This window comes from Alexandromys fortis, unplaced genomic scaffold, assembly GCF_014885135.2.
Source record: "Alexandromys fortis isolate MF-2015 unplaced genomic scaffold, M_Fortis_MF-2015_v1.1 scaffold_112, whole genome shotgun sequence".
Classification (NCBI taxonomy): domain Eukaryota; kingdom Metazoa; phylum Chordata; class Mammalia; order Rodentia; family Cricetidae; genus Alexandromys; species Alexandromys fortis.
In genome coordinates, this window is record NW_026068013.1 from 85,290 (window position 1) to 153,534 (window position 68,245).

Consider the following 68,245-nt stretch of genomic DNA (forward strand, 5'->3'; position numbering starts at 1 on the left):
GCCCGTGCACCCCATTGCTTCCATCCCTTGCTCTACTCTGACGGTGAGCCAGGGATTCCCATCTAATGTGTTCATCCCACCTTACTGATATTGTTCGTGTTCGCCCATTCTCCCCTGCTTTAGGTCAGGCCCCATCATCTCTATTGGCTTATCACTACAGCCAGCCACTGGAATCCCACGGTGCTAAAGTAAACACTAGCAATAGTGTCAAACACTTTCCTAAAACACTTGAGTTCCCATTATCAGGGAAGAGAGGAAGAGAGAGCCAGGTGGTGGGTAGAACCAGAATATATGATATATTGTATGAAATTGTCACAGAATAAATTTAATTTTAAAAAACTAAGTAAACAAAGCAACTTTTTAAATATTATAGGCTGTGAGGTCACTCTTGATTTGACTAGACTTGGGGTCACCTAGGAGATTCGCCTGTGGCCTGGCTGTGCCGAGCATCCATCGAGAGGAGTGACAGGGAGGAAGACCTGTGACTATGCAGCTCTGTGTGCAGCACCACCGTGGACTGTGGTTCTAGGCTGGAAGCCAGCTGAACACAAGCTGCTGGGCTAGAGTGCTGTGGCCAGCTACCTCCTATCCTGCTGCCATTCCCTCCTCACCGCAGACTGTATCCTCGAACCCAGAGGCAAGAGAAATCTTTCTTCCCTTCAGTTGTGTTTCTCGGGTGCTTTGTTACAACACTAACAAACAAAATCTCTACCTGCTTCCTCCTCCTCCACCCACCTAGCCCAGTGCTTAGCCAAACACAAGCACAGCCTCCCCTCCTCCAGGCTTTGCACATGCTCCTTTGTCCTGGAGACCTTTCTCTCCCTCATCATCCTCGTTCTCTGCTCTGGCTTTGGGATGCTGATAAAGGCTGCCCCTTCTGAAAGGCCACCCCACTGAGTCAGCTATGATGCCTCCTGTGCTGCTCTGAGCCCTCACAGGGTTCTTCTGTCACAATTATCAAAAGTCCTTAAGGTGACGGAAGGCAGAAACCCTCCCCAAATGATTAGAATTGGCAAACTGACCAGCGAGAAGCAGTGAGAAGCCACCACAGACATATACTATTCTAAGGTCCAGAATCTTTCAGAACAAAAGAACAGCCACAAGCAGAACAAAATGGCTGAAGTAGAAATCTAAAAATAGGAAGGAAGACAAGGATTTGAAAACAACCCTGATGGCAATGCTCATAACAGTGACAAAACACAGGTTGCCTAGCAAACGGTGACACCTGGCCGCCTTGGGCACTGAGTCACAAACAACCCATCAATGCTGCAATCTGGACTGGCCTTACTTTTTTTAGAACCCTATAATCAGTTCTAGGTCTATCCTTAGATGATGGTGTTGGCCTGAACAGAGGACTAAAGAGAAGGAAAACAAAGTGTGGGCTGTTTCTGGAAAACGCTCACTCTGACGAAAGAAGTGCGAACTGGAGTCAGAAAATGGAGTGATGGGAAGCCCACCCTCGGACAAGCAGGCTGGGGACAGAAGCACTACACTTGTGGACACTCTGGACAAGAACAAGCCTGCCCACAGCCTGCACGTTTGCGCTTGGCTGAAGAGATAAGCAAGCACAGTGTGTCCAAGCACAGTGCGTGGGTTCGATGCTGCACCCAGTAAAAGCCAGGCACGAAGGCATAAACTTGCAATCCCAGCAGTGGAGAGAGGTGAGGACAGGAGGACCCCTGGGGCTCAGTAGATAGACAGACAACCTAGTCCAACTGGGAGTCCCAGAAAACTCATGTTTCACACACACACACAAATCCAGGTGGACCAGCAGAATGTGGTGGCACACTCCTTTAACCCCAGCACCCTAAAAACAGAGGCTGACAACTGATTCTGAACTTGAGGTTAGCCTGGTCTACACAGCAAGTTCCTGGCCAGCCAAAACTGCACAGTGGGTGAGTACCTATCACAAAAAAGAGAAACCTAAGGTGGTCTACAAACATTACTCTAATGGGCCTAGACTGCTGTTGCACTAAACTTAATAAACTGTGTTCTTAAACAAACAAACAAAAAATATCCAGATGAATGGTTCCTGGGAAAAAATGCCTGAAGTAGTAACCTCCACACAAAATATCCACACCCACACACGTGCACACACATAAACATACTTATATACACACACACTACACAACACTACACACTATCAGACACCACACCCACACATGTGCACACACAAACATACTTATACACACACATGCTACACACTCAGACACTAACAGACACCACACCCACACATGTGCACGCACAAACATACTTACACACACATACACTATACACTCGTACACTAACAGACACCACACCCACACATGTGCACGCACAAACATACTTATGCATACACATACACCACACACTCACACACTAACAGGCCCCCCACACACTGAGGGATGTCTATGAGTGGGTCTGCCTAATACAAAGGTAAACAGTCAAAAGTACTGCTTTTAAACGAGATTGGAGAGAAAAAAAAATCCCAAAAGGGAAAGAAAAGGAAAAGAGGCAGACACACTAGATTGTTGAGCCATAGCCACAAATAGGCTTATATGTGTTTTGATTTAAAAAAAAAAAGACTGAATGTGTCCTTCCTTTCTTGGGTCTATTGAAAGAAAACTTCAGGATTAACACGGGTTTCTCCCTCCTCAGCCACCATGACTGAAAGGCATCTGAGCCTTTCTCAGTCCTGATTCTATGACATTTTGTGGGATAGAGAGCATGATTAAACCTGCAGAGCTATAATAAAAGGAGCCTCGTGTATAATTATCGTCTCTAAAAGTGCCTGCTTCGTCTCTTTTGCTGATGTTGCTTGTATTTTTCACCTAAACAGCTTGAAGCTGCAAACTAGTATTTTCCAAAGAATCCTAGGGTTTTCAGGGGGGAGGTGGAGCAGCAAATACTTACTATCACAAAATAAGACTTTGCTTCCTGGTCAGTATTTTTACTACTGCTATCATTTCTTTGCTAGAATGAGTATCTGTTAACTGCTGCCTGCAGTTTATATTGTCTTGTGGGTGCGAGGAGTCTGAAATGAGTGAAAGGTGGGATTGCGTGGGCATGGTGTCTGTTTCTTTTGTGGATGCAAGTAACCCAAGAGGAAGGGAAGAAGAAGGACAGGGAAGAAGGAAGGAGACCCCAGTAGGCCCTTTTGATGAGAATGGTTGGGTGCTGGGCAGAGGAGAGAAGTTTAGAATGATAAAGATGGGAAAGGAAAAGCCTGGGGGAAACGGCAGCGCACACTTCTACTAGATCTTCTACTAGATCTCAACCTAGATAGTCAAGAGGGAGAGGTATGGAAAAGCTTCGTAGATGATGTATACTTTGTGGTTGTAATAATTAATATGATGCTATCCTATAATTTTATGTTATATGATCACAATTTTATGCAATAATCAGAATAATCCCTTCATTTCTTTCTGTGCTCCAGACTGTATGCTAGGCATTTTCACACACATTCTCACACAGTTCACATGACTCGGTGGAGTAGATTTTAGCATCCTCATTTCATAAAGGAAGAAACTAAGGTTTAAAAGGGCCAAACAACTTAACTGAGATTGTATGGCTATGGTGTCTGTTTCCCTATGAATATAAGTAATCCAAGATATTGGTATCTAGATCTACTTAAATCATAATACACACACTCTAGAAAGTGGTTGCTCAGACCACTGCTATAAAAACATTACTTATACCTCAAGGAGCAATAATTTCTATCCCAAATGGAATATTACCCTAGTTGAGATTCTAGTGAATACATTTCTTTAAATTTGTTCTAAATTATTAGGAAAAAACAGGTTGTAATGCAAAAGTGAAGTTTTAGTTGAGATTTATTGATATGTTTGCTTTCTGATTATAGAATTTGGATATACAATTTTCATAAAATTTTCATAAAAATTAAAATTGTGTAAGAATCTCAATGAATAGCAAGCACATATTTGTTTACATGAAATAATGGGTAAGAATTTCCATGGCTTTCTCATGGTATGTTCATGAATGGCTATGATTACATGGTATGAGACAACTAAGTTTTGGTTAAATACACTACTTTTAAACCGTTATGCCTACATGTATCTTATTCATCATCAGAATATACTCACCTAGAAATGCAAATATTTATGTTACCTGACTTTTTGTTTGTTTGAAATGTGGTCTCGTGTAGCCCAGAATGTCCTTGAACTCTTGGTCTTCCAGCCTCCATCTCCCAAGTGCTGGAATTAAAAGTGGAAGCCACTATACTTGGCTGACTTCTCAATTCTATTGAAATCCAGTATTTGAATTTTAAGATTTTGAAATATTGCTTTCCAAGATTTCAAGGTCAAAAATGGTGTGGGGTTCCCTCTGTATGCTGTGGATATGTTTTATTACCATTTGTTAATAAAAAAGCTGCTCCAGCCTATGCCTTAGAAGAATAAATCCAGGTGGGAAATCTAAACAGAGATATAGAGAAAGAGTAGGTGGAGTCAGGGAGACGCCAAGTAGCTGCTGAAGGAGAAGGAAGCCAGAACTTTACCCCCAGTAAGCCACAGCCTTGTGGTGACATACAGATAAATAGAAATGAGTTAATTTAAGATATAAGAATTAGCTAGGAATATGCTTAAGATATTGGCCGAACAGTGTTGTAATTAATACAGCTTCTGTGTGATTATTTGGGTCTGAGCAGCTGGTAAATGAATGAGCAGTCTCTGCTTACAAATGGTGGCAATGAGGTGCAACTACATCTACATAAAACCTGAGAGAACTTGAGAAGAGATTCTAGACATAAAAGAACACCATTAAGCATGACTTCTTGGGAGCCATATGTTTTTTTTTTTTAGATTTGTTCTGTTTGTTGGTGGTGAGCAGAGGCACAGCTTCTGTAAGAGAGGGCTTCCTGGTTCGTGCAGGCAGCATGAAATCTGGCTCTGTCAGTAGGTCCTGCACTTAAGTGGGGTTGATGAGCAACATGTTGCAAATTGTTTAATGGTGACATAAACTCACTGTGTCCCTGGAGTTGGGATGGTGAGCATGGATCACAGAGCCATTGGCCATGCCTCTACCATGTTGGACTGGGAGGAACAAGCAGAAAGGACCATGAAGTTGATCCTAGCCATACCTGTTTAGCATTAAAAAATAATGCACTCCTGGTCAGAAAATGATTACAGATATGCAATAAAGACAGATTCAGGCAAAAACAAACCTGTGAAGGGGTCATGGTATGCTTAAAAAAAGTATGTATGCTTGGGAGAGAGAAGAAAAAGAGTATATATAGACAGTTGTGAAAAGAAATAAATAGTTTTAAAAAACAAAGCAATCTTTAAAGACACAGTACAAGTAATATAAAAGAGTATAGTCATAGATTAAAGGAGTAAAGAAAAATAGGCCATGTAAAGGCCATATACACAGAATGTTGGCAGAACACTGCTTGCTTTCTCAGCTGCCCAGACCATGAAATAATCACACAGAAACTATATTATTTTAATCACTGCTTGACCAATCACTTAAGCATATTGCTAGCTAGCTCTTATATCTTTGGTTAACTCATTTCTATTAATCTGTGTATCGCCACATGCTAATGGCTTACCAGCAAAGTTCTGGTGCATCTCTCCCCAACAGAGGCTGCATGGCATCTCTCTGACTCAGCCTTCTTTTACCCAGTATTCAGTTTAATTTTCCCCGCCTAGCTCTAGTCTGCCCCATCACAAGTCAAGGCAGTTTCTTTTTTTTTTTTCATTATAAATTATTTTATTGCTGTTTCTTTTTTAAATTTTTTTCAATTCATTATCTTAACCATTTTTTTGCTTTATTAATAATGCCATTCAAAATTTCCACCTCCTCCCCTCCTGCCATTTCCCTCCCATGCCCCCACTCACCCTTCCCACACCCCCTCCAGTCCTAAAAGAAGGCAGGGTACCCTGCCCTATGGGAAGTTCAAGGCCCTCCCCCCTCATCCAGGCCTAGGAAGGTGTGCATCCAAACAGACTAGGATCCCAAAGAGTCAGTAAATGCAGTAGAATCAAATCCCAGTGCCATTATCATTGGCTTCTCAGTCAGCCCCCATTGTCAGCCACATTTAGAGAGTCCGGTTTGATTACATGCTCATTCAGTCCCAGTCCAGCTGGCCTTGGTGAGCTACCCTTAGATCAGTTATACCATCTCAGTGGGTGGACGAACCCCTCGCGGTCCCGATTTCCTTCGTTTTTTTTTTTTTATTATTCATTAACCAATAAAAGCAGCACATATATAGAAGGACTTTCACAACAACAGGGAGTCTGGATTATGTATATTATTGTGTTTTCTTTGAATTTTTTGACTACAGAAAGATATTTGATTCTGGGTGCTGCTAAGATAAACCAACATAATGTATCTTGACTTCAAAATTTGGATCTAAGGATATGTTGCTTTGGAAAAGATATGCTTTTGTTTACATAGAGCATGGGAACCTGTGGATTCCTTCCAGGCTAATGTGGTTTGATGGGATAAGACCCCCCAAAAGGTCTCTGTGAAGCCTAAAAATACTTTACCCAATAAGCATCAGGAAGTAGTTTAGAGAAAACAACACCCAAATTCCCAAAACGATTGTTTATAATTGTTTATTTTCATATTAAAATGGTTGGTTATAATAATGGTCACAGTCAATTTCTAAAAAAAATAAATAAAGGGAATATGATATAGAGATGAATACTTTGTATTGATACAGATTTAAGGTTAATTTTGTTACACTATGTATATGTATTTTGCTCTTGTTTAAGGTATTATGTTTATGCAGCTCATTTAAAATCATTAGGAATATGGATTAATAGATAATCATCTATAATAATCAAACTTGTTAGTTAGGTTTTCTATATGTACAGAGCTATATTTCAGATGGATAGGTATTCTTCAAATCTTTCTAAGAGCTAAAGAATATGCCATTTAAAATGTTTTAAGAAATTAGACTTTTCTTGACAGTGAGACATGTCTGCTTCTGGCAGCACCAATTTCTTTGGAGAGGTTGATGGGCATTGAAAAAAAAACTTGTTATGGAATTTTCCTTCAATGTGACAAGGCTAGCCATTTGGACAAGAAACTGCTCTTGCCTGGACTGCTTGATGGTATAATGCATAAACTGGACATGCAGGACCTACAGAAAAATGACTGCTGAACTTGCCTAAAGAAGGTGAAACAATCCTTTAGGTTTCCTGCTTCACAGAAAACTGACGGACATTCTGCAGGACACAGAAAGGCAATTGATGAACTTTGTCATTATAAGGCAGAACAGATCTTCAAATTTCCTGCTTCCTGGAAAAGTCTGCTGGATACTCTGGGGCTATAGGCTGAAGATGGATGACCCAAAGTTACAGAAGAATCTTGGGTGACTGTCCAGGCAGCAAGATATCTCTGTCAATTCTAGATCTTTAGAAGTTGCTGACAATGCACTTCCTGTTTACTTAGGTAATATATCCTTCTGGGGTCTTTGAAGAGTTGAATACTAGATAGTTATAGTTTTCCTTAGTTGTGATAAAAGATAAATTAGATAAATATATTGTAACTGTAATTCTCACTTAATACCTTTGTTGTACATAATGTTACTGTGTTAAAATTAAAACCTTCCTTTTTATTTAGATAGAATAGAGGAGACAATGTGGGATTCCCCTCTCTATGCTGTGAATATGTTTTATTACTATTGGTTAATAAAGAAGCTGTTTCAGCCAATGGCTTATCAGAATAAAGACAGGTGGGAAATTTGAACAGAGATATACAGAGAGAGTAGGCAGTGTCAGAACCATGTAGTTCTGAAGGAGAAGGACGCCAGAACCTTGCCACCAGTAAAGCACAGCCTGTGGCAACACACAGATTAATAGAAGTGGGTTAAGATGTAAGAGTTAGCTAGGAATAACCTAAGCTATTGACCAAGCAGCGTTGCAATTAATGTAGCTTCTGTGTGATTATTTGGGTCTGGGCAGCCAGGAAACGAACGAGCAGCCTCTGCTTACATGAAAATCTGTTTTTTTTTTTTTTTTTTTTACTTTTCTGAGCAGAAACAGTAAATTCAATCAAAGGCATTAATGAGTAATTAATGAAACTAGAAGGTGAGTCTCAAATTATGTCCAGAATTATTGTTATTGTTTGTTGTTTGTTTAATTGATTGGTTGGTTGAGATAGAGGCTCATGGAGCCCAGGCTAGCCTTGCTGTAAAGGGGAGAGTGACCCTGAACTTCTGCTCCTCCTGCCTCTACTTCCTAAGTGCTGGGAGAACAGGCACTCCACCGTGCCTCTGTTCCTCAGTGCTAGGAATTGACAGCCTGGTTTCAAGGGTGCTCCATAAGCACTCTACCAGCGGGAGACATCTCAGCCCCTTGTGCCTTAATTCAGCCCGGTTCACAGTGCAAAACGCATGGGGTTCTGGTGTCCCCCACAGAAACCATCTTTTGGCCCAGCTCCCTTCTCTCCCACTCACAGTGTTCTTGCCCCACTAGGTTTTATTTTAAGTCCATGTGTAGCTCCTGGTACTCTGTCCTCAGAGTGCCCTCAAGGAGAAGATGAGAGCTCTGCCCAGCTAGCTGCTGATGGAAGGATTTTGCTATTAGTGTTGTGCTTCCTGGAGCTCGATGGAAGGGCTGCATGCGTATCCTTGGTTTCCTTCTAGCCTTCAGGAGCCTGGAGAAGTCTTGAGAAGTGAGCCTTTACTCTTACCCAGTGTTAGCAGAGTCCCAGGCACCTAGATCATGGACTCTGTAGATGGAGTCAACACTGTTGGATGATGTCTAGATGCTGCCACCTTACACTAGAGGATTTATCCCACCATACACATATGTATGCACACACATACATACACACACAAACATGAACCCACACACTAAATTATTAAACATACTCATCCCTTGCTTATTTTTATTACCTAATGCTAACATGTTTTAGATATTCATAAATCCACATAGCAGCTGATCCATTAGTTCACATCCCAGACCTGGATGACCCCATTGAAATTTCTCCTGAGGATTTGCAGACTCATACAACTCTCCATTCTCTATCCTTGACCTTGATGATTGTTAAACCACAGCCCAGTTACTCTGTAGAATGGTCCTTGATTTGGAGTTATGCGCCATAATCTCAGGATTAAGCATGGCTTTTGCATTTTAGTACCGGAAATGACCAAAAAAAAAAGCTTTGTTTTTTTCTTTTTCCAACGCATTGGGTGCCTCACGGCCTATTTATTCCTCAGTAATTCATGTATCTGTGACATTATGCTTTGTAACTATGTAAATCCCTTTTCTCCCACTTTTACCTGCTGTTTTTAGCATTTCTCTGACTCAACTATTACTAAGATGGTTTCATAATTCTTATTTTCTGAAACCACCATTTTCTATAGACTCACTGAATTTCTGCTGTCTTCGAGGCTGTCTGTTCTCTCCATTTGTCTGTCTGTAACTGCATGTTCATAAGTTAATATTTTTTTCAGTGAACTGCAACCCTATGTTATTATATATGTTGATGCTCCAAGTATCCCAGATTGGGCGGGGGAGCTCTGATGAGTTGGTGTGAGTCCCTTAGCTGTGCTTAAATACCCCCTTTCTACTTGGCACCACGAGTCCATTCATTCTGTCTATTCAGTATGCTATAACAAAATACCATAATCTGAGTGATTTATCAACGACAAAAAACCACTTCTTACAGTCCGGACCCAGTAAGTCTAAGATCAAGAGGCCTTTCTTGATTCATAGACTGCAGCTTTCCAATATATCCTCACCTGGTAGAGGAGGACAGGCTTCTCTCTGGGCCTTTTATAAGGTTTCTAATGCCACTCACAATGGCTCTGCCTCATGACCAAAGTCCCTGTGTCGGGACAGTGTCACCTGAAAGTTTCAACATGAGAATTATGGAGGGACACACTCACCACCACAGTGAGGGAATATCAGATTCAGATGCTTCACAATGTTTAGGTCAGGAGCCAGGGGACACTTTCCGAAGAAGCTGGAGAGCAAACCACCAGCTTCCAGAAAATGCTGATTCTCATACTGAAATAGGTCTATAATTTGAGTCGACTCGCTAAATGTTTGGGCAACTGGGAAGTGCACTCTAATCAGACTTCCGACATGGTGAGCTCCTACCCAGCACTAAGCGCTCACATAGGTGATTGCTGCATCACACAAGGCTTCCACCAGAACAAACAGAATGCTAACTGTACTGACCGCTTGGGTCCCTCCATTCATGAACTAAGAAAAATAGCACTGTTAGCCATCCGACCTCTCCTCTTTCCCAACCACTCAGTTGCCCTGGTCTTCATCCTGCTCTCTTCCAATCCAGGCTGCGGGCTCCGCCCAGTACCCTTTCTGTAAATACATACTCCATCCACATGTCAATCCTAGAACTCCCAGGTTGCAGGCTCCTCCCAGTACCCTTTCTGTAAATACAGACTCCGTCCATCATGCCATTCCTAGAACTCCCAGGTTTCCCAACACTCGCTGTTTGTTTCTAGAAACACAAAGCTGCTATGATGTTGCTCAGTCCATCCTCCCTAGGTTTTTTAACTGGACCCTTGCTGCTACCATGGCTGCCCCAGGCTTGCTCCCGGCTATGCTGCCTTCTTTGCCTGCCTGCTGTATCCCAGACCTGTGCCGCGGAGCCTAACCGGATCTGCACCCAGAACTAGTTTCCCCTCCTGAATTCCGCCTTTGGCCAGAGCTCACCTAGCAAACGACTCCAGTAGCAGTCACTGGATCTGTGGGTGAGCAATGCCCCAACAGGTCTCTTTCCTCCTTCCCCTTCCCCTTTCCTGCTGCCGCCACACCCCCATAACCTCTAGTGTAGAAATAGGCTCAGCTCCTGAAGGACATCCCTCATCTTGAAACTCCTCCTTCCTCACTTCCTGCAGCCACTGCCCACTGTCCTGTCCATCTTTGAGACAGCCTATCCCCAACTATTCCTTTGCCCCTCCAGTTCCCACCATCAGCTGCCTGGGTAGAGACGGCTTTCCCTCTTCTGCCTTCATTTAGACATTGCAACAACCACGCTTAGTCCATTACGTGTTCATATCCCAGTGCCTCTCCCTGGACAATCTAGGCCATGGGAGGGACAGATTTAATTACCTTCGCTGTGTGCCCTACCCTGAACCTGGTACCAGCAGTTAGAATACAAGAAAGAGTCTCAGACTGAGTCAATGGATCAGGCATAGGTAAACAACCAATGGCTCAATTATGCCACTGAGTCCATTTTAAATTTATTCTTTTCTTTTTCAGATACAGGTGTGCAGCATTCACTCCTATGATCTTTCAGAAATTCCCTTACTTCAGTCAGAAGGTGGTGGCGCACGCCTTTAATCCCAAAGCCTGAGATCAGAGGCAGGCAGATCTCTGTGAGTTCGAGGCCAGCCTGGTCTACAGGGAGTTCCAGGACACTCAAGGCTACAGTGAGAAACCCTGTCTGGAGAAACAAACAAAAAACAATTCACTTACTTTCCTTTAAAAATATGTAGATTATACTAAAGGAAAATACAGAGTGTTGGGTGTGGGGCCCTAGCACCCTTACCCAGTTTCGTCACTGCTGTTTCTTTCCAATGCTCTCTGCCTGCCCTTTTTCAGCTGATCTAGAATCACCTCACGTCCTTTTCCACGCTTCAGTTAGAAACCGTTCTTTACCGTAAGACAGACTGCTGATCATCACGCAGCTGCGATCGATCACCGCGTACCCTCCCTGTGCCCGTGACCAGGATCTCACTCTAGCTATGAAACAAACATCTCCATTTTTTAACTGTTAACTTAGCAAAAATTCCCAAGAGTAGAATGTAGTGTACAAATCGAATTTTACTGCGGTTCTTGGCATGCTTGATTGGAAGAACACAAAGGCTCTGTTTTGTCACAAAGATCCCAATGTTAGCTAAGGTCTTCTCCACAGCTGACATCTAACATCCTAAATACTGAGCTCCTGGGATACAAAAACAGGTCTCATATTTATGTCCAGAAATAACTGACACTCAATAAGTATTTTGAATACATGAACAAGAAGAGATATTTTCTCAGGTGTGTGCGCATCTTTATCCCAGCACTCGAGAGGCAGAGGCTCTTGAATTTCTGTGAGGATCAGGCCAGACAGAGCTACATAGTGAGATCTCTCAAAAACCAAATGAACATTTTCATTATCATGTTATTCCTAGAGAAGACGACCTCAGTGGCTTCCCTTCTCAAAATTATAAGTAAAATAAATAAATTACAACTATTATGAATAAGTGATATGAATTGTATAAATCAATTATCAATTACGTGTATGAATAAAGTTTAGGCTCTGTATGTGTCTGTCCACATAGCCACACCTGAGCAGACAGGCAGAAAGGGAGCTGGGCACTGTGCTGACAGCTGATGACCACTTAGTCCCATCCTTGGGGCCTCCTCTCTCTGAAGATTCTGCTTCTGTTGTTCCCACTTCCCTTCCCTTCTGAGCTCTGGTCAATCACATGTACAGCCTCATGCATACTAGGCACGCACATTACTCCTGATCTGCTCCTGGTCCAGAGATGTCCTTCTGCTTGCTGTCCTGCCCTCTTCTTCCTCGTGATGGTAAAGAAACTGCCTCCTAGACACCTTGCCAGGCTGCCTCTGAGCTTCTCATCCTCACAGGACAGGGAAGGTCATTTGCTGACTTTCCATATTGATTTTGATGTTGGTTGTGGGTCTTGAATACAGTTTAGAACTTTGATTTCTAATATATCTAATTCTACAACATGTGTTTACCTAGAAATTCAGGTTATTGGGTGATATTATTCTTCATTTTAAAGACAGGGTCTCATGTACCCTACACTGGCTTTGAACTCACTAGGTGGCTTTGAGGATGACCTTGAACTTCAGATCTTCCTGCCCCCACCTCCAAAGTACTGGTGCGTGCCACCACACCTAGTTTATTCTGCTCTGATCAGAGCCAGCACTTTGTGTATGCTCGGCAAGCACTCTGTCGTTCTAAGCCCCATGCCCAGCCCTGTTATTCTCTCTGTTTCTTCTCTCTGTTTTGTCCCCTCCCCGATAGTGTGTGAGTGTGTGTGGTATGCATGCATATGTACATGGGGAATGGGGGAGGACATGGGGTGTTTCCCGTATCACTCTGCACCTCATTTTCCACCTTTTCTGACAAAGACTCTCTCACTGACCCTAACGACACATCCCCATGTCAGTTAGGCTGGCCAGCTAGGGAGTCCCTAGAACTCCCTTGTCTCAGCTTTCTGTAGGCGCTGAGAGTCAAACTCACGTCTCTTGCTTGCTTAACAAGTGCTCTTACCCCAACCCATCTTTCCTCCCCCTCCCCAGCCTTATTATTCTTTGTTCTTAACCAAAAATTTTAAACCTCCCTCTTTTTTTCAGAATTTTACATTTATTTGCTTGTTTGTTTAGTGTGTGTGTGTATGTGTGTGTGTGTGTGTTCATGTGTGTTACGTGCCAGTTTTCTCCTACTATGTGGTCTCCAGGAATGGAACACAGCTCATCAGGCTCCAGGTCACAAGCCCTTATCCTCTGAGCCACGTCACTTGCCCGCTAAGCCTTCCTTGAGGCTGGTATTCAGCGTAGTGTTTATTTACCAAAGGATCTGGAAGAGGTTGTGAGGGCTGGCGGGCTGGAGAGAGCTGCTGATACAAACAGTGTGCACAGCCCAATGTCTGTAGAGTTTATACTGCAGCACTGAAAAAAGGACGAAGAATGCTCAGCCGGTCCACTGCCCTGGAAGTGTCAACATGACCTAGGACAGCTGGCCTTGGGTTTGGAAATAGTGGGCCTATTAAGTGTGGAGCAAGCAAAAGTCAAAGAGGGAATAACAAGTAGCTGAAGACATGATAGGCAGAGCACAAAACATGAAACCACCACGTCCAGCAGTGGTGACTAGCCCACGGGAGAGCCCACAGGGAAGAGCAGTCAGGAGTGGCCAGCTGAGCTGTCCCTGAGGATCAACATCTGGCTTCCTCCAGTTACAGTGTAAGCAAAAGCTTTCTCTTCTGGAATCAGTTTCTCGAGGATGTGGCATGTCTAACCCATGGTGTTCTCCTTTTCCCCCCTATGGAGCCAAGCCAATGAGCCAGCCTGACCCAGCATAGAGGGGGGAAGAAGACTCCGGGCCTTTTTGTCCCCAAAGTCTGCTTTCAGCAAGCTTAAACAGCACATAAAATTTACCAGTGTGATTTCCATCAACTTAAACAATTGGTGATGTACCATTTCCTCTTTCCCTCACCGCTGTCATTTAATCAACAGTTGAGTCAATGGCCAGTGGCGTCTTAGAAGGAAATATCTTGTGCTCATTTTTGTCAATCCATCCCAATATTTCTAAGAAATGTTTTCAAATCATGACAAAAAGCAATTCTGAAATATAAACAATCACCAGCATTAGCATCCGTTGGTCGTATTAATACTCTCAGAATCCTTGTGTGCAAGGAGAACTTGGAGACAGACTTCGAAGGTCACAGAATGTTTCCTAGGATTGGTGTTGTTGATTATGATTTGTTTTTCCTTGTGACAGACAGTCATTTGCCCTTTTAAAACCCTTAATGAGCAGACTCCATGGTAAGTGTCCTTCCTTCAAGGTAGAAGCCGAACTGTCCTTCTCTCAGCCTCTGGCTCAGGGACACAGCATTCAAACCAGGGCCAATCAACAACTGTCACACACGGGACTCTAGATGTCAAGAGGCTAAAATGGTGATAAACAAGACATCAGCTGCCACCTGTCTGTGGATCTTGGGCTGTCCACCATAAAAGACAAGGTTCCCACCAGATCACACTATGTGTCTGGGACACTGTCCACCACAAAAGACGAGGGTCCCACCAGTTCACACTGTACTGGGACACTGTCCACCACAGAAGACGAGGGTCCCACCAGTTCACACTGTACTGGGACACTGTCTACCATAGAAGACAAGGGTTCCACGGTTCACACTTTAGTTCTGATCTGTTCTTGCTGGTTCTCCCAAATTGGGGCTCCAACTCTTTGGCAATTCTCTGATCCCCAAAGGCACAGTTTCTCTTACATGAGCCAAAGGTAGTTTACACAGCATGGTATTTCAGAACACTCACTGATAGCAGATCTGGAAAGTGGTTGATAATTGCTGAGTTTCTAGGGTTATCTAAATAACAAACCTGTGCCTTTCACTTAAGGAAGACAACCATAACCCCCACGCCTTTCCATGAACCTAACACACACACATGGCAGGCACATGCTCAGACACCTGAATGTTGATGGACACATGCGTCATACACATGCACAAATCCCACATACCAAGAGATAGAATAACAGATATCAGAACCTCCTAACAGTATCGAGATCACTTTATATACGTCACTTCCTTCCATTTTCACATGCTAGCGATGAGAACGTTTGTTTCTCTCTCTTGTCCCTCTAAGTTCAGAACATCACCCCTCCATCGCAGCCCGGTGTGCTGGTCAACTTTTGTCATCCTGACACAGAGTAGAGTCACTTGGGATGACAGTGCTCCACCAGACTGGCCTGTGGGCATGACTATGGAGCATTTTCTTCTTGATGAATGATTGATGTGAATTGGTCCACTGGGAACGACCCACCCTCAGCCTGTGGGCCTGGGCTATAAGAGGGGGAACTGAGAAGCCGTGAAGAGCCAGCCCCTTAGTGCGACCCTCTGTCCTCTGTTTCGTCCCCTGCCTTGAGTACCAGCTTGAAGCTCAAGTCTTAGCCCCACGATGGGGCTCTAAGCTGAGAGCCCAACAAAGCCTTTCCTCCCCTAAACTGGTCTGCGGTTCTCATGGCAGAAAACAGCAAACTAAGACACCTGGCCTCTCTGAGTTCCTTCCTGTTGGGGCTGTCAGTAGGAAATAAGAGGAAGGACATATGAAAAACAGTAAGGAAGTGTCAAAGACTGACTAGCTTTTCATTTCAGCAGCAGCTGTGAAGCAACATCAGGAGGGCTTTGGAAGGCACAAGGGCTTACCAGTTTTTGAAACGATTGTTACAATGTCGTTTACTTCCTGAAGGTAAAAGATGACAATTACTCTGCATGTTCATTCATTCATTAAACAAATGTAAGTGGTTTGGTTTTGCTATGAAACAGTCAAGAAACTTATAATTTAGTTAACTGAATGAGGCAAATCAATACGTTTCCTTTTTTCCGTTGAGATGTGTCTTATTCATCCCAAGACAATCGATACCTAACAAACAGGTTGTTACCTAGACGCTGCAGGCCTGTCATAATCCCAATACTCTTGAGAGACCCAGGCCCTAAAGGATCCACAGCCCTAGCACTACCCTTGAGAAGCCTGGCTCTGAACACAGAACCAGAGATACACTGTATCCCTGAACCCAGAGCCAGAGATACACTGTATCTGTGGACACAGAACCAGAGATAACACTGTATCCCTGAACCCAGAGCCAGAGAAAAACACTCTGACTTGAAGCCAGAGCCAAAGGAACAGAGTTTGACCCTAGAGCCAGAGCCTGTTAAAGAAATTCACCCTGCCCCTAAAATCCAAGCCATCTCTGCCTCTGATGCGAAACCAACCAATCCTTGAACAGGAAAAACTGACCAGTCCCTAAGTAGGAAAATAGTAACCTCTAGTTTAGAGGCATTACCTTTCCTGACCTCGGCCCAGGGAGGTAGTCACCTCTACTCTAGGGAAATGACCTCTCCATGACCCCTGACATCAAGGGCTCCTTCCTCCTTAGTAGGGGGAGCTAATCAGAAGTGGGAAGCTCCCTCACCCTTAGGAGGCAACCAGTTCCAAGCCAGTAGACTTAGAGTTCCACAAGCCTTCCCCACTGTAAAAACCAGTGTCCCCACATGGCTCAGGGTGCCTCCTGCTCTGCTCCTGCTGCTGCTGCTGCTCAGGTCGGACAGGGAGGTCCAAGTCAACTCACAATATATAAAGACTCTTTGCTTTTGCGTTGGATTCCGCCTCATGGTGATATTTCAGGGATCCACACTTTGGGCGTAACACTCTCTCTTCCATTCAGGAAAGGACAGCAGAATGAAGGAGGAGAGGAAGATCACTGTGAGTGGAATTTGTCAAAACATGAAAGTAAGACATACTCTTGTGGTCTCAGGGGTAGTGGTGTTAGTTATTTGCAAAAGACTTCCCAGACGATTTTGAAATAAGCAAGGCCCCAGAGGCAACGGCAGCACTGAAAACTTCTTGTGGTTGACGGGTTCTTGATCACTTTCACACTTTATTATTATGTCACCTCACAGCTCCTGGCTATAACACTCAGCCAGTTCAGTGGGTCTCCAGTGTTACCATGCATCAGAACTGCTTGAAGAGCTCGTAAGGACTTACAGTGAAGTTGGCCAAGCTAAGCCTGATGACCTGAGTTGAACCCTGGAAGCCACATGGTGGAAGGAGAGAGCAGTGGTTCCTACATGTCTTTCTCTGGCCACCACACGTGCACATAACATATCACACACACACACGCATGCGCGCGCACACACACAAACTTAAACATCATGTCCACAGGCACACAGGCAGCTTCTATTGCACTCAGTGCATTATAAAACAAAAGAATGTAGAAGTTGGGAGGAAACGTGGTGGAGAACTGGGAGGTGTTAAATTGAAAAAGGGTGGATTTGATCTAAGTACACTATATTCGTGCGTGAAGTTAACACAAAAATATATATTAAAGGTTTGATAGTTCTCGGTGATGGTGGTGCTGTGGGTCCAGGAACCACACCTTGAGAACCAGAGACCTAGGGTTCCAGGCATTCCCTTATTAAAAGCCAACCAGGTTCCAGGTAGCCAAAGGAAAAGCAGCAGAGCCGACATCATATGTACCAACCTTTTCCTGTATTGTGCTACAATCTCTACAATGACAAGACTTTCCTTTGTCAGTTGACATCATCCTCCTATTTTAGATGTGAAAATATCACAGCCAAAGGAGATGAATCAACCTCATAGATCATGTGCACACAAGTCAGAATTGTGAACTGAACAAGCAAAGCTTAAAAAATAAAAAACATAAACAAAAAATAAAAATAGCTCTGGGTGAAAAGTATCTACAAATGAACAGAATTCCTGCAGGGTTAAGGAAAGGGTTTCAGTTCAGGGCACATGCCAGGGCAAGCCACAGGACGATGTTGCACCCAAAGAGGGAGGGGCGAGAACATTTGTTAGGGAAAGAAAGAGAAACATGCATGAGCTACTTGCCTGCAAAATGTATTGGTTTGATAGACCTGAATCCAGAGCTGATGTTACAGTACAGATAGAGTGTGGAGGACATGCTGGGGAGGAGTCAGTGCAGGTAGACTGTGGAGGACATGCTGGGGAGGAGTCAGTGCAGGTAGAGTGTGGAGGACATGCTGGGGAGGAGTCAGTGCAGGTAGAGTGTGGAGAACATGCTGGGGAGGAGTCAGTGCAGGTAGAGTGTGGAGAACATGCTGGGGAGGAGTCAGTGCAGGTAGATTGTGGAGGACATTTTGGGGAGGAGTTAGTGCAGATAGAGTGTGGAGGACATGCTGGGGAGGAGTCAGGGCAGGTAGACAATATGGAGGGCGTATTTCATGTTTATGTTCGACTCCTTTATGTTTGAGCTGTCCATGTCCCATGTCAATTCTGATCACAAGTAAAATGTGAGTTTCTCTCCCTCATATTTTCTGACTTTTATTTTTTTTTTCTCACGATTGTTTACATAACAGTGAGAAGCCTTGTTTAAAAAAAAAAAAAGAAAAGGTTATCTTCTAGGCCCCACACACATGGACAACTGTAACTGCACACATGAATACACACACAAATGTGACTCAAAACTAACCATGATACACTGAAAATGGCAGGTTTTGTCTTATATTTTGGTTAACAGACATAACTCAGGTGTAGCTTTTATTCTTTCAGCTCTTTAGCGCCTTGGGAGTCCACCACCCACCTCCCAAATAAATACATGGAGTCTTATTCTTTCTTATGAGAACCCAGCCTTAGCTTAGCTTATTTCTAGACAGCTTTTCTGAACTTCAATTATCTCATCTACCCTTTGACTCTAGGCTTTTATCTTTCTCTATCCTGTATACCTTTCTTTACTTCTTACTTTGTGGCTTGCTATGTAGCTTGGTTGCTGGCCCTTGAATTCCTCTCTTTCTTTTATTGTTCCTTGATCTTCCTTTCCCAGATTTCTCCTCCTATTTACTCCCTCTGCTGGCAAGCCCCGCCTATTTTCCTCTCCTGCCTAGTTATTGGCCATTCAGTTCTCTATTAGACCAATCAGGTGTTTTAGGCAGGCAAACTAACACAGCTTCACAAAGTTAAACAAATGCAACATAAAAGAATGCAACACACCTATGCATCATTAAACCAATGTTCCACAGCATAAACAAATGCAATACATCTTAAATTCGTATTCGACAACACTCTGGTGTTATCTCATTGCAAAGTCTTCTGTTAGTTATGGTACCATGGTATAACACTTAGTTGCCTTGATAACTTGAGACCTTGTGTGTCTTAGAACCACCAGCAGCACCCTGAGAAACATTGTGGAAAATGCAGATACAGGATGCTGGAGGTTGGCTTCAGTGTGTAGACAACTCTATTGTATTATAATCCAACTACATTTTAAACATTTAACTTTTTCATTTTCAAAGTTGCATTTATTTATTTTATGTATGTATTCATGGGAGGGGGCATGCAGAAGGTGCCATGACATGCATATAGAATTCAGAGGATCACTTGGAAGAACCAATTCTCTGCTTCTGTCATGCGGGTCCCTGGGACCCAGGTCATTAGGCCTGCCAGCAGACACAAGTAAAGGCTCAGTAGAGAGCCACAAGCCCCTGTCTTTTCTGCAGTCAGAATGGAAAAGGGATCCGAAGGCAGGGCTAACCAAATGGTTCCATTGGGTGGGATTCAGATCAATCAAGCTCACCCCAATTTGTGCACATAGCTAACAAGCTTCATTAAATGTGACCATTTCTCTCCTTTGTGACTGAGTCAGTCACAAAGAAGAAAGCTTTCCCTGGCCCTGTGCAGGGCTGTTACCCCATCATCAGAGAGAGACACCATCTGTGTAATTACCATTTGAGACATGAATCATCACTTGCAAGGCCCAGACCTGTGCGACTCTATAAAAGGAGCGCAGATCCAGGGGCAGGGGTGCACTGTCTGCCACCCCCTGGGCTGACATATTTACCACGAGACCAAGAGGAAATGAAGGTGCTACCCGCCTCTGGCCTTGCTGTCCTTGTCACAGCTTTAAAGTTTGCCACCGCAGTCCCCACCCTATTTGCAGCCACTCCTAGGACCTTCAGGAGCAGCTACCACCTCGCACAGGTTTGTGACTCTCCACCCCATCCCTCATCCTACTCCTAACCCAGAACACCCAATAGGGCATATGAGAAAGTCAACAAAGATCTATTAATGTCCACAGAAGTCTGATGAACCACACCATCTAAGATCCGTTCCTGGTGTTCTTAAGTGTATGTGTTATGTGGATGAATTCATGGTTGAGTAGATGTATCTGTGTAGATGTATCACATTATACAGAATATGAGTGGAGTTGTACAACATACAAAATTCAAAAACAAGGCTGTGAATTTAATGTTGAGTGCTTAGCATCCACACGGGAAAATTTTCTTAGGTTTGTATTTTAAAAAATGACTTTTGTGCTCCAGGTAGCATTAGTCAGAATTTAAGACAGACCAAGCTTTCTTCTCACCAGAGGGTCTTTTCTCCCTCCTGTGTTTCTCCACAACCCTCACCTCAACTTCCCTCCCCCTCGTGGTCTCTTGCACCTGAATGGACTATGAAGGAACTGAATGTGGTGGAAAGGACAAATAATTATATTAGAATGTTGTAAAGATTTCATGGCTGGAAATCATCCCAAATACAGAGAAGTCAATTAATGGAGAACAGTGATCCTTAACCTGTAGGACCAAATCTCTGATGACAGAATTGCTAGCTACAGTTTGTAGATGTGTGCCTGGTTCTCTCTGGGAGTCTGATAAAAGTATAGCATGCATGTGTACAACTCTGCCTGGGGGCTGCTATCTGGTCCGGCTAAGAGCTAGGCATCTGTCACCTATGCACCCTTGACTGTCCCTACCAATTGTTTTGACACTCGACCATTCGGGTTGATCAGTTTCTCTTACAACATGGGAGAATTCAGGGAACATTTGCAATAACAGCCCTGCATATGAATAAGCGAGTCCAGCTCAACAGTAGACACTCCCTCCCCAGAAGATAGGACACCCCCTCCCCAGAAGATGGCAACATCAAGACTAGACACCCACTTGAGCCAAACTTTCTTTCTCTAGAGCCCATGTGTGATTAACTCAATTCAAAGTAGCTCCAGGCACTAAAATTTTAAATTGTGTTTTCCTGGTCCTTTTTCTCCAAATGTAATTCCCCCTCCAGAAACTACAAAGCTTTTGTGGTACCCACTTCCTGACACGCACAGAGCAGGTGGTGCTCTACCAGAATAGATCTGAGCCAGTGGGGGTTCTGATGTTAGTCCTGGGCTTGGGCAAATGTCACTCTCCCAGCCAACCCTGGCCAGACCATTAGACTACAGGCTGTTGTCCGATAATGGCTGACTATGGTCTGCAGAACCAAAAAGCAGCTCTTTACAGAGGAATTAAGGTGGTCCCACTTGAAACAGGACTAAGGTCAGAAAATTTTGGTCAAGTCATCTTTGCTAGTCTGGTCGTCTGTGGGGTGGGGACACATTTCAAAAGAACGGTGTGACTGAGGTGCTGAGGTCTGTTAGGACACTCTTATTTTGTTCTCTATGTCTCTATGTCTCTGTTGTACCTTCGGTACTGTGTCACCTGCCACACAGATGTTCCTGCTACAGCAAGCCCAGGCACCCGCTCTGGAACAAGCATTTTCTTTGAGAGTACACAAAGATGAGGGCAGATCTTTCATGCTAAACCCAGAAACTAGAAACAATTTATATACGATCATGTAGCTTACAGAAATATCCACCAGCCTTGGGAGCTCACAGAATCCCAAATGCAAACAAGCAGTGTCTATTGTTACTGATGGCCTCTGGGCAGTATGAGCGCCAAAGTGCGGCTGAGAAGATAAGTCTGTCTCTTCTCTCACGGTGCTGATGGGAGGATGGCGGGACCGGGGGGAGGGTAAAGTGAGAAAGCAAACGTGTCTCTCAAGTGCACAAGCTTATTTCAGAAAGTAGGAAGAGACACCGGAAAGAGACTGGCTGACTGGGACTGTGGGCCATCTGGGGAACTTTTCAGACAGCCACATCTGGGATGAGCCTCAGATGTAGAATGAGCTTGTCCTGGAAAATCCTGGAGACAGGGCAAGCTGGCAAAAGCATCCTTAAGTGCAGGAGTCCAGTGTAGAGGAGTGTGGGGTGTAATCACTGTGTGGCAGAGCTCAGAGACCATGAAAAACATGGGTAACTAGAAGGCATCTTCCACTCTGCTCTTTTCCTCAGAAACCACTAGCTACGAAATAACAACCCAGACATCTGTGTCCCCAAACCCACAGACAAACATCTGCACTTGAGATCTTAAACAGTCCTTACTTCATTTATTTATAAATCCTTAAGTTCTGCTTTGTTGATCTGCATTAGGGCTTTGAAATGATAGGATGGGGCAGTAGATGTAACATGGGTGGGCAGAGCTAGGGATACAGTTCAGTAGTTGAGCATTTGCCTATCTTGCCCGAGGTCCTTCGTTCACTCCCCAGCATACACACAGTGGGGGAGGAAGTGTGGGAGAGTGACTACTTCATGGCTTGCTTTTTCAAACAGTGTAGATGTTTCTTGGTGTAGACTGGTGCTGTGTCTTGATAAGGTTCCACAGCTTACCCAAAGCTCTTGTGCGGCGCACAGCACACTGCGGTTAGCCGGCGTTGGCCTGGCTACTGTGTGGCTGCGAGCTGTGGTCATGGCTGAGGCTCGGGATCCACACTTCCGGTCTAGGGAAAGACCAAGAGGGAAACTTTGTAGTGTGGTTTGTACTCAGAGGGCATATCCCCCTTGTACCTTCATAAAGTCAAAACACACTAGCCAAGCCTATCAGAACGTGGGAACTACCTGGTGCTGTTGACATGACATCTAAAGAGCTTCTGGAGGGTCTCTAAACAGTGCTTACCACATGCTTATGGAAAATTAAACCATCCAAAAGAGGATTTGAGATTCTGGAGCCATTTGTACCACTTTCTTTTCTGTGGCAAAGATTTTTCTAATTGCCATTATCTTTAAATTTTGGCTTCTATTTTTCTTGCTGAATATTATGCCATAAAAACATTTTGGCTTTGAAACTATTTTCATAACTTTAAAGAGTTACAAATAGGGACGAAAGAGATGGCGGAGCTCCGCTCTCGACATCCACATGGTAAAGAAATACATTGGTACCGTCTCAGTAGGTAAGAGAGATAGGAAGGCTGAAGCTGGCCAGAAAGCTAAAGTGGGAGGAATTCAAAGAATTGCCCTGGCCTGTTCTGTACAGCCTGCATTCAGATAGCGTCAAGGTCCTTACAAACCTCTTTCGATGACTCTGAGAGATAGAAGAAGAAAGCATACTCTGGCTGCTCCTCAAACCAGACTTGAGTTTTAAGATGTTGGCAGGGAGCCAGCAGAAACAGACCCTCTTATCCCCGGCTACCTTTATTTGTCAAACACTAGACAAGAAACAGGCAGAGGACAGCTGGAGTGAAGGCTGAAACTTAGTGATTTCAACCGTGTGGGCGGTGCAGGTGAGTAAGTCTGGAAACCTGTGACCGAAGGACAGCATCAAAGTGGTGGCCTATAAAACGGGACAGTTCCAAGTGTACCTCTCAGTGCCAAATGGAACATCTTGACTGCAGAAAGAGTGCCAAAGTCTGTCAACAGCTCTGGCACCAGCCTCACCCTAGCTCAGAACGAACGAGAGTCCTCCATATCGGTATCCCTAATGCATTGCCTCAGGAATCACTAAGTCACCATCTCCTTAACGTCATTGCAGTGACATGGCTTTGTTCTTTTATTAAGTAGGAATAACTTCTGAGTTTATTTCATTAAAACTGACTGCTCTGATCCCATCTATTAAGTTCAGCCTTAAACTTTTAAAGCTGTAGGTTTGACAACCTGCGGAAAATTTAAAGGAAAAGAAAAACATTACAAGCATTGTGTAGGCTCATAGGAGAAAACATAAAAACCACAATCGAAAAAGGAGAATCCCCGAGTTCCATCAGTAGCATGTAGACACTGCTAATCCTTTTGTCTGTAGCTTTAAAATTAACTCGTTCTTACTGAGGGTGAGGCTGTGGCCAAGGCAAGCATGGGCCTGCTTTTGGTTTTGAGGTTTTGGGGTTTTTAACTTTCTATTTATTCTTTGAGAATTTCATACATGCAAACAATATATTTCAACCACCTTCATCCCACCCTCCAAATCCACCCAGATCCTGTCAACATTCCCCACCCCAACCTACTTTCTCTTTTTTAAAAAGTGTCCCTCTGAATCACTGCCCATACCTGTTGAAGGGGGGTCACTTGTTTGTTCCTGACGGCTCAGCAGCTCAGACCCAAAATAATCACACAGAGACTATATTAATTAAATCACTGCTTGGTCCATTTCTAGTAATCTGTGTATTGCTGCGTGGCTGTGGCTTACCAGGTAAGGTTCTGTCCAGTTCCAGCGGGGCTACATTGCTTATCTCTACTCTGTCTTTTTTCTCCCAGCATTCCCTTTAGTTTTCCCTGCCTAGCTAAGTTCTGCTCTATCAACAGGCCACGGCAGTTTCTTTATTCACTGATGGTATTCGCAGCATACAGAGGGGAATCCCACATCACATACCTTTCCAGGTATGGGGCTGTCCCAGGAGGCAACAGGCCAGGGACCACACCTCTAAGAATGCTGGCTCCCCTCCTATGCTCGGGTGGGAGTCCCAGGGCACCCTTTACCCCTGCCCCAGATGATCCTGCTAGCATGTAAAATTTTCAGGGGTTTTAGGGGGTTGCCCAGTGTTTGTACAGCTGTGTTATTTCTCTCTACTGTTGAGTCTTTAGTACCCTCTCCCTGGTCCCTGTGTCCTTGTTTGAGACAATGGCACTTTAACAGCAGTAAATGCCGGGTTTGCCGAATTTACCACAAATACCCCCCTTCTAAGATCACATCTCATAAAGCAGACATCAGAAGGCCGAGTCTAGCACATTCTTAAACAAGGGGGATGGGGGAAATCCTTGAAACTGAAACCATCGCAGAAATATTGAGCATCAGGAATTAGACGTAGTTCCCTGTTCTCCAAGGAACATAACTGAGACATCACCTCAAGCTGCCGTAAACCAGAGTCCTCAATGCAGCTTCAGCCTCAGAAAGAAAGAGGGAAAGAAAGGAAAAGAGAAACATAAAAGCCCTGAGCGCAGATGGAGCCCGAATCATAATCCCCCTGAATGTCAGTGTTCCTCATCCGAGTTGAAAGCCTAAAATTTTAAAAAATGTTTCAGATCTATTTTTATTTGTGTGTGTTTGGATGCATGTGTGCCACACACGTGTGCTCACAAAGACCCAAAGAGAAAGTCAGATCTCCTGGAGCTGGCGGTACAGTTGCGAACCACCCAAAGTGGGTGCCAGGAACCAAACTCGGGTCCTCTGGCAGAGCAGCAGCAACACTCTTAGCTGCTGAACCGTCCTCCAGCTCCTTAGCCAAACTTCCCAAGGGCTGTTCCCCAGCAAAGTCACCTCCTCTGGGGACGGGAGAGAGGAAATGGAACATGAACTGTAACAACGTCCTACGTCACCACAGAAAACGTGTGGAGCACGAAAGAGAAAGGCAGAGTCGCCTGCAGATGCCGCGTGCACAGACGACGGCATTGGCGCTCAGGCCTCGTGGCCTCCCTTCGTTGCTTACCGTATACACGTTCTTTACTTCCGAAACTGCTGGACTCCGACACAGATTTCTCATCCCTTTTATTATGTGTGTTGTTGTTCCATTGAGAACATTCTCTATGCCAGTAAATATTTTTTAAAGATATGATCTTAATGTAGACTTAGTTTTGGTTCACATGGATATATGATAATCTTTCTAACAAATCGCCCGTTGTAGGTGGGATCCGGCCCAGCAGTAGGGCAATTGCACAGCACGCTAGTGTCTCCAGGTTCACACCCTAAAAACAAACGTATTCCGCTTGCTTGCAACATTTAAATATATCTAGTGTATGTTAGTATACTAGGCATAATTTATAAATAATTAAATCTATGGTTAATGTAGAGATAAATGTTTTTATTTATTTATAGAATTTTTATAAATTTATAAAATATAAAAATTTGCATACAATAAATAATCAACTAAACTTAAATGTAGGATTCTAACTCTCTGGCCACAGTGGGCAGGGAAAATTCCTGAACCAAACATGGGCCTCCACTATGCATTTGTGCGGTCTTGTGCAGTTCAGGTTGCCCTGCTCCCAGGGGAATATCCACACAGCAGGGTGATCAAAGGATCCTAAGGGGCTTGAAGTCTGTGTGGGTGAAACTTGGTCATGCAGGGAGGAGCTAATGTTTTTTTTTTACTCTTTGAGGATTTCATACACGTGTGTGATGTATTTTGATCATATTCATCACTGCTCCTCCCCAACTCCTGGATTCTTCCCAATCTCCCTCCCAACTTCATGCCCTGTTTTTTTTTTCCTCTGTCTCCTTTTTGTTGCCCTCGGAGTCCAGCTGGTACTGCTCACATGCACAGAGGCGTGGGCCACCACTGGAACATGTCAGCCTACAAAGAGGCTTGCCTCTAAGGAAAGTGACCCCCTTCTCTCAGCAGCTGTCAGGGACTCGTGTGCTTCTCCTGCATCCCTGCTGCAGTGTTGACTGGCTTGGTTCTGTGTAGTCACAGCTGTTACAGGCAGGGGTTCCATCACTTCCAAAGGACTCTGCTGCACCTTACTCCTCCTGGGACTCCGTCTCCTCCAGTCTTCCGACCCCCTGCTCCATAATGTTCCCTGAGTCTCATATGCAAGAAGCCTAATAATTTATGGCTCATTTTCTTGCCTCAGAGGGTAGTGAACCTGTTTCAGGAAACCACCCTATAAAAAGAAAGGTCACCCACAACCCACCAAAACTAGGTAAGATCTCCAGTCCATACAGTGGCTTCTTTGTGTCTCTTGGGGAAAAAAAAAAACCTACTTATTTCACATTACACATTATGTGTTCTACATTACATGATTAAGAATGACATACCAACATCAACCTATGGTTTCCACATAGCCCATACAAGCAAGTACGCCTGCACACACATGTGTATACCACACACATACACAAAAACTGTAGGGGCGGATAACGGTCTACAAGCCTCAGTACTCAAAAGTAAATCATTAATAAGTTTTGACAAATATGTTTCATCTATGCAAATACGTCAAAGGTTTTAAAATAAGAATACATACCCTATTTATATGAGGAATATTGCGCCCTGCCCTAGCTGAGTAGGGGTGTGTAGGGGCGCTCACCAACCACACCGCCCATGTGTCAGCCTGCTCTCCCTTCCAGGACTACCTTGACAAGTATTACACACACAAAGGAGGCCCCCAGGCCGGTGAGATGGTGGCGAGACAAGGCAACCCCATGGTCAGGAAGATTAAGGAGCTGCAATCTTTCTTTGGCCTCCAAGTCACTGGGAAGTTGGACCTGACTACGATGAATGTGATCAAGAGGCCTCGCTGTGGCGTCCCTGATGTGGCCAACTACCGCCTCTTCCCAGGTGAACCCAAATGGAAAAAAAATATTTTGACATACAGGTAATGAGATTGAGTCTTTCCCAATTCAAAGAGAAAGATGCGCCTCACCCTCTCCTTTTCTTCCCAAACTCTCTTGCTCTTGATCTGTGGGGAAGGCAGAACCCACAACAGCCATGAGAAAGAGTAGAATCTCTCCAGCTGTCTTCTCGAAAATCTAATCTCAGGATAGCTGTCCATCTCTCCATTACAGACCTGACCAGCTACGATGAAAGTAGCCCTTGGGTAGGACTGATAACCTTTTAATCTGGCCAGCTGGGCTCGACTACTCAATCAAATGAGAGACTAGAAGCCAAATGAGACACCACCTCAGAAACGCATGGCTGTCTCGTGAGAAACAACACTGGAGTTTGGCCTCTTCCCTCACCCCACCCTTTCCCACACATACACTGCCAAAGACTCATTAATAAAATTCATTCCCGATTCCACAAATCACTTGCTGATGATTTTGGCTACTATAGGCACTCAGTTTGTGGAATGTAAAGACGCACGGATCATCCTTCTCCTTTCTGGTCTTTAGGGGGAGACAGACATGAACAGAGAGAAAGAGTTGTCCTCACAGGCCCTCAGTGGGCTCTGGGGCAGCAGAGGGGGAGCTATATGGCTGGCCAGTCATACAGAAGTGGCTCCTGACCCTGATTTGAAGCCAGTTGCACCTTCAAGTCCCGTTTACCCATGGTGCCTGCCTGGCATTGCCTCATCATCTGACATCTTCCTGTTTGACCGAGGAAGCCACCCAACAGGAGCTTTGGTTCTTCCTCCCTGGGCTCTCAGTAGAGAGAGCAAATTTCCTGCTCTAGCTTCTTTGATCCACTCCAGGGCTCACTTACAGGATAGCCCAGTCTAAAATACATCACCCAGGGTGCCCACTCCACAGCCTCAGTGAGTCTGAAGGAGGTCGGTGACGCTGTCAGGCTTGGGCCTCAGTGGGTTTATCGTTGGGTGGTTCTTTGCCAGATTTTTGTACCTACCAACCAAGCTGAGCGAGATGGACCGCCGTGTTGCCAGTCCCAGTGCCCAAGCACACTACTGAAGTGCAGGAGAGGGCACGGCAAGGGAGTGGTAGAACTGAGGCTGGGGAGGCAGCTGAACAGTAAGCTAGCTTTGGGGAAGGCCCGGATCTGGATTCTGTGGGCTCCAGGATCCGGATCCCGTTACATTGCCAGGACCAGCACACTTGGATGAGACCTGGAGATGAGCAGAGTTGCGTTGCTGCAAACTTAAGCAGGTTGGAAGAGAACAGTTTCCTTGCTACAGCAGGAGCCAGCTGCAATGGCAGGGATTCTGGGGTTTATCGTTATGTTCCCAAGAGCTTCCTGGGCTTCTTGATACACAATGATGTAACTTTACAATTAGAGTGTATTTTAAAACAGAGCTAACCAAAACATATTACTTCCTACTTTTCCGTTTTCCCCCCACCCAGATTCACAAGCTTATCCATGTCTATTTTACCTGACTAATCTCCTCATTCCACAGTGGCCTCTTGACTGTTGCCAATGTGGTATCCCTGACGGTCGGGCACTATTTACAATACAGAAACCAGCAAGCCGTGCTGGCCAGAGTCATATGTTCCCTGGTGAAGGAGATTGTTAAACCCTTCTGACAAACCTGGTGATCCCACACAAGAAAAGAAGTTGGTGGGGCCTTTTATTACCTGCTATTAGAGGCCCCGTCCACAAGGTGCCACTCAGGACAAAGAAATCAAAGCAATGGGGTAGCCTAAGAAAAGTTCACCACAGTCTGAGAAACAACTACAGTTTAAGTTCTTAGAGGGGAAAAAAAAAGATAAATTCATGACATCTTTTCATAATTCTTTCAACTGTGTCCTAGAATTTTAGGATGTTGCTATGCACAGTTAACAGGAGGGTCGTGAATGTCGGAATAGCATCTCGTAAGTAACATAGCTGGTGCACAAGGAAGGCAGGAAGCACACAGAGTGCTCCTGGGCACAGCCTGGAAAGCAGACAGAGCAGGACTGGGCTCCCCCTAACCACAAAGTGCAGGCCTTGATCATCATCATTACCGACTGCCCTGGGCCTGAGAGGACGAGATAACACACCGCGTTAAAAAGTGCTGAGAGCCCTGTCTGGCACGGAGCTCGTCTCCAAAGAACACTGCCTTCATGCCATCAGCTCATGGTTTTCAATACGTAGACCCCAGGTCAGGGTTTTCTCTACTTCCCTTTCTCTCATGTTATTCTTTTCCCCATCCTTCTCTTGGCTGTCTCAGCTACACCATCAACTCAAGGATACAGTTGCTCCGCCTGTATCGAGAGTGAATGACGAGGTATTGTCTAGCCTGGGTCTAAATCGTAGGACTGTATGACAGAGGGGTGTGAGTATTTTGAAATCATTAAATGGTCCCAAACTTTTCCATCTTCTCTCTTGGTCTTTATTTTGAGTACCCTAGGATTTTGGTCTTGTGTGCTAGCTCAGATCATATCACCTGTATGAGAGCGATCTAAGAAACTTGCTAAAGTACAGATTTCAAAACTAAGCCAGTACATTCAACAAACTTGCTAGACTGTTGTCATGGACCCTAAAGTTTGAGAGTCCCAGGATATCCTACACAGCTAGCCTTTGTTTTCCCATTTGCCAAGTACCTGCGTTTGGCAAATGTGTCTGTCTGTGTTAGACACGAGTCAAAGCTAGAGAAAAGGCTGTGGCCTCAGATCTACCTCCAAAGTCGGCTGCTGAACATCTGCCTCCTTGTTTTATAGCCATTATTCCAGCCCCAGTCCAGAGTCCCAGGTGAAATTCTCTCCCCCATTTCACTGCTGGCAGAACCCCAATCTCTGGGCTTCAGCACAGAGGGAACCCTGGGATCCAGCAACTCTGCACTTGTATCCAGAAAAACCACTATGCTCTCCTAGAGTCTCCCCACAGAGCTCAGGCCTCTTCTCACCCCAGTGAGCATTCTGTTCTAGGCTAACAAATCCTTTCAACGAAAGCACACAAAGGACTGGAGAGATGTCAGCAGTTAAAAGCACCTGCAGAAGATCCAGGTCCAATCCTCAGTACCCACAAGGCGACTCACAGCCCTCTGTAACTCCAGTTCCCTAGAGATCGATGCCCTCTGCTGGCTATCATGAGCATTGCACACATTATGCACAGACAATACATGCAAGCAAAACACCTATACACATACAATAAAAACAAACCTTTTTAAAAGCAAATTTTAAAAAATTTAAAAGAAACTGTGCCCCTCTGTCTCTCCTGTGTCTGTCTGTCTGTCTCTATCTCTGTCTCTCTCTGTCTCTGTCTCTCTTTCTCTCTCTCTTTCTCTCTCTCTTTCTCTCTCTCTCTCTCTCTCTCTCTCTCTCTCTCTCTCTCTCTCTCTCTCTCTCTCTCTCCCTCTCACACACACACAACACACACACACACACTTACAGGCCACTCCCCAACCCTGGGGAAATTCCATTGACCTTTGATAAAGAATTGAGGTAGCAAACCCTCAAATAAATAACAACAAGAACTAACCGTTCAAAAGTCCAGGGCTGGATGTCACTGCCTTCTAGGTCTCTCTGTAGTGTCCTGTTTGACAACAGACAATCCAGGATGTTACAAAGCGGGGCAAGAACTACTGATTAGGGAAAAATAAAACAAAAAACAAATTTGCCATGGAGACCCAGGCCTGTGGTCTGTGCCATGGAGACCCGGATGTGTGGTCTATGCCACGGAGACCCGAGCCTGTGCTCTGTGAACAATCTATGCCATGGAGACCCGGGCCTGTGGTCTATGCCATGGAGACCCGGGCCTGTGGTCTGTGAACAGTCTATGCTATGGAGACCCAGGCCTGTGGTCTATGCCATGGAGACCCAGACGTGTGGTCTGTGAACAATCTATGCCATGGAGACCCAGGCCTGTGGTCTATGCCATGGAGACCCAGGCCTGTGGTCTGTGCCATGGAGACCCGGGCCTGTGGTCTGTGAGCAGCCTGGGCATTCCCTCTGCCTGTCTGTTTGGGAGCGGTCACTGAAGCACACACATCTGCTTTCCCTTTGTCCAGAGTCTCTAAGTACACACCTTCCATGAGTCCTGCTGAGGTGGACAAGGCCGTGGAGATGGCCCTGCGTGCCTGGAGCACCGCCGTCCCTCTGAACTTCGTTAGGATAAACTCTGGGGAAGCAGATATCATGATATCTTTTGAAACTGGAGGTACTGTACTATTTCTTGGGTTCTATTGCCCCAAACTTGCTCCTTTGACAGACTTACAGCTTGATCAGCACAGGGCTTCATCCCATAGCACTGGGACGGGCAAAGGCAGGGGCAAAGATGAGCATCCCTTCAGAAGGCAGGATAGAGCAGTCTCAACGCTGTCGACTCCCTGACTACTCTTTCACTGTGGCTCCACCCCAGGAGAGGACAGTTCTATCAGCTTTAGTTTCCTCCTGACTAGGGGGCCAGACGAGTCCAGTGTTGCCCATAACAATGTTTATCACTATCACCTGGTTTCGTAGTGGAGTCCCCTCTAAGGAAGTCAACTCCCCAGGGACCCTGTGATCGCCACCCCCGCGATAGTTACAGAGGTACAGAGGTAGCATTCGGGGCCCACCCTGCTTAAACACTACTCTTGGGAAGTGCATGCACGTTTGCCTCTACCTGCCTGCTACTCCATTTTCTCCTCTGCAGAGAAACCCTTGCAGGAAACAGAAGAAACAGGATGCCCCTAAGACACTCCCTCCTCCACTTACAGCAGTGAAGATGAATGTCACCCCTCTTCCCCTGCCCAGATAATGCTGCTAAGTGCCCAAGACAGTCTGCGCCCTGAGCTTATTCCAGTCTGGTGTTGCTACAGGGAATGTGCTTAGGAGGGAGGGGAGGGAGGCCAAGGGAGCCATGAAATGGCCTTGAGTGGAATGAGCCCTTGGCGGGTCCTGTTCCTGCCAGGCATCAAGGGCACTTGGTGAAATGGCAGGACATTGGGAGTCAGAGTAAGTTCAGGGTACATGGAATTGATTTGTGATTCTTTGTCATTCAAGCTGGTCTTCTGTCCCCTAGCACAAAGGCTGCCTAGAAACCAGGCAGCCTCCCATCCACTTCTCAGAACACACAGACCTGATGGAACTGCATCAAATGAGACCTGAGAAATAGCATACTGAATCCGGGGGTGGGGCTTTAAAAACGATAAACAGGGCAGGTGAGGTGACCGGGCCAGCAAAGCCCTTGCTGTCAAGCCTGGTAGCCCAGGTCAATCCCAGAAACCTGCCTGGTGAGAGGAGAGGACCTGCTCCCTGTGTTGTCCTCTGATCTCCACATAACAGTGAGTACAGCCACTCTCTCACACATACAAAGTAAATACATTAAAACTAACAAATTAATAAAATGAAATACAAATACCAATTTTTAAGTAAACGAAAAATAGAGCACTGCCACCAAAATTCTGAGAATTCAAGAGCAGTAGCCTCTGTCCATCCATCAGATGGTTTCTGTCGAGTCATGATGCTGCTAACTACAGATGGCAGAACAAAGCGCCAAGGGATTTCCCCGACCACCTTTTCTTTCATAGACTTTACATGTACAGCTATCAAAATTACAAAGACATTTTCTTTTGACTTTTTGCAGTTAAATTATGTTATGCCATGCAAACAGAAAGCACACTTTCAGTTTACTAAACCCTTTCAGAGGAATTGGACTTTGCTGACAGGTTTATATTGTAATCAGTCAGTGGGCCTGGCTGCTACCAAATGTCCCTCAGTTCTTTCTCCTTCTGTAATCTGTGTTGTGTGACCATCTACCATATGCTGTGTGTTGTGATGAAAACCATTACCACAAAGATTGCCTGTTTGCAATGCATCTTTGAAGTACAAAATAATCTTTCTATTTCTCAATTCCATGACCCTTGACCTTTTCTATACTTAAGAATGAATATTAATGCCAGGGAAATGACGTGGCAGTTAAGAGCACTTGTGCTACAACTACGCCCTCTTCTGGCCTCCTCGGGCACTGCACACATGAGCACATACTCCCACAGGGAGTACACACATAATTTAAAAAGGTCTTTCAAAGATAAATATTGAAAAGCTCATTTAAGGGCCAACGCTACTGAGAATGTTGATCACCTTCTGCCCAGAATTACTATGCCTGATCTGATTGATGTTTCCCACTTAGATCACGGGGATTCCTACCCATTTGATGGGCCTCGAGGGACTCTGGCCCATGCATTTGCACCTGGAGAAGGCTTGGGAGGAGACACGCACTTCGACAATGCTGAGAAGTGGACTATGGGGATGAATGGTATATATGCACAATTCACCATAACCTGGAAACTATTGTACCTTCTTCTGGGCTCCATCATGAAACCTTGAGGTTCAACGTCCCAAGCTACCCTTTAACTAGGGGGCTGGGTAGGAAAAACAAGTAAGCCAAAAATCCAGAAGGGAACCTACAGGGGAAGACCCTCCCACTATGATGCTATAGATTTGCCTGCTCTCTGTTTCTTGGCATTTAATCCACAGAGCCAATCCCATCCCAGTGCATAGCTTACTTCTCGTTCAGATGTATAAGACATATGGCTTTTTACCTGTATGTGGAAATGAACTATATTTAAGAATGACCCCACGAAATGAATTAGTACTCTCCTGAGGAGTGTGATGGGGGAGGGGGTATAAAGTTCCCAGCATGCCATGCAGGTCGTCTGAGTGTGAAACACGATGAAAGAAGAAGCTGGTACACCCCACACACTTAGAATACTTATTAGAAATCCTGCTTTGATGCCAAGTAAATTAAAATCTCAATTCCTGGTTCCACCGATTGTTGACTGTAACCATGGGTAAATTATTTTGACTCTGTGAATCTAGTTTCCTCAAGCACTAACTGAAATGTTAACTGTGTATAGCACTGAGCTGTGTGAAAACAGACTCATTTTAGAGCCGGAAGCTAACCTTCCTATAACTGAACTCAGCTTGGTGTGTGAGCCCGATTTCCCTATAGCAGAAGATAATTTGATTGCATTGTACTACATTCCATTTCTATCCAGTGATTTTTTTTTTCATATAACCAATTTATAGTATAAAAGGGGGTAGGTTGTAGCAGAAGGTGACTCTAGGACTTAGGATCCAACGTTGGACACTACTGCAAATTTCATCACTGCTCCTAGCTGCCAGACCCTTTGTTATCCACTATCACACATCGCTGGCAATGGGAGAATGAATTGTTTTACATTTCCCTCCTCCCCCCTTCCCGCAAAGGGTGAAGGAACCAAAAGAGACTAAAGACAGGAAAGCCAAGTGCTAGACTAGTCTCCCAACCTTTGAGTCCCGTTATGAAAGGAGAGATGGCTGTGCTGTGGCACAAGGTCTCCTGGGAGACAAGCTGAGGAAACACAACTGTGTTGATGCTCTCTCTCTCTCTCTCTCTCTCTCTCTCTCTCTCTCTCTCTCTCTCTCTCTTTGTTTAGGGTTCAATTTATTCACCGTTGCTGCTCACGAATTTGGCCATGCTCTAGGCCTGGGCCACTCCACAGACCCGTCAGCACTTATGTACCCAACTTACAAGTACCAGAACCCCTATAGGTTCCATCTCCCCAAGGATGACGTGAAAGGAATTCAAGCACTATACGGTATGATTTCTTCACTACCTCTCACCCCTGGTTAAAGAAAGTGCAATTTCCCAGGACTTAGCTACATCAACAGAGATGAAGCTAGAGCCACATCTGCCTATAAAGAGTGTGTGCACCAGAGAAAGCACTGCTGTCTTGTCTTTCCTCCAAAGTATCCTGGCTCTAAAAAGCCAAGGAAAATGGTCCATTTCCTATTTTCCAAAGCAAAAAATTATGCATTGGAAGATGGAAGGTGGTGATTATAGTTTATAGTTTATACAAACACACACACACAGACACACATTGACAGACAAGGGGTCTTAGCTCCCTAAAAATAGCAATAATGATGCTAATAACTCTATCACTCAACCATATAGAAAATCTGTTGAGTATGAGACCGGCTTACACTTGTCATTTATGTCCTTTTCATGACAAGGTTGTATAAACTCTAATTTCATTGAAGGTAAAAGGTAGCAGGGATCTTAAGATATCTTTAGCTACTATTTGGTTGTGCCTAACAGTAAAAAATAGCAACCTCTTCTTATGGACTATTTTCATTAATTCTCTAAGAATTTCACATAAGTGTACAATGCTTTTTGATCCTAGTCACTTCCCATACCGCCCCAACTCCTCCCATACACACACGGGCTGCCAAACCCTGCTACCAACTCCGTGCCATCTTTGGTTTTTATAACGCACTAAGTCCAAATTGTACCACTGTGTACCGGAGCAAAGACACCAAAGTCCACGCCCATGGCAAACTGGCTTTCCAGGAGTCCTCAGCTGCTGATATTTTCAGGTATTACTTAAGGTTTACAAAATGTTCGTAGGTAGGTTCTGCTGGTAGCACTCCCAATTTACAACTGATGTAACCAAGGCTGTAGGAAGTTAAATTGTTTTATGTCACACAACTAACAGGTAGAGATGCTGAGACTCAAACCCAGGTCTGCCTGCCATTGGCAGCCATTTCCTTATGGTATTCTAGAGTTCTCAAGAGTAGAAGTAGACATGCTCTGAGTTGCTGGCATCGTTTTACACTTTGAATCCTAGGACCCCGGAAGACATTCCCAGGAAAGCCCACTATGCCCCATATCCCGCCTCACAAGCCATCCCTTCCCGACCTCTGCGACTCCAGCTCATCCTTCGACGCTGTGACAATGCTGGGGAAGGAGCTTCTGCTCTTCAAGGACAGGTGAGCCCAAGACATCCCCGGCCTCAGCCACGCCAACCAATGTCATTGTCTCACTGACTGAAGATGGCACAGACTTGCTACATTGATGGGAAGCAGGCCAGGCAGTGGGGTCTGGGATGCACAGCCGCTGTGAATGGAGACTGGCTGAGGTCTGGATGTTTCGCTGAGTGTGTTCCTATTAGTGCCATCTTTGTTCTAACTGCTTTCATGATAAAGATTAGAATCCCCAAAGACAGCAGTTTGTCTCCTAGGCATCAGTCCAGGTGTAGTGGGCTACTGTTCGTTGGTATGTGTTTAGTGAGAGGAACAATCTGTGAATGACAATTAGCTAGTTGGACAGACGAGCAGACTGGTAAATGAACATGCATGAACGGGAAGATGGTAGGTGGGTGGACGCATGCATGCATGGGCGATCAAATGCTACACACACAGGTGGGTATTTCTAATGAAAAGCTCTTCCTAAATGCCCCATTTTCAAGGCCTCCAGGGTTTTCAGTGTCAGTCGGCTGTCTTCATAGATGTCTTCTGTCCCCTCACTCTGACCACTGAGAGAGTTTCACAATTGCCCTCAGGAGGTCTCCGTGACTCCATGAAGGAAAACAAAAACATAGCAACATTCACCCATATTCTTTCCTTTACTGAAGAGGAAATTTAATAGTAATAAAATATAGAGAGGACCCCAGGAACATGTATGTAACTTTGTCTTTATTGGGAAAGGTGTCCAATTGAGTACTTGGGTATGAAGTACTATCATACTGTCAAACATTGCAGAAGTAGGTCTGCCTTGGCACAGCTCATAAGAAAAAACATTCAAAAAGCATTGCAAGGGCAGGGACATAGCTCAGGCTGTAGAGTGTTTTCATACCATACACAGGGCCCTGGATTTAATCCCTGGTACCTTGTAAACTAGGCAGGATGGTAAACACCTGTAACCCCAGCCCAGGAGGTAGAGACAGGATGATCAGAAATTCAAGGTTATCCTTGGCTATATATAATGTATTTTGAGACCAACCTAGAATACTGAAAACTGTCCCAATTTATTTTTTCATCATTACAAGACAGCTCAGAAGGCAGAACCGTGTGCAGGAATGAGGACGTGCTCAGGAGGAGAGCCATGAGCAAGAGTGGGGATGTGTACAGCAGGAGAGCTGTGTGCAGAGGTGAGGATGTGTGCAGGAATGTGCAAGGGTGAGGATGTGTACAGGAGGAGAGTCGTGTACAGAAGTGAGGGTGTGTGCGGGGTGAGCACGTGTGGATGAGTGTGCAGGGGTGAGGGCATGTGCAGGAGGAGAGCTGTGTGCAGAACTGAAAGTATGTGCAGGGGTGAGGATATGTGCAGGAAGAGAGCCGTGTGCAGGGGTGAGGATGTGTACAGGAGGAGAGCTGTGTACAGAAGTGAGGGTGTGTGCAGAGGTGAGGATGTGTACAGGAGGAGAGCTGTGTACAGAAGTGAGGGTGTGTGCGGGGTGAGGGTGTGTGCACGAGTGTGCAGGGGTGAGGATATGTACAGGAGGAGAGCCGTGTGCAGTGGTGAGGGTGTGTGCAGTGGTGAGGGTGTGTGCAGGAGGAGAGCCGTGTACAGAAGTGAGGGTGTGTGCAGGGGTGAGGGCGTGTGCACAAGTGTGCGGTAAGGATATGTACAGGAGGAGAGCCGTGTGCAGGGGTGAGGGTGTGTGCAGTGGTGAGGGTGTGTGCAGAGGTAAGGCTGTGTTCAGGAGGAGAGCCATGTGCAGGCATAAGGGTTTGTGCAGGACTGAGGATGTGTACAGAAGAGCTGTGGGTAGGGGTGAGGGATGGAGGAAAGCAGGTGGTGGGGAGCTAGCTTAGACTAGATTTGATGTCTTAGGAATCCAGACAAAAAGACAGTTGGTGAGCCAAGCCCACTGACTCTGTCACTGCCGAGCTCTCTCTCCTGACTGAGGATGGGCCCTGCCTTCTCTTCATGAGTCATGGCTTATGAGGCTGCATGCCCTGCTCCTCTCATGGGAGTAGACTGTTGGACCTCCGAAGCAAACTCCTGACTTCATAACCCACGCCACTCCCACGCCTGCAGTTATAAGTCCACTCACAGCTTCCGTGAACTAAACAATGAATGCATGGTTGACTGGGGGGCCTCTGAAGCAAATGACTAATAAACCCCAAAATGAATCCCTTCTCTCCCACAGATGTGCTGGTATGTAACTCAAAGTTTTCAGGAACAAATTTTGAAGGAAACTACTGGTAAACACTGTGCTGAAAACTTCCATAGTAATACCCTTCTCTTCAGACCATGTAAACCTTTCAAATTTTGCATAGGGTCAATTAATAATTAAAACGTTGTAGAATAAAACATGTCTTTAAAAATTTTATATAAATAATCATAAGTGCCTTCAGGTTCATAGAGCACTTTCTTTTTTAAGACCCCCTTATTCTTTTTGGGGACATGTTTGCAATGTTTAAGAGGGGCTCATTGTAACAGGGGTGAAGCTATCACTTTTCTCTCCTAGACGGGGTGTCTAGCTTAGCGTCTAGACCTTCCGCCCATGCACTTTGCACATCAGGCTCAATCCCAGGACTGCTTTGGGGGTGAGCTTCTGTCTGCAAAACAATCATTATCAAAAGGTAACCTGACTTTGAAAATGCAGTAAAGGTCAATTAAGATGCAGTTGCTCCTTCAACGCCAGTCATTTCAGGAAGCAAAGGAGCACTAATAATACTGTGTGTACCAAGAAACCAATTAGAGAGTAGGTAGGAAAAAAGCAGGGTGGGGCCAGCAGTAGAGAAGAGACCGAAGGAGAACTAGAAGGGGAAGATGAGGCAGCCCTGGCTAGGGGTGGAAAGAAAAGGAAACGAGGTACAGAAATACAATGGGATACCCTAAAAACCATCCCAGCTCTTGGGCTCCCCAGGTCTGATGGCAGATGCTGTTTATGCTTCTGGGCAGCCTTCCGCAGGTCTGAGAATTCTGGTCCCGTCCCTGGGCACTCCTTCCCACGATGGGCTGTGAGTATTGGTCACACCTCAGCTCTGACCAGACTGGATGTCATTTGCTCTCACTAAAACTGTCTTCCTGGATGTCTAGAGGTATCCAGCAGGCCAGGGTTCTCTGGGTCCCAAGGATGTGTGCTTCCAAGAGTGGCTAGACCACCATTTTAAAATGGCATCATTCAACCACTCTTGTTGAATGCCAAGAAGAGTGTTTCCCTAGTGCCTCCCTTTCCTCTGCCGGTCCACAATTTTTACCTCCCTTCTCCTTGGATTTTGCTCTTTTGAGTATCTGTTACTGGAAGTACAGGGCAGATTTAGGCCATGGCTCCAGTCTAGCAAGGAGTAGGAATGAGCTCCCCAAGGCTCACCACGCCTCCAGGATGGAGTCTTCACTTTATTCCCCTCCTGCTCAGCTAAGTCCCCTACTGCACTTTGTTATTGCGACTAGAGATTTTCAGCCATCACCTACCTCCTCTGAGGTTACTTAGTTACCTAACTTTTTCTGATTTGTTCCCAAGGATGCTAGCAGGCCATGTCTGCATGTCTTCTGTGTACTGTTCCTCTCTTTTTACCACACCTCCTGACCCCAAAAGAGCATCTGAAAGAGGGGAAGGCACCTCTTCCTCCTCTTCCCAGATAAGGATACCAGAGAAGCAGACTCAGGAGGGTGTGGGGCTAATGTAGGTGAGAGACAAGAGATGGGTGCAGCTGTGCTGGGCTCCCATGACTTCTGAAAGGGAAGAACATGGGCCTGTCTAGGCAGGTTTGACAAGGATGGTCACAGTGTTCCAACTCCATGAGGGGGGCAACAGTACAGACTTCCTGAACAATGACCAAAAATTTAGAAAAAATGAAATGTATAATGAATCCCAGGTGTGTCCAGCAGCCCTCATCCATATTACATTGTGTAATCACCCCAGCCTTGGTTCTGTACCCACAATATACATAGTTTACACTGAGCGTGGTATCTCAGCACGCGATGCTGATGGACACAGCACAGTACCTCACTCCGGTTTCAGACTGTTGAAATTATGTGTTATTGTGATACATACAACATTTTCTGCTTTTATAATACTGTATGGAAAGCAATGATTTTTATCATGTTCCTAAAGTCATCCCTTCTATGGAAGGAAATATCAAGCCAGTGTATCTTTGGGATGTTCTATGTTAGGCAAGCAAGCATTTCAATTGGACAGCAAATCTGTCTTGATCATTAATTAGTGATAAAACAAAAATTTATGTGTATGCCAAAAATTAAGATAAATTCTTTATGATTTATCATCAGTAAATGATTAATTTGTATAGCTATTTTATATGCCTATATACCTGGGTTGCTTATATCTTTCTCGGAAATAAAATGGGCCATACATGGCAGAAATTTTAAGAAAAAAACATTCAGCCTAGAAGGTAGTTCTGTGACTTAGCAAGATCCAGAATACAATTCCCAGGGAGAAAAAAAGGGTCAGCCAACAAGGATGAGATGCCCCAGGATAAAAATATGAGCGAGACGTGATCCTGCCTGTCCCGGTGTTCCAGAACAGGCACAGAGAAAAGGCCAGGAAGGAGGCTAGCAGTAGGTTAATACCATATTTAATTAATTAGAGTTCTACTAACAGGAAATGTACATTTCATAAGCTATAAAATTCATTGATCAATTATATTCTGCTCAACCCTCTGGCATCAGCTGACAAATGTTCATTGGATCTTGATTACGGCAACCACCAGGTACACAGAGATAAATAGTGCAGTAATAAATATCAGCTGGTTGGTGATATCACGTTCTACTATTGTTCCTTCCTTATCAAAGATTAGATTACGGATGTTGACATCTGTCTGCTGCATTACATAGTTCCTGTGTGTCCTAACCTGTCTTTTGCCAACAAGTCTCTAGATTGAAGAAATTCTTTATTCAATTTTAATTCATCTTTTGCTTTAATATGCTGAATTGATGTTCTATTGCTTTCTTATCTACCAAACATAAGTTTTCTTCATCCACTGGTTAATGAAGAGCTTTTGTGATAATTTACATTTAATAGATAGCACTATATAGACTATAGCATCGTGCGGAATGTGCACATTGTAACGGAACTATTGAAATAGTATTTCCTGTCTTTGGAGCCACTGATACTGTGAGCCATGCTGTCTCTTCCGTTAGCTACTCCAAATTCTGAGAGCACTCCCCAGCCTTGGCTGTGATAACCAACATTGTCACCAGACATTCGAATCCTGTGTCGCCGAGGGCACAGATATTAGAATCAGAATGGCTACTGTGCTCCAGGTTAGTCCTCACAGTATCTGCAGTAGCCAGTTCTGACACCCGGGAGAGCCCTAAGCTACACTTAGCACTGCTCTCTATGCACAGCAGTTGCCGTCTGAGTCCCATTGCTTCCGATGAAAAGTAGTCTTTAGGTTTTCCCAGTCATTTGTTCATTTTCCAGTTTATTATGGAGATTTTAGTTGTGGAAACACCAGAATGGAATATGAAAGAGAAATTGGTGTGTAATGATCTTTGGGGGTAAAGGGTATGGGTTCCATGAATACCCATGGTCTAACATCTATGATCTGAACACCCTCACATAAGTGAAGTGAAGTCTCAGAGGTCCTAATACAATTAGAAAGAAGAAGAAATTGTTTAAAAGGTTAAAAGATGAAAACCAGACATGATAGCAAACCTTAGGAACTCAGCACACAGGAGGTGGAAACTCAAGCACCGGAAATTCAAAGTCATCCTTGATGAGTTTGAGACCAGCCTGGGTGGGATTCATGAGCCCCTGTTTCAAAAATAATAATAGTGATAGTAGCAGTAGTAGAAGTAATATAGTATGTTATACTTTAAATCATGGCAAAGGGCGATGGGGACTTCACAGTGTTCTCTGCCAATGGCTTTAGTGCCATTTCAGTCTCTGCAGTCTAAGATCTCAACCAATCCTTGATGTTGATTTCTTCTGGCCCACCCAATAGGATTTTCTGGAGAAGACAGGTGCACTTGGCAGCAGGAATTCGGCCCAACACCATCACCAGCTCCTTCCCCCAGCTCATGTCCAACGTGGATGCAGCTTATGAAGTGCCTGAGCGAGGCCTTGCTTTCTTCTTCAAAGGTATCTGCAGAGAAATGCCAAGGCCTTAGTGCCGTGCCTGTGTGACTCGGTGCTCTTGGGCAGGTTTCAGTTGCTCCTTCTTAGGCCGGGCATTAAATGTCACTCACACTGTTGTAGCCATGGCAGGAATGGCAGTGACTATCAGCAGACCCCAGTGTGGGAGGTCCTTCTATCTATGTGTTGCTTTTATTGGTTAATCATTAAAGAAACTGCCTTGACCTATAGCATGGGAGGAGGAAGATGGAGTTAGAGAGAAGCTGGAGACAGACTGCTGAAACTTTGCTGGTAGACCACGACCTTGTGGTGATGCACAGATTAATAGCAATGGGTTAAATTAATATGTAAGAGTTAGCCAATAAGATATTAAAACTAATGGGCCAAGCAGTGATTTAATTAATATGGTTTCTTTCTGTGTGATTATTTCGGGTTACGCCAATCTATTGCAGCAGGCCGCTTGTTTGTCCCAGTTGCCCAGAACAGAAATGACCACTCAGAAAACCATATTATTTGCAATACTGTTTGGCCAATAGCTTAAGTGTATTTTTGGATAAACTCATATCCTAAACTAACCCATCTGTATTAATCTGTGCATCCCCATGAGGTCTTGGCCTACCAGCAAAGTTTTAGTGCTTCTGTCTCCAGTGGCAGTGGCTCCATCCATGACCTCTCTCTCTCTCTCTCTCTCTCTCTCTCTCTCTCTCTCTCTCTCTCTCTCTCTCTCTCTCTGCCTTCCTTCTCCCAGCATTCAGTTGTTTTCCCTGCCTACCAAGTTCTGCCCTATCAACAGGCCAAGGCAGTTTCTTTATTCGTTAACCAAAAAACCCACATAGACAGAAGGACCTACTGCACCACCTCAGCACCAGTCCTTGGGCTTAGTCAGCACCATGCTACATGATCAACCAGGCCCTGGCCTCCCGGTTTAGAACAACATGGTACACTGTAGTGAGATCCTTTAACATTCCTTGAAATCCTTGCTACAAAGTCAAGCTTAGAGCAGCTGGTGGGACACGAACTCCTGTGATTTCAGGAGACAAACCCACAGGCTTCCAATCTCTGGCTTCAACCCTTCTTTATTTGAATAACGTTGAGATATTATCCAGATTCCATGAGATTTTATTTCTCATCTGCAAAGTGATTGGAATAAGACCAATCTTGAACAATGTCTCAGCAGTAGATGGTCAAGCAAAGTCACCGGGAACACACTGACTGTGGCTTTGTTGACACAGAAGACTGTTGTCAACTTAAGTGAAAAACTTTATTGGATGTCACTTCTCTCCTGTTCTTCATGGGTACATGAAGGTGAGGGAAATTTATTTTAAAAAAATGTACTGAAAACACAAAGGTGCTAAGTGTAAGAAGACACAGATTTCTCAAGGTATAAATGTAGCCTTGCCTCGGGGAAGTCTGAAGTCTAGAGAAAGGAGATATCTATATCCACATGTACCCGGCCCACTTATGATCCAGAACACAGTGTGAGTGCAGCAGAATCTCTGCAGACTCCACCCTTTGCTTCCAGGTCCGCACTATTGGATCACACGAGGATTCCAGATGCAAGGTCCTCCCCGGACAATTTATGACTTCGGGCTGCCAAGGCGTGTGCAGCGAATAGATGCTGCGGTCTACCTCAGGAAACCCCAGAAGACCCTCTTCTTTGTGGGAGAGGAATACTACAGGTATGGTTTTACCCCTTCATTTCTTCAGATGTAACTGATGGGAAGGAAAAAAATCTTTTGCAAAAACTCAGACAGGCAACTTGACAGCATGCTGTTTGACTTCTTGGCCAAGGGCGGTCTTTAAGATACAGAGCAATAGGCAACCATCTGATTGTCTTTAGGACCAGCCTTGTAATATTTAGTGAATTCATTAACTTGGCCCCAGTGAGCTGAAAGAGTGGAACTGAGGTCTCCAGGTTCATCACTACCATGTAGAAATGCCTGATTCCACCATTACATACGATCATAGAAATCTTTATGATTTGAAGCAGAAATAGAGGTGGTCACAACAGAGGTGGTCACAGTGTGGTGCTCTTTGGAAGAGAGCTCTTCTTAAAGGAAAGGCTTCAGAGAAGTCTTCTACCCAAATTAGAACATAAAGACTTCTCACATGAGGGAAGCCGTGTATAATCTTCATGGCTGTCCTTCAAAGGTCACAGTGAGCAGATCTGCCTAAGGTCAGACCCAGCATCCAGTCAATGCACATGGGGCCACACCACAGCTACCGACTAAGGTTCTGGGAACTGATTAAGGCTCTTTGCCAAGCACCCACAAAGACCACCTCAGCACCCCCACTACCATCCCTGCTTCCATTCCCACCTTGCTGTTGCTCATTTCCATGAACATCAAACAAGAAGTGAAAACAGGTTCTAAGCAGGTAGCTGTGACAAACACCATGTGTCCATGGTGGGGCTCTAAAGGAAATCAGGAAAGGAGAGCACCCAGCTTTCCTATCCATATCCATCCATCCATCCATCCATCCATCCATCCATCCATCCATTCATCTATCATCTATCCATATCCATCCGTCCATCCATCCATCCGTCCGTCCATTCAACTATCATCTATCCCTATCTATCTATCTATCTATCTATCTATCTATCTATCTATCTATCATCTATCTATCATTTTAGTTTGCTTTCTTTCTCGAGACAGGGTTTCTGTGTGCAGCCCTGGCTGTCCTGGAACTCACTCTATAAACCAAGCTGGCCTCCAATTCAGTGATCCTCTGGCCCCTGACTCCCAAGTGCTGGGATTAGAGGTGTATGCCTCTGTGCCTGGCATGATTTTATGTTATCTCACTTAAACAACCATTTTCAAAAGAAGTTGACAGAAAGTAACCTCTTTCTTATCTTTTCTCACCTGACTGACACTTTCCTTCTTAATTTGGATAAAAGAAAGTAGTGCAATTAGTGAACACATATTTCAGGAGGATTTTATTATTATTATTTTATGAAAACCCAAACAGTAGAGGACCCTACTGACTCCTCTCGTCAACAGGGAGCCCTGGAAGTGTTGCTCAAATCACTGTATACTTCCTGAGAGAACTGTGGCTGCAGGTCCAGCGTACACCACTATGCCAGCTCCTGTTTTCTCAGAACCTCCCATCTGAAACATACTCCTGAAATCCATCAAAGGACACATCAGTGTCTTCACATTAGAGTGTGTTCCACAAGCTTTCTCTACCACCAGCTCTGAGCTGACAAGGCCGGCGAGTAGATGGATAGATGCCTGTATGAGCGGGAATGGGGAGTACACGTTCCTCAGTGCTCAGGGCCTGACCTCACTGAAGGGCTCACCTGCACTAACGCAGTCTGTCTTCGTGTTTGTGGCCCACCACAATACTGGGTGAAGGACGCTGAATGGAGGGTGTTGAGGGCAGAAGTCTCAGAGTCTCTGAGGTAGGGATTGCGGGGGGGGGGGGGGGGCATCTCTGGTTTCATGATCTCCAGTGCCATCAGCGGAAACAGCAGCGCACCTTCGAGCTGGATTTCCATGACTGTCTATGAAGGAAGTGTCTCCGTGTGTTATTATCTATTTATGTTTCTCAGGAGGTGCACATGCTATGGCACTGTGGACGGATCAGAGGACAGCTCTCCAGTTCACATCTCCCCTTCCACCATGGGAGTCCCAGGGATTTAACTCTAGTGTCAGGCTTGGCAGCAGGTGCTTCTATCTGCTGAGCTGTCTAGCAAGCCAAGAGTGTTCAGTAATCTAGATTAGGAGAACCCCTTACCAAGTTGATCTGGGACACTAACTTAAATGTTAATGAGCCCATTTTGCCTCTTAGGGAAGGAAGACACCTTCCACGGAGTTAGGTGGCATGACGTTGCTGTGTGTTCAGACACTGGGACAGGATCTGGAGAGCGGGGAGTGAAAATCATAGCGATAGTAAACCCCCATAATAACTTATAGGCAGTCACTTTTACATCTGTGGTCATTAACAAATGATTAATTTAACCTTGGTATCCCTCTGAGCAGCAAGGAAGTCAACGAGGAGATCAAAGAAAGTTCCTGTTAAACTGTGGCAGGCCTGGCGTTAGACTGTAATTACTGCCGTTGCCAAAGCACAGACACATGTATGCACGGCAGGAATCCGCTGATTTATGCTCTGCTGTGTGTACTAAGTCCAGAATGAAAAAAACGACTGGCAGCCCTGTTGGTAAAGCCTTGCAAAGCCTCGTGCCCACAGCACAGTTGTCACGCTAGCCCTTCCGTTGCTTAGAAAGTGAGGTCAGCTGCAGGTGACCGGGATGCCCCCTCCCCAAAATCACTGGGATTCTGATACCTAAGGCTTTTTTAATATACATCAAACAGCTTGAGCAGAACCCCAGCTGGAACTCTGTGGTCACCAGGACCCAAGCATCTTCAGATATTCTGTCCCCATATGTTTTATCTTGTTACATTTTTATTTATTTTCTACAGGGGGTAGGGCACATGCCACGGTGCACATGTGGAGGTCAGTTCTTTCCTTCCGCCATGGTGTCCTGGGGACTGGGCTCAGGTTACCAGGCTCAGCAGGAAGTGACTTCACACACTGAGCTAACCAAATTCTAAACACATGGCTTCCATTCCTGTGGTTGCCTCAGAATTTGAGATGGCTTGTAGGTAGGAGCATATTCAATACTTCTTGTAAAAAGAAAAATTTGAAAAAGAAGGCAAAAGAAACAAATGAAGTTTCAAGCCAAGCATGTGGCCACACTAAAATACCCAGAAGGCCACTTGCTTTAAGGCATGGAGCAAGATCTCTCCAATCCCCACAGACCATGGGTAAGAGCTTACTTGCCTTAGTTACTTGCCAAGCTCCGTCTCAGTCTCCATGTTAAAGCAGGCTGTGATACAAACAAAATTAAAATTAAATTAAGCCTCTTAGTGGGGAAAAGACTCCATGAGCTCTCAGGATTTGGGTTTGATTTAGTGAACGAAGTGCACAAGAAAATGGTTGAAGAATTTCCACCACTGAGGGTTAGCTGGGGCTGCTCAGTTCAGGCCTTGGCTTATCACACAGCAGTAATTTACAGGAAGTGGCACACACAGAATTCAGGGGAAATCTCAAAGAGCACTTGACTAAGTTGGCACCCTGACGTCACCAGATCACATCTCAAGAATGTGTGTGCCAATAATAGAACATATTAAATTAATAACTTAGTAAGCTTGGCTACGCAGGGCTGTTTCTCACACGCCGCGCTACCTTTACTCCTTCCCTTCCACTTTCTAACAGCCCCTGCGGGCCAGACAGATGTTTCTCTTTCTTCCGTTGTCGATGGCTGACTTCTCCCTTCAGTCTTCTCCTTTATCCACCAATGGCAAGAGGATGGAGGTGTCTAGGGTCCTCATGGGGTGCAAGTGCCCTTGTCTCCATAATTCTTGGTTATGATCAGTGATTTCTCAGTTTATGTAGGGTGATTTGCACATCCACAGATCCCGCCCTCTTTCCCTTCACACTGGCAGTACAGACACAGGCTGGCAATACGGTAGGCTGGTTCCTCGCTGCCGTAAAAGACACGTTTCCCACATCTCCTTTCTGGATGCCCCTCAAATCCTGGAAGATATTTTCATTTAAAGGTTTTCTGTTCAGTTACCATAGAGAAATAAATAGTAAGTGGGAAAAGTGAGAACAGTTAAGTAAAATTAGTTACTTATGAATGTCTTAAAACAACCACGTGTGGTCATCACGACCACACTTCATTAAGCCTAGCTATGAGGTATGAGTACATCCTAGACTCACTACCGGAATCTTGATACTCCAAGGAAGGCACAGTTTCCAGCTACGCGGGTTAAACTCAGGACTGAGGACAGAACTCAGCAGTGACGCACTACCGAGCCAACTTTGAGCCTTGAGTTCTAGCAGTGCCCTGCACTCCCCTAGCAAGTGTGAGGCCCTAATCTCAATATGCAACACTGTCCCAGCAACGCTGAGGTCATTAGTTTAAGCCGCAGGGTAGCAAACCCGAGGTGTGAGCAGGAACACGGGAGCTGACCAGCAATGATCAGGCTGGCTCTCCCTGTCTTTTTTTACAGAACAGAGCCAGAAACTGTACTCACTTCGGAGTTACTGAACTGAAAGATAAAAAAAAAAGTGTGATGCCTGTCACCTGATACGTGCTCATAAATCATCCTACAGATCTATAGATAAATAATTAACAGAAGTTCAAGTGCAAAAGCACTCTCATGGGAGACAGCGTGGCTTTCAGAGAGCCAGATCAAAAAGGAAGCAGGTGGTCTAGCAAAGGTATCAGGAAAGAGTCCCTGGAGGAAGTGATGGCTGCACCCTCTGTGAGAGCTGCGTGGGAGTTTCCCAGGCAGGAGTGGGGGAAGCTGGTGGCTTCCAGGCAGAGAGCAGCTGATGGTAAGGCACTGAGACAAGAATAGGCTGCGAGGGGGGAACCACAGGTGACTCATTCCACACGGTAGGAGGGACACTGTCCAAGACAAGCAGGGAAAACAGTTGGAGCCTTGACTTTCCACAATGATCCATGTCAACTCTGTAGAAGGGTGGGGCATAGTCAAATACCTTAAGTAAGAGGTTATCTAGATGCGTTTTGTGACATAGAAAAATCATTCTATCAGCACTGTGAATGCCTGGAAGTCAAAGGAGCGAGACCACAAACCACAGAAAGCCTATTCAAAGTGTTCAAAGAAATAACTCATGCTTCAAAGCTATCATTTAAATACAAAGGGAGGCTGAGCAAGCTGGTGCATGCCTTTAGTCCCAGTGTGTGGAGGCAAAGGCAGAAGGATCTCTGTGAGTTCAAGGTCAGCCAGAGCTGCTTAGTGAAAGCCTCTTTAAAAAAGATTTGGATGGAAAATAAATCCATACAAAGAAACAGAATATTCTCAAGGAAACAAAGCCTGAGAGAATTTGTGACTTGCTGACTTGCCTTACAAGAAATAATTGAAGTTATTTATGCTGAAGGCAAGCGATCCTAAATAATACATACACACTCACACAAGTACACATTCACACAGCACAGAAAATGTAATTATGAATCAACAGAATAATATTAATGTGCTTCCTCTTCTGTCTTCTCTTAACTGACTTGGAAATCAGTTTAATTAACATATACACATGCTAGCACACATAGAATTATCACTGCTTGTGTGGAAGAAAGCTGTTTTGAGCAATGGAACTGACACCAAGTGATACCACACACTCACAGAGAGTGTTGATGAGACAGGAAGGCTAGTATAACAAAAAATGCAGATAAATACTTGCATTCTTATCCCTGAGCATCATTGAAAAATATGCAATTATACAAAATTGTGGTTATAAAAATTAGTTACAGCCTGCAATATGTGTTGTGAAATCATAGGAAGAAAATAGAGCACTTTAGAGTAAATCTCTGTCTTACTGGAGCTAAGATACTTTGAGCCTTGAGTGCATATGTATACATGTGTGTGCGTTTGCTCCAGCACAGGGACACGGTGTGCATGTGGACACCGGAGGACAGCCTGGGGTCTTGTTCATACTAGCTACCTTTTTATTTTCTTAAGTCTTACTGGGCTGGGACTTGCTAAGTAGGCCAGGTTTGCTGGCCACCGAGCCCAGGGACGCTCTGTCTCTACCTTCCCAGCACTGGGATAGTTACCTCGTGCCACCATGCCCAGCTTTTTGAATGAGTGCTGTGCAGTGAACTTGAATGCCCAGGCTTGCATAGCAAATATTTTGCCAAGTGAGCCACCTCCGCAGCCCCAGAAGCTAAGCTTTTGACATGAACCTACATATGGAACAAGGTATCATGCAGTGTGCCTGCAATCCCAGCTCTTAGAAAGTGGGGGCAAGAGGACCAGTGTGTAAGGTCACCCACAGCTGTGTAATAAATTTGAGGCCAGCCTGGCCCACATGAAACTCTGTCAAAACAAACAAACAAACAAAAAAACTCAGAAACTCAATGGCAAAAAGATACACAAGGCAAACCCAGGAGTAACCACTAATGAAATAATTTAAGAAAATAATAAGTTAAAATGCTGCTTTAGAAAATTTTCGCTAATACAAAGAAAACAGCAAGGAGGGATGTGTGATGTATGGAAAATGGAAGACGAGAGAGCAGGTGTAAATCTAACTTCTTCACTATCATCAATAATACATAGCATAGCAGTGATTATCAGATTAGATTTAAAGATAAATAAGATTTCATTACGTGCTGTCTACCAGCAACAGATTTATTTGTTTGTTTGTTTTTCATCTATTTACTTGTTGGCGGGAAGGCCTGCATGCCATAGCGTGCTTGTTCAAATCAGAGGACAGCTTGCAGGAGCAGCTTTCTCCTTCTCACATACGGGTCCTACCGATGGAGCTCAGCGTGCCATTGGGGGGCAAGCTGCTGAGCTGGACACTGCAGGTGTTGGCCGCCATTCCCAGCCACTTCCTTCTTTTTTCTTTTTTTGAGATTTATTTATTTATATTTTTATATACGGTTGTTTTGCCTGCTTGTATGTCTGTGTACCACATGCATGCAGTGTCTGTGAAAGCCAGAAGAGGATCTCCTCCGACTGGAGTTACAGGTGGTTGTGGACCACTATGCGGGTACTGGGAATGGAACCCAGGTCCTGTAGATGGGAAGCCAGAGCTCTTAACCACTGAGCCATCTCTCTAACCCCTGGTTCCTTTGTAATAGCTAAAGACTACCACAATATCTGTTAACTGTTAGTCTAACTTAAAAGTTATATAAACTTTTGTTTCATTTTTAGTTTTGACTTCTAATGTGTTGTTCAACACAGAGACAGTTAGCTGTCTGTTGAGTTCAGGCTGTTGGGATTAGGTCCTGCCAGATTCCAGTATTGTGTCCCGTGGATTGTCAAAGGAAATTTGCTTCGTTTATTAAGAAAATTTAATTATGATGGTTACTTGAAAGTTATTTGAGCATATCTCTAAATATAGAGAATTTTGTCTGATCTTATCTAAGAGGAGACTTTGTAACTTTTCAATCATTGGATATTGATTCAAACCATTGCCTTGTGACTCAAGCACAGCAAATAATTTCCTATATGAAATGGCATTTTGAGCTGGGGTGTAGCTCAGTAGCTCATTTGCCTATCACGTGAGTTCAACCCTCACACTTTAAGGGAAACACCAGAGAGGACATTCTATGATTGGAGTTTTCAGCCAGACAGTCCCCATTCGGGTGTGCTGTCCTCTGGAGTTAGACACATCAGACAGTCCCCGTTCGGGTGTGCTGTCCTCTGCTTTCTTCCCTCCCTATTGAATACAGAAAACTTACAATCCATTCTCCCGTTTCATGCTATCGACCATTGCTTTTTACTACAGAGGCAGTGTCATGACTACAGACACAAATACTCATATCCCACTGATGGAGTGAATCTTGAACCCTATAATTTGTTCCTTCTTTGGGGGTAAATGGCTTTTGTCCTTACAATTGTTCTGTTAATACACAGCTATCATTTTTATACTTATTGATTTCAATGTTTTTGTAGCTTTACTTTCTAATAAGTGGTTTATGGACATGGAATTTTGTTTTTCTGTTTATAGGAGGTCGTGTTTTTTAGACAGTATCTCTCTATGCAGATCACATTAGCCTCAAACACTCAGCAATCCTTCTGCCTCAGCCTCCTGACTGCTAGGACTACAAGCATGTGCCGCCACGCCCAACTAGTATGTTATTAAGTAGGAAAACGTTTAGTTGAAAGCAACTATAGTAAAACTGTCCATATTTTTGAATTACTGATAATTTTGAATCTCCTGTTCTGCTCACCACATACACCCTGTTCATTTTGCTCACGCTTGCCTCTGCATGTAAGAGGTCACTAGCCAGGCCTGGTGCTTGCTGTCACAGAAGATCTACATATATCGTGTGAATGTGGACATACTGCCACGTGCGTGCGCTTGACCAAGTTTCTTTGACTTTATAAAAACAGCTGACAGTTTTTCTGCTGATCAACTGTTCCTTAAAAATGTACTTTAGTACCTATAATGCACACATCTGCATGTACACACATGCATACACACGCATGCACACACAATGCTCGATTAAAATTAAATAAATTTTTAAAATAGTCACAAATTCTTATAAAAAATTTACCTTAGATATTTAAAATTGAAATAATACTGACAATAATTTTCTAACATTAGAAATTCTCTGGAAGGGTTTATTCACCAGTGATTTTCTCCAAAATATTTAAAGAAAAATTAATACCAAATTTTCACAAGCTTCTCCAAAACATAGAAGAGAGCACCACACCAGTTGGCTGTATAAGCCATCAAGTCTTCACACAGAAACTGGGCAAAGGTGTCATGACGAAATAAAGAAATAATTTTATTTGCATATGAATCCAAAGGTGCTCCAAAAATACTGCCTAGGAACCCAGACAGTGTTTAAAAATAATTACACACAAAGATGAAGAAGGGATTTTTATAGGAATGCAAGAATATGTTAATATCCAGAAATCAAATAGCACTATGTTTTATGCGGCTTAGTATACGAAAAAGCATGTGATTGTCTCCCTAGATGCAGAAAGGGTGCTTGGTGAAATCAAGCATCATTTTATGATGAAAAGGAAGCATGACAGTAATAGAAACAGAAGAGAGAGAAACTTCCTCACAGTTAGAATGAGACTCAGCAATGACGACTAGTGGCTATCCCCACTAAGAGCAGGGGCAAAATGAAATCCCCACTTTCCTGCTCCTTTGGTGTCTTCAGGAAGTGCCAAGCAGGGCAATGAGGCAAGAGCAAGTGAGAGAAAGCCAGAGGAGAAAGGTAAACTATTTCTCTCTGTGCAGGATACTATCTTTTAATAGAAAAACATAATTAAGACTCAAAACAAAACCATTAAAACTAACAAATGCATTCAACAAGTTTGCGAGGATGAAAAGGATATAAAATAACTACATAATATAGCATTGAAGACACAAAATATTTTTTAAAAATAAGCTAAGGAGCTATTGAAGATCATGCAGTCTAAATGCTGAGCTATCCATGAAAGCAATCACACACAAGCTCCAAATGGAAAAGTGTTCAAGTGTTCCTGCCCGTGAGCCGCAAGCCCTCGTGATCTTCAGCTTGAGCACAGTATCAGCGCGTCGCTTGCTTCTTTGTAGAAAGTGGCAAGCTGAACTTCACGGGGAATTCCACAGCCCCCCCCCCCCCGAATAGCTAAGCCATTGGAGAAAGAAGAGGAACGAGAAGAATTTGCATAGGGCCCATTCTTGCTGGTTTCAAAACCCACCACAAAGAAGCCTCAGTTAGAGAAGTGTGAGTCATAAGAACAGACATATACATCGACAGGATAAAATTTGGAGCCTAGAATTTGACCATATGGCTATGGTAAGTCGGCTCATAAGCTGCTAAGGACATTCAGTTGGGTGGCAATACTTCTCAACGAATTCTTTGGTCCAAATAAAGAGCCACACGCAGAAGCATGGGAATAGACTCTTCGCAGCATGAATAAAATTAAGTCAAAAGTGGCTAAATACCTTCCATATAAATGCTAAAATGAGAAAAACTTTTAGAGAAAAAATAGAAGCTCCATTACTTTGGATTTGACTTTGGCTGCTTAGATACAAAACACACACAAAAAGAAATCAGACAAACTGGACCTCATTAAATTAAGTTTTCTGCTCAAAGGACATTAAAAGAAAGTATGATAAATCATAAGGAGTGTAAATGTAAGTCACAGGTCTGGTAAGTGACTTGTGTCATCTAGTTCAATTACTAGAAAGGCACACAATCCAGTTAAAATAAGACAAGGGGGCCTAACTAGACATTTCTCAAAAAAGTAACACATGGACAGATGGCTGGCACCCATCATTGGATAAAGGTGAACCAAAGATGTCACTTCATACATACTAGAAGCTCTAATCTAAAAGCCAAATCCTATCAAGCATTGTGTGAATGCAGTAAGACATGACCTTCATACAGCTGCTGATAGGACAGGGAGTGAGGGGGGCCGCAATGGAAGACTGTCTGCCGTACCAGAGAAACATCAATAGAACTAATCAGACCCAACGCATACTCACAGACACGTTCCTAAAAGAAATAGAATCTATAACAAGTAGTCATGGCAACATCTCATAATAATCAAGTGAGAGAACAACCCAAATTACCTTCAAGTGCTGAACTGGTAGATAAAATATGATCAATTCCTTCAATTGAATATTATGTGGCACATGTGGCTCTTGGAGAGTATATTAAAGCATAAAGAAACTGGCTGTAGACATACCAGAAATAGTGGAATGTTGTGACACAGGCCTCAGTACTGGGGAGGTGGAGGCAGGAAGTGGCCAGTTCAAGGTGAGCCTGGGGAGTCCTATCTCAGAAGAACAAAGCCACCAACAGGAGCGCTCCACAGGCCTATGTTGTAAGTACAGCGTTATGTCCTGGCTCTTTGCCAACATTTGTCTTCAGTTACAAATGTGGAGATGAAGGTCCATCTGAGAATACACATTTGATATCTCTGCACTGTGATATCACTAAGTCATTGGCAATGATTCATGGCTATGCCCTTTGATCCACATTAAATGACGGGCAAATGTTCATGATTGAAATAATCATACTTGCAGAGAATTATTTATAATTTGGTATCCGAGTTTCATAGACAGGACTTTAGACATGAGAAAATAGAGCAGTAGTTTTAACATATCATAGCACATAGCAGATTATCAATAGAAATGTTTACTATAAATATTCAAATTTAGCTAATAGTCATTTTGTTGGCTTATCATATGGCAGGAACTATAGAGTATCTCAGGTTTTCCTCCTTCTATCTCTTCCATGTGCTTTCTCAACAGTCTTGAGAAGAACGTGCTATTGCCTTTGTTTACAGTTTAAAAACTTGCATCTCTGTTAGAGTTTAAATGAGAGTTTCAACCTATCACAACTAGTGGTCAGCAAAATGGCAGAGCAGTTAAGGCATGTGCCTGACGACCCTCATTCACTCCCAGAGACCTACATGGTAGAGGGAGAAAACAGAGCCCCTCAAGGTGGCCTCTAATCTACACATACTCACACACATACACACCCATACACATACACACACACACACAGACACACACACACATACACACGTACATATGCATGCACACACACTAAAAATAAATAAAATGTAAAGGTAAATGTTAAGCTAACACAGCTAGGAAGCAGTGTGTCAAAAGCTGTATCACATATCCTTTGAGTCCAGATATACTCTTTCTTCCGTTTATCTCACCATAATTTACTGAGTCAGAAAGCCTGTGCATCTTGTGCTACACCTAAGTTCTTCTGTAATCCTGTCTGCAAAGTCCCTGACCTGGCTCTCAGGAGCAACTCCACCACTTCCCACCCTCTGTCCACCCCGCTTGACCCTTTCCTAGTACAAAATGTGATCTGCTGACATAGGTTTAAAGATTGAAAACTAAACATGAAACTAAAAAATATGAAAGACAAAAGAAAGAGAAATTAAGACTTAAATTCATTGAAGGCATAGGATCCCAGATCAAATTAGAGTCTGCTAGACCTCTTGGAAGAAGTCAGAGTCTTGGGATCAAAATAAACCACAGTGACTGTGGCTAGAGCTTGTCGTGGATCCCATCTGAGGAAGGGAGCGTGGCAGAGGGGACTGAGTTCATGCATGTGAACTGTCTTATCCTTATGGTGACTCTTTTCCAGCCAAAGGCTTACAGCTCAAAGCATAGTCTCGTATTCCCTCAATTACAGCTTGTATAGACGATAAGGGTCAAAAATCCAAACCCAAAGCCATCTACCTAGGCACAATGCTCTCTGCTCTGTCACTGGAATCCCCAAACATCTGTCCACAAAGAGCAAGACCATCACCACAGTTTCACAACAAATTAAGAACATCACCATGCCATAAAGGGGGAGCCTGTCAACACTGGGAAGGTGGTTGGCCAGAGGCGTCTTCTATTCCCACCTTATACTATTTCGGCCTTTCTAAGTGATGGCTTCCTTCTCTGTGAACAATGATGGAAATCGACAGCAAACAGTCACTTGATGATAACATTCTTCATTACTCTGTGTCAGTGATGCAGAACCTTGTCCTGCGTCTACATCAGCTGTCTCAGCGGCATACTAGTACATCATAGTCTGTTGATACGCTGGGAGTGTTAGCCTCGCCCCCTGCCCATAGCACTTCAGAGAGCAGCACAGCTCAGTCTCACTGCCGTGAACACTTCCTTGTGAAGGCTTAGTTTCTCCTCAGATTTTGGCAGCTGTTTTCCCCTGTCCCATGAAGGCAGAGGTACATTTCACGGGATAGTGGGCATAACCTACCATAGGAAACTACCCAGTAGCCCAAGGAAAAACTTTATCTGGTGAGGTATGTACATGGGAATGCCCCAGCTCGGGCTCTGTGCTCGTAAGGAAGGGACTTTCTCCTGCTTGAAATGGAGTCTCACCGAGACTGAGCTCATACAGTGCGGCTGACTCACAGCCATGGCCTTTACAGCTTAGGTCTCATAGAGACCAGATAACCGTTTCAGAGCTAGAATCCTACTCTCTTTCCAGGAAAGAGCAGTGAGATTCAAGTGACGTGATCCGAAAGAGAGAGAGTCACATGTGTGGTAATCGTGTGGAACTGTCTTAGAGCCTGGTGGGCTCTTCAGTGAGTATACAACTAAATACAATGGCTGCCTGTCCCTCAGAATCAGTGGCCACTAGTTCTCCAGGGTAGGGTAATGTGGAAGCATGGGAAGGGGTGAGCGAAGTGCAGGCTCCAGGATCCAGATGGAAAATGTGCATATTTGAAATCCTCAAAGAACAAACTCAACAGAAGCCATCTTTTTAAGACTTGGGGGCTCAGTTGTTACGTATTTCCTTGGTTCTAATCATTCACACATTCATTTGTTCATCCAAAAGAGACAGAGAGAGATCTCAAACACATTCAAAATCAGAGCTGGTTGATAATGTTCCTGGCCACCTTAATGTCACCTGTAACCAACAGTAACTTATTTGTGAAATAATATCTCCTCTAGCTATGATGAAAGAAAAAAGAAAATGGAGAAAGACTATCCAAAGAACACCGAAGAGGAGTTTTCGGGAGTGAGCGGCCACGTAGATGCCGCTGTGGAGTTAAACGGTAAGTGTCCCCATATCAGTGGTCCCTGGGAAACTACAACAAGCAATCTGGGTTCTGCTTTAACTTATAGCAAATAGATTCCAATGGGAGTCACTGGTTCTTACTTGGGTCCTAAGTCATTTCATGAATTCAAATAAAAAAATTATATACCAAGAGGGGGATTTTCTTAAAGTCCTCTATTAAAAAATAAGTAAACAAAAATAAAATGATGGCTCTCCCTTTACTAATAGATATGTTTAAAAGTGTAGTGTTAAGTTGGGAAATGTAGCTGACCCTGCCCCTGACCCTGTGCACAGCCCTGGGTTCAGTTTCCAGCTGACATAAACTAGGCATGTGACTTGTAATCCCAGCACTTGGGGAAGGGAAGTTCCAAGTCTTCCCCGCTACATAGCAAGTCCAAGGAAAGCCTGGGATGTGTGAGACCCTTTCTCATATGGAAACACAAGAAGTGCAGCTCTGGCCTGTAATCCCAGCATTCGGGAGGCTGAAGCAGGTAGATGAAGAGTTTGAGGTCAACTACATAGTGAGACCCTTTCTCCAAAGCCAACAGTACCACAGTGTAGCTAGAGTCCAGTCTCTTCCTTCCTGATATTACCTTTCCACTACCCAACTCCTGAAATCTCACACATAGTAAGGAAGTCAGATGAACTATTATATACAAATCAAATCAATCTAGTTACTTCCTTTCCATCATGTTCTTCCTAAGTATGTAGCACAGAAACAGACAATGTTCAGAAATTGTAAGGAGATTGTGAATATGATCTTTATTCTCATGGAATGTTGAGCCTCCTTAAGAAATGCCTATCCATGTAGCGCAGATGGAATTACTGGGAAACAAGACAGTCTGTGCTGTAGTATTGACTGGTGTTCCTAGACTTCACAATGACGTTCAGAAGTGACCTAAGACAGCGGGGACAAATGTGGCAGTTGGCTATATCATGATGAGCCTTTTGCTGGTCCTGAAGGCCAGTTAGACATTTGACAGGCTACACAAAGGCAAAATGATGAAGCAAAATCATAAAACATGATGAGGGTGATTTATCTCATACCCTAAGTGAAGACCTTACCCTGATGGAGCACAGGACGGAATGAGGAATGGCCTGAGAGGTTGGGGTGTCAGGTTGCTGGAGCTGTTCAGGAGACAAGCTCTGCCGTGTGATAGAGCCCAGCTCCCCACTGGTACCCCCTCAGAGCCGCAGTTGTAATCCTCCCACCAGAGACCCACAAACCATCTCCAGTAACCATGATTTCAACCTTATCTCTTCTAGGCTACATTTACTTCTTTTCAGGACCCAAAACGTTCAAGTATGACACGGAGAAGGAAGATGTGGTTAGTGTGGTAAAATCCAGCTCCTGGATTGGTTGCTAAATCTGCAGGGTTAGTCTCCTCACAGGAACGGAGATCACTGTGAGCAACTGATGACCGGACATTATGGATTAAGCAGAGAGCCTGGACACTCTTGCCCAGCCTTCAGCCCTAAGGGTGATTTAAAGTTCCTTGAAAACAATAACAATTCTATTGCTTTTCCTAATTATTCATTTCCAATTTAAATCCTGATGAGAAATTAAGCCACCTTTACTCAGAATCAAATAATACACCCTTTGGTTAAACATTCTTTTTTTTTTAACCTACTGTGTTAAAGAAAATTGATCTGTTTGATTTCTATTTATAGGAAAAAGACTGCATACGCACACACACAATTCTTTCATTAAGAAAGGTCATTACCACACAAAATATAATTATCCTTTAAAAAGGGCCATTGTCCACTACTATGATGAGTATAAATGTGCCTATTTACGTGTTGAAGATGTCACTACCAAAAACGCAGCACCAGGCCTGTTTCTTGGTTTGGGTTGTTCGCTGGTCCCCTCACTGGTCTCTGGAGTTGGGTTGGTACACAAACATTCAAATTAATTTTCATGCTTACCAACAGCTGGACACTCGGCAACAGGGAACCTTTTTAACAAAACCCAATAAAAAAATATTGTATTAGAACAGTTCCTCATTTCTCTTTTCTGTTAACATTTACTTGCCCTTATCACGCTTTATTTAACAACAAATTCTGTGTACCTGTAGAAATGTAAACAGTAGTATCATAAGCACACGGAGCCAGGAAAACAGCGCAATCTGACCGATTTCCTTCTTCCTGGTAGCGCCTCCGCCCCAGGGGGAGACATCTTTGATCCACCTGTTTCTTCTGAATAGTTTTCTACATAGGGAAGTTTCTGTCCTTCTAGTTAGTGAGTTTGTTTGTTGTTTTGTTTTTATTATCTTTTTTATCCAAACTAAACCTTTTCTTCTCAACTCTACCCAGTTCACAACGCAGACATAATTATGATTATCAGTCTTATAGTTTTTAAAACTTTAGCCTCTAGAATTCTAGAACTGGTCTAGAGAAAATCTACATTTTAGGAGTTCTAAAACTGAGTGATATTTTACTTTATAGGTTGCTTAGAAGACCTACAGTTATAACAGCTGTAAGCTGTTGTTAGCATCATTTATTAAACTTGATTCATGTATTCATTAAAAGATTTAATGACAGTTACGCAAGCATTCCATTAGGTTCCTATTACTAAAAGTCATAGTGCATAGCCAACCAGATGTTAACTGTTGAGGACAACATATGGTGTCTTTGCTAAGTCCGAGGTGCTCTTATTAAGAAACAGAACTGTTCATTTTTATTGCAAACATCTTATTATCAATAAGCAAAAACCTGGAGGTTAGAGGGATGGCTCAAAGGTTAAGAATGCTTGCTGTTCTTGCAGAGGACCTGAGTTCAACTTCCAGAACCCATCTGGACAACTTACTACCATCTGTTAGCTCTAGCTTAGGGCTCTGATACTCTCTGTGGCCTTCTTGGGTACATGAACATATGTGTGCATATTGACACACATACATATAAATAAAAAGAAAATAAATTTTTTAAAAAACAAGCAAACAGCAAAGTAGTGTGTCAGGTCCTCACAGTGTTAAACAGAAACCCAGCAACTACACAACTGTGTATATACCTATGAGAAATTAAAACGCAAAATCTTGAACACAGCTGTTCATGGCAGCATTATTCACAACAGTCTAAAGTGGAAATATGTCCATCACATGGTGCAGGTATGAATAATGGAATGTTTAGAAAACCATAAAAGGAATGGAGTGCTGAAACACGCTGTAATGTGTATGAATTTGGAAACATCATGCTAAGTAAGAAGGTAGACACAAAAGATCACATATTGCATGATTGTGTTTATGTGAAATGCTGATGATAGAAAAATCCATAGAGACAGAAAATATGTGAGTGCTTGTCAGGCAGCAGGACGCCAAGCTGCAGGGGACAGGTATCACTGGGAATGTTCTAGAACTGATGGTGGTGATAGTCGTACAACTCTGTGATGATGCAAAAGCTGCCGAATTGTACATTTTAAATGAGTGAATTACGTGTTTATAAATTCTGTCTTGATAAAGTTGGTGTATTATAAAAACGCAAATAAGCAAGGGGATCAAAGCGATGCGGTGATCCATGAAATTCCTGCAACTTGGGAGCTGTGGCGAGAAGCACAGAGCAATGAAACATGGCACTGAAGAGAGCTGGTGCTGAGCAGGAGACGGACACTTTCCTTCTGCACAGCAGTACCCAGGAGAGGAAGCCTGCAGATGCTGCCCTGTGTACAGGGATGCTCCTGGAAGCAAGGACGCATGTGCTCTGGGGACAGGCTGGCTGCACTCAAAAATCAAGGACTTGTTTTCTGCTGTGTGATGTTGTTCAAGTTCTCTGATTTCTTTATTTCCTCCCTTGCAAGATAATTAAAAATAGCTCTTGACCGCCTGGGGACATTTAGAGACTTAAAATATGACTCAGATTATAAAAAGTTCTGAGAGCAGTTCCTCATATTCTGAAAGGTTTACTAGTTGTCATTCATAAGATAATTAGCTAATTTTGTTCTGAGATACTGTGGAGAATTTGGATTTCACTTGAGATCTCACAAGATCTGGTGACATGTAACAGCAGTACATGAATTGATAATTGGTAACCTAGAATTTTTCTTCTTTAAATTTCAGATTAAATCAAAAACTAGAAAATATACTGACTGTGGCCAGCCCCTAAAAATTTCTATCAAATTGTCATCGTTCCTTTGTTGGATCTGAGGCGTCCTGGCTCTCAGCTATAACTCTAAAGATTGAGAGTCTTTGTGTAATTACTTATGGCCCTTACCCTATTAGAGGCAAGAAGTAACTTAGAACACATACAGTGATATTCCTGTATCTTAGGGCTTCTTACCCTCAGACTTGCCAAACAAGGATAAAATACAGTGAGAAACAGTTGCCTCTATATTGAGTATACATCTTTATCCTCTGAAGTTATACCATTCTGCTACCTACACATCTTCATCGCATTCTATATTTTAAGTACATACAGACGACTACACTATATGTGAACATCTATACAGCTTGCCTTTTCAAGTAGGGACCTGTACCTTCCTAGATGGTATCCATGGAATCAGGATCCAAGCTCTGAAAACCCAGGGAAACTAAGTGGAAAACTGCCATCCAGTAACAAACATCCTGTCTCTGGTGACCTCCGTGAAGACTGGCAAAGCCCTCAAAGTACCAGAAAGGAAAGATGCCTAGATTCTCCTGGGAGTGCTTCCCTAGTGGCTCCCTTGAAATGTTCTGTGGTTGGCGCAGGTGATCTTCCACTTAACCTTATCCAAAATGGCAGTCCTGAGTTAGCTGGGGAAGCATCAAGGACAGTGTAGCCGTCTATGTCATGAAGTGGATGCTAAACCAAATATTCAGAGTTTTATTTAGAATTCTGAATACATGTTTATGAGCTCTTAGATGGTCTCCAGGGTGTTTTCATTTAGACACGTCCATGTTTTGTCCTTATTTCTGTTTCCATCATTTTCTATAATGGTATCAAAGGGTCTGTGTGAATATTCACAGCTGAAATACCCAGTGAAGTATTATTGGAGAGAAACTTACAGTACTGCCCAGTGAGGCATAGTTTCTAAGTACCAGTCCAAGAACGAGGAGAGTCTAAGGGAAAGGATACTCTGCACTTCCCCCAACAGGCCTGAACAAAGGAAGATTCAGCACCCTCAGGCTGTTTCACGCCTGCCAAGCACATCTTTAGCATGACTAAACATTCAATGTGACTTGATACTGTGGTCCGATCAAAGGATCTTTTTGTCCCCCAAATTGTAAATCCCAGCTCTGTTCTCTTTACCTAGACTCTCAGAATTGAAACAGGAGCAGAACTGGAAACCTTGTGGGAAATAAATTCTAGTTTGAAACTAGCAAATGACTTTTAGGGACAAATTAGCTGCTTTTCAAGTGCACACGTCTTCCTTGTAATCTGATCTCAATCTATTCCTTCCTCTAATCCAATTGTCATCTAAGGTGTTTGAGGATAGATTAAACTTCTCTTGTACAATGTCATTGTTTCGGCAAGAGTTGAAGGAGAAATCAAAAGACAGAAGAACAGGAGTCAATGAGAAATTCTCAAGAGAACACAGACCATGGAAATCCCTCTCACTTTGTTCATAGTCGGGAACATCATATGTTCATATGAAATAGCAACTTGCCTATTCTTGGAATATCTCAAGGCACTAATGAAGTGATAAATAACATTAGCCTGAGCTTAGCTTTTGGACACATTTCTATGTATGAGTTTGCTGTCCATTCACTTATGCATCTGAAAGAATCTTTATCTGGGAACATACCTAAGAATGGAATTCTTGGGTCATAATCTATGCATGGGTTGAGTTTTCATATGTACCACTAAACTACTCTCAAAGTGATTGTAATTATACTATTGTACATTTCCACCCACAGCGTGTGATAATTGTCATTGAGTTTTATTAAATGGTCCTTTTTATAGAGCATTCATTGTGTGGCAGACATTGTTGAGCAGGCTGTGAGATGAGTGTTACTCTTTCTCCATTTTCAAGCTAAGTAAACTTAAGCTATCAGAGCTAAAAAGAGACAGGTGGCAGTGGGACCTAGGTCCAACACTCTAGGAACCCCTGAGATCATGTGAGTTCCTTTATGCTCAGAAGAGACGCACGTGGCAGATGCCTTCACGGGACGCTGAAGGAAGAGCAGTGTTTTGCTCTGTGCACTCCCTGGCTCTCGGCTCTGCACTGGAACCTGCTGTCACTGGTGAACAGAAAGGGAGCTCCCAGATGGACGCAGTGTGGGAAGAAGCATGAGAGGCATGGGGTTCGGCGACAAGCAAGGCAAAACTAAGCAGTGAGGAACGCACAGTGGGGCCAAGAGCCTGCTCCCGCTCTGCCCTCAGCGTTGGCACCGTACACAGGTAACGTCTTTGCCCGTGAGTCATCTGGTTCTTCGAGAACTGTCTGAGAAGCATGCGGCCATACTGCAGTACCTGATACCCTATTCTTTCCCTGGGCTCTGCTCCTCAGTTATTTACTCTGACACTTCAGCCTTTATTCTTTGGTGCTGATTTTCTGCCTCGTTTCCTCCTTCCGCTCAGGCTGAGTTCACCACCCTGCTGGGAATTCCTCTTAAAATACCCAGTCTCTTTAATGAGCCTTGCCTGAAACCTTAAGGTATACCTTGGCTGAGCGCCTTGAGTGTCCGAGGCAACTTCCCAGCTTTCCACAAAGCACATTAGAATGTGCCAGGGCGCGGGTTATTCACATGTTCCCTCTGCATGAACTCTGACCCCCTTGAGGGAGGAACGGGAGACACAATCGGGTGCTTTTTACTGCTGATTTAGATCAAGGCATATCCCAGCCTTGCACATTAGATGGACACTTCTCTAGCTACGGTTTCACCTCCTCTGCTTCCTGACTCATGGTGACAGCAGTTTTCTCTCCCATGCGTTCCTGCCATGATGGGACAGCTTCACTGCAGGCCCACACCAAGTGCTACCAAGCATATGGACTAATTACACCACAGTATAAATCCCCTATATTTTGAAAATTACATTTATGAATTGCGGAACAGAAATTTACAGCTTTGACAAATGGGATGGACATCTAATTTCCTGTCCACTGCACCTATAGCCATCTTGTAATTTATAGAAATCCATGAGAAAAGGCTGGAATGAGTAAATTTAACTTTGAGACAACTAAATGCTGCTTTCCTTGGTTGGGGAGAGCAGCCTGGATCCAGGGGCCTGAGACGGAGAAATCCAAGCCCTTCCGTGTTAACCTGTTTCTAGTGGCCCAAAGCAGGTCCCAGGCTGAACACTGGATCGCTGCTACAGTCCTTCAGATAGCGTGAATCTTGGCAGAGCTGGGTTAACAGCACAAACGAGGGTTAGACCTGGGCACTCCCTCAAGGGACTTGGGTCTGTCTTCTCCCGAGTCGTCACCAAACTCCAGCCCTAAAGAAAAGTCCTGTGCCTACACAATGAGCCTTGCTAGTGTACAGATCCATAACGTCACTTCAGGCCAGTGTGGGCCAGTGTGGACGAGGGCGGAACATGGAGGTGGGGAAGTCCAGGCAGCAGCGTGCTTCTCGGGAAAGAAGAAGCAGGGCAGTTTCACAGTCACCAGAGGGAACCCCTCTGTGCAAAGCCCCGTAGAAAATCCTCTGAACAGAATGACTGGAACAAGACAGTTCTGTGACTCCCCTGAAGGAATGTGATAAGCAGGGGATTGTTCTTGCTCTACCACCAAATGCGGCTTCTTCAAATCAAAGAAGTCGAGGAAAAACATAAAGAAGCCAGATATGGTGGTTCAAGCCTGTAACACCCACAGTTAGGAGGCTGAAGGACGAGGGGTCAGCACACATGGACTGCACAGCCAAACCCTGTCAGAGGGGGACCACGGAGGGGCAGGAGGAAGAGGAAGAAGAAGAAAGAGGAGGGGGAAGAGGGGCAGAAAAGGGGAAGAGAAAATCCTAGTAGTCAAAGGATTCAGTCTGTTATTTAACAGACACACACGTGCAACCATGAAGTGGCGCTAACTAACCTAGCCATGATTTACACCAGGAAAGGGGAAAACCAAGAGCATGGAGCTGGAAAGGTAGCTCAGTGAGGAGTGCTGATTGCTCTTCAAGATCACATCAGGTGGCTCACAAGCCCTACCTGTAACTCCAGTTCCTGGGGATCCTTCTGGCCTCCCTGGGCACTGATACTCAGGTAATATATTCACACAGAAACATACACACATACATATAAAATTTTAGAGGCCAAAAGTAACCTGTAAATAAAGACTATGCATTTATTCCCGGCTATCCAGACCTTAATAATTAAACAGAAACTATATTACTTACAACAGTGCTTGGTATATTAGCTTGGACTTCTTATTAAACAACTCTTACAACTTAAATTAACCCATTTCTCTTAACCTGTATATCGCCATGAGGCTGTGGCTTACTAGTAAGGTTCCGGCTTCTTTCTCCTGAGGCAGCTACGTGATATCTCCTTGATTCCTCCTCCTCCTTCTCTCTCTCTCTCTCTCTCTCTCTCTCTCTCTCTCTCTCTATATATATATATATATATATATATATATATATATATATATGTTCAGATTTCCTGCCTGACTTTATTCTGCCCTGCCATAGGCCAAAGAGTTTCTTTATTAACCAATTGTAATAAAATATATTAACAGCATACAGAGGGGAATCCCACATCATCTCCCCTTTTCTGTCTAAATTAAAAAGAATGTTTTAACTTTAACAGAGTAAAATTATATATACCAGCTATCAAGCAAGAATTAAAGCTACAATATTTAGTCCATTTGTATTAGGCAAAAATTAAGGAAAATATTCTACATCTATCTTATCTTTGTGAGTCTAAAGTTTTATGTCTAATTTATCTTTTATTATAACTAAGAAAAACTGTAGCCATAACTGTCTTCAACTCCATCAAAGACCCCAAAATGATGTAATATTACCTAAGTAAACAGGAAGTGCACTGTAATCAACTTCCAAAACTCTAGAATTAAAAGAGATATCTCACTGCCTGGACAGTCACTTAAAATTCTTTTATAACATTGGAGCATCCTTCTTCAGCTTACAGGCCCATAATATCTGGCAGACTTTTCCATGAAGCAGGAAATTTGAAAGACCGTTTTAAACATATTGGCAGTTTGTCAGTCACTTTCTTCTTTGTCCTGTAGAATGCCTGGCAGACTCTTTAATGAAGCAGGAACCCTAAAGGACCATCCTATCTTTTGGAAAGCTCAGCAATCATTTTTGTATAGATCCTGCATGTTCAAGTTTATACAGCATATCATCAAGTAGTCCAGGCAAGAGCAATTTCTTACCTGAATGGCTAGCCTTGTCACATTGAAGGCAAAATCCAAAATGAGTTTCTTTAATGCCCATCAACCTCTCTGACTCACTCTAGAGAAAAGTCTAAGTTCTTGAAGCCTTTTAAATGCCATATTCTGTAGGTCTTTAAAAGGTTTGAAGAATACCTATCCATCTGAAATAGATCTCTGTACATCTGGAAAGCTTAACTAACATAACTACATTATAGATGACTATCTATTAATCTGTATTTCTTATTTATACATTACAGTTTTAAACGAGCTGCACAAATACAATACCTTAAACAAGAGCAGAGATACATATACACAGTGTAACAAATCAACCTTAAATTAGTATCAATAGATTAAGATCCATACCAATACAAAGTATTCATTTTTATACCTTATCTCCCCCAGCCTTTTTAAGAAAGAGATAAACTGTGACCATTTAACAACTTATAATGAACCCCTTTTAAATGAAAACAAATATTTATAAACAATCATTTTGGGAATTTGAGCATAGTTTTCTCCAAACTGCTTCCTGTTGTTTGTTGGGCAAAGTATTTTTAGGTTCATATAGACCTTTCGGGGGTCTTGTTTCATCAAACCACATTAGCCTGGAAAAGGAATGCACAGGTTCTCATCTTCTGTGGAAACAAAAGTAGAACCTCTTTTCCAAAGTAACATAACCATATACTCAAATTTTAAAGTCAAGATACTGTTAAAATATATGTTTGTTTATCATTACAATGAAATGTCTTTCTGTACTTAGCTCTTTTACAGTCAAAAATTTCAAAGAAAATACAATAATATGCATAATTCAGAGTCTTTGTGTATTTTTATTTTTACCTGGCTTTTTTTACTCTATTACTTTTAGTTTTTATTATCTTTACTTCTTTAATCTATAACTATCTGTACTCTTTCTTCTGTCTCTCTCTTAAGCCCATGTACATTTATACAAAACACTGTGACCCATTTAGAGGTCTTTTTATCTGAATCTGTCTTTATTGCATAAATATAATCATTTTTGGACCAGGAGCACATTTTTTTAATGCTAAGCAAACATGGCTAGGACCAACACTGTAGCTTTGCTGGTTGGCTCTGCCGCCTCTGTGAGCCATGCTTACCACCCCTGCTCCAGGAATGCAGTGGGTATATGTCACCATTAAGCAATTTGTAGCACTCTGCTAACAAATCCCATTTAAGTGCTCCATTGCTGGACCCCCACAAAGAGCCAGAGCCATTCATGTCACCAGTATGAACCAGGAAGCTGCCTCTTAAAGGAGCCACACCTCCGCTTGCAACCAGCAAACAGAGCTAAAATAAATCAATAAATAAGCTGGACTAAAAATGTGGCTACTAAGAAGCTGCACTTGACTCCCATTTTGTGGGTCTAGAAGGACTCTTTTTTTCTTAAGTCTTTAGACTTTATGTGAATCCATGCCCCAAAATGTGGGCACCATTTTGTAGGTGGAGATTGCATGTACATTCCAGCCACCCAGACCTGAATAATCACACAGAAACTATATTAATTACAACACTGCTTGGCATCTTAGCTCAGGCTTCTTATAAAAAAAAAAAAAAAAAAAAAAAAAAAAACCCTTCCTTTTTTCCATCTTTCT

At 43.8% G+C, this 68,245-nt stretch overlaps 1 protein-coding gene across 1 annotated transcript; it reads left to right on the top strand.

The window, feature by feature from the left end:
* The first annotated feature begins 20,057 nt into the window (after positions 1 to 20,057).
* Mmp20 (matrix metallopeptidase 20) lies at positions 20,058 to 59,510 on the top strand. Its single transcript, XM_050162208.1, has 10 exons — positions 20,058 to 20,180; positions 27,341 to 27,588; positions 31,594 to 31,742; positions 33,696 to 33,821; positions 34,984 to 35,145; positions 36,175 to 36,316; positions 42,245 to 42,381; positions 43,898 to 44,054; positions 57,298 to 57,401; positions 58,670 to 59,510. The coding sequence occupies exons 1-10, from the start codon at positions 20,058 to 20,060 to the stop codon at positions 58,768 to 58,770; spliced, it is 1,449 nt and encodes a 482-aa protein (XP_050018165.1). The 3' UTR covers positions 58,771 to 59,510.
* Positions 59,511 to 68,245: the final 8,735 nt, after the last annotated feature.

Bases quoted from the DNA above. Each gene is read 5' to 3' on its own strand.
- Mmp20 (XM_050162208.1), top strand. From the start codon at position 20,058: ATGAAGGTGCTACCCGCCTCTGGCCTTGCTGTCCTTGTCACAGCTTTA. The intron at 27,589-31,593 runs GTAATGAGATTG...CCCTTTGTCCAG, and splicing joins AAAAATATTTTGACATACAG to AGTCTCTAAGTACACACCTT. The intron at 36,317-42,244 runs GTGAGCCCAAGA...CCCACCCAATAG, and splicing joins CTTCTGCTCTTCAAGGACAG to GATTTTCTGGAGAAGACAGG.